The sequence below is a fragment of the Lottia gigantea genome (genome assembly GCF_000327385.1).
Source record: "Lottia gigantea unplaced genomic scaffold LOTGIsca_72, whole genome shotgun sequence".
Classification (NCBI taxonomy): Eukaryota; Metazoa; Mollusca; class Gastropoda; family Lottiidae; genus Lottia; species Lottia gigantea.
The window spans coordinates 711918-784006 of record NW_008710427.1 but is presented as its reverse complement, the minus strand read 5'-3'; the positions used below and the strand labels follow the sequence as shown (position 1 = coordinate 784006).

The following is a 72089-nucleotide window of genomic DNA, read 5'->3' as shown; positions in this document are numbered from 1 at the left end:
ATTTCAAATCTCCAGCTACGATGATTGATTTATATTTAATTATTTTAAAGGATTTCCAAGAAAAATATAGAACAATTTGGACTGAAGTGTGAAGAAGAAACTGAAATAATAATAATAAAAAAAAACCTCAAAGAAATTACTTAATAAATGTCAGATTTTGTCCATTCGCTGAAAGAGTTCTTATTGCCTTAACACAAAAAATGCCGAATACTACCCGAGGCGAGTGTAATCCCCTTTTTGAATATTTAACTTTATTAACTCATCTTTCAAATCATATTAGCATTTGGTAATTCATTCTGTATTCCAGTTCTTTCAGAAGATTTTAAATAGGTCAAGTAAGAAAAAAGGTCTTCTTAATTCAAATAAATTGCTGATATCGATAAAAGACTTTATAAGTTAATACAACAATTTGAGATAAATACTATATTTCTGTAACTGTCCCATATGATTTCGTCGTACTGCCAAATTCTGATATTTATTTATTATGGAAGAACAAACGGTGCTGAACATATCATTTCTGTTATCTTTTAACGTCAAACTATCTTGTAGTCAACGTACTTGCTCATTTTAACGTGTATGGGGCGTCTCTAGTGACCTCCTACAGAGCTACCGGGAGCGGAAACAAAGGTAATGCAGAGTCAGGGGAGAAATGTTACCTTTTCATAATACATGATTTTTATATAGTATCTTTTATGTTACGATCAATGCACTCTCGAAATGTAACATCTGTGAGGCATACATGTTCCACCCACAACATTACCAAGCGGTCTACCCTGTAGATGATCCACCCTATTTTTCCAGAATAGGAGTTGAAGACAGCGTGCCGCCATGCTGAAGCTTTCACGTTGCACGTACATTGAATTCTGCTGACTAAACTTGGTCACGATAACTGATTGAAAATCTCTGTGTAATGGTCGATAAAGAACGATAAACATACCAGATATTTCTCGATCACTTCCAATTAACCTTGACTACCGCGCACTTTTATGATCTTCTTTAGTGTATTATCTTGTATCATGATGTATGCTGCCCAAAAAGGGCGAACAATACAATAAATATCTATATCTATCTATCTATCTATCTATATTATATATTATAAAGTATATACATTATTGACCCTCGACCCTTGTAGTACGGGCTACAACCTTTGTGACACCATTAATACAAATAAAGGTATGTCTTTTCGAGAATTTTCTGTTAATATTTTGTTTCGATGAATCTACATGTAATTGTTTGAGAAATAAATTCTCGACCAATTAAAAGTTACAAGAATTTCGGTCTGTCATCTGAAGAGTTATAGTGCGTTCAGACGGCTAAAGTTAAAGCAGCTGAACTATCAACTCCAGGTGACAGGTTAAACTTAAGCTGCCTTAAATTGTACCTACGTCGGAGGTGGCTTAAAACCTGACTTGAGTAGTTAAGACAGCTTCGTTTTTTCGTCTGAACATTATTGGGTATATGACATGTCTGCGCATGCGCGTTCGTCTTTATCATCTCCATAAATACCTTTTTTTAATTGACTTGGAATTCCTCGGAAAGTTCAGAGGTCATAATGCCGTTACGCATGCGTATTATGTATAAATGATAATGGCGGGAAATTGTTGAGAGTAATGCGCACGCGCGGGGGCATCTATATCCGGCTTGTTGTTAGCCAGTTGCATTCAGACAGGCAAGCTAAGCTGCCTTGACATTCCAAAACAGGTTTCGAGCCATCTCCAAAGTAGGTGCAAGTTAAGGCAGCTTAATTTCAACCGATCGCGTTCAGACGTCTAAAAAATGGGCTCTAAGAACGGTTTGAAGTTAAGCTGTCGACTGGACGTACTATTAAAACCTGGCTTGAATAGTTAAGCCAGCTTAGTTTTGTCGTCTCAGCGGTATTAGCCAACATTAAGCCGGATATGTCATTCCGTGCATGCGCATGCGTCTAAATAAATTACCGACATCTATGTCATAATGCGCATGCGTAATGGTATTATGACCTCTGAACTTTCCGATAACGTTCGAGGAAGCGTTGAAGCTGGCTTAACTTTTATATCCGTCTGAACGCTCAGCAAAAAAAAAGTCATCAAAAACATATACGGACATATCAGAATTTAGATTTTACATTCAAAATCTGAGATATAAGCCACTTTTCACACTGAAAAAATTATCTTATGTAAAATCATATTTCCAAATATTTGGAATTTCAATCAACTCAGAGACAGTCTAACATTCTCAGTAGGAATTGCGTTGATATTTAGATTTCTAACAAAAATGATTGGCAAAATGTGATTCTGTAAACATTGTGGTCGAACAGTATCTAGGCTACATTGTAATGAAATTGGTTGACTTGTTTTGTAGCACTGGAGAAGTGGTTGCTGAAATATTTGAATGAATTAATTAGATGCAGGGGATGCAACTCAAAACAATTACCAGATTAACTTCTTACTACACTTTAAATATATCTATAGGTGATAGTGTGGAACGTTAAACTGTGACTATATGTTTACTTATTTGTTAATGATTCTTTATTGGTATTAATTAATATTAGGTCTAATGAGAAAATTCCTTTTCTATGACACATGCTACGAACTTGGTCCAGCTATATACACTTATATACATAGGCACTTGGTACTGGTGGTTTTCAGAGTTATGCATATTTTGATACATACTGAGCATTGAAAATAGAAAACATATTTATTTCGACCAATGTATCTCATTTCCATTTGGCTTAGGTTTGTCGTTACAGGAGGACTAATCTCGTGGTATCCGCAACGTGAGCAAAGCGTTCATATTGACAACTTGACTGACTAATAAGAACCGCGATCAACTGGAAGTTACCGAATATTAACAACTGCGATCACAGAACGTATGCAGAGCGTGATCAGATACTCCCAGATGCCGCCAGTTGTTAAAATGTTCAATTTCTTCAATACTCTGTAGCAATGTCCACTGTAACCCCCATTATTAACTAGCTGAACTGTGATTGGTATATTTTAAAACTGCATAATACTACTACAAATAACAACTAAGAGGCAAGAGCATTGTATGAAATTTTCAAAAAACCTTTTCCAGCACATCATATCGTCATAACAATATTGCATTATTGCTAGAACGAATGTTCAAAACACATCAAAACTATACTCTATTTCCATTAGTAGATATTAATTAAAAAATATAATGCAAATTTAAAATGATATGATATTGTTTTTACTTACAAAAATCGTCAAATTCATGGGCTGCCGCCAAAGTAAAAATAAATAGAAGAGTCAAATATTCCATATTTCACTGAAGTCATGCAAACTTGTTATCTGCAAACATTAGATTGAAGACTAAACATATATCCATCTAACTGTATTTCTATTACTTGTAGATTCCCAATAGTACTTGCAGCAATTCGATAGCTTGTCGAGAAAGTGACTGACAGTGTCCAGATTACTGGGCACGAATCAACTCGAGTAAACCAATCGGGGACATTGTTATATTAGTCTCAATCGTAATATGTCTCACATACATCTGTAAATCAATTGATACAATATGATTCCCATTATACTCCAGTATCTATCATTTAAAACTGCTTCAAGTTAAGTTTTGTGAACATATAAAGAACGGTTTATAATTAAGAGTTGCACACTACCGTCTCCTATTATAGTAGATTGTTGTAGAAATACCTGTATGAAGATATTTCAACCAGAATTTCAGTCGAAATCAGGTTCAAGTTCATAATCCTTTCAAAGAGTTATTCTAAAAATAAAATTCACACTAAACCGTAGCTATGATTTTTGCTGATTTTGCGATCAGCTTTTATAAGTATGCAATTAGGAATAATGCCTAAAAACTGCAAAGAGTTATACGTTATATGTTAAACGAACATGTCCTGTTATTTCACTTGAAACAATTATTGGTTTGTAATTTTAACTTTTTCAGGTTTAGCCCTAGTTCATGGTACATACGTGTTAGATAAAATAGCCTACTGTTTTTGAGGAGCTGAAGTTGAGATTGATTTGAAAATGAAGAACAGTACTTGATTCGTTCCACATCATCACTTTAATAATGGATAATACTGACATTTAAACACGCAAGAATCGGACTAAAGTACACTTGACTAACCACTTGAACGTCTTTAGATTAGGAATGAAAAATCCTATCTGCTCATTGCTAGAGACTTCTTATAATCAATCAATTTACTGCGACTAGAGAATAACACGTAAGTAGACATGAAAACATCAGATATGTGCTTTATTTAATACATCAGAGGAATGATGTTTTTCTATTGAAACTCACTATCACATTAAAATCAATGCCTTGTAAGAGAAAACATTGCACAAAACGTGAATATCTCCAATGACGATCAACTTAGAGACAAGGTCAAGTGTATTGATATCCATTCACCATTAGACAAATTCTGTATTGTTACCATAGAGTCTACAGTGAACTGATTAGTATGGTACGCCAACGTACATGTATATGAAAATTGTTCCAAGTTTCAGCCCATTTCCTCAAGGGTTATTGTATTTGTCAGTGACCAAAAGATACATTAAATCTGCTATTCAAATTTCTGCTCTGTAGATGCCAAGGCTAAGTGTGTAGTGGGTAGGTCGTTTCTTATCAGAACCATATCAATTCATGGTCACGCAGCTGTGGGAGTTTAGGAGCCGTGACGGTGTCCCCTTTACCATTGGTATATACCATCGGGTATAAATAGTTGGACCTATACCCTAGAAATTATTTTGGGCAATCATTATTCTACAAGTTGATATTGATTGAAACTTTATTCTGATATTTTACACACGGTTTCAATATGTCTTTGAGTTATAACATATTTGAGAACATTCTCCTTAAGCACCTAACTTCTCCTTTATTTAATTCAATATGTCTGCAATGTTGCGATTTAAGTTTTGTTTATTTCCTACAAAAATCAATCTTAATTTAAAAGAACATAAACATGTCCCCAGTAAATGTAAACCTACGTGTTGGTGTATTACTTTAAGGAATCGTGAAAGGTAATTTGTTGCGCAACAGAAGTTTGCAACAGTTGCCAAAATTTAGAAATTTGGCTTCTGTTTAGCATATCCTCATTTGTCGGGAAAGGGAACCATTCTCTGAAATGTACATTCATGGGGCGGTCCTAATGTCATTGTCGTTGAAAACGGCATACATAAATGTTTCCAGCACAAGCGACGGTCCAAGATGAGATATGGTGCTTGTGTTGACTGGATTTTGGCAAGCCTTTCCCGTAGAAAGGTTTTTCAGTGACAGTTTTAAACATACACCTTAGAAAGCCATTTTGGTGTAGAAAACTGATATAATCGTCTCTTACCATTGATGTACTTTGCGATGTTGATGGTCATCGTAGAGTATCTGGTAACTTCTTGGTGGACCATAGGGTTCAGCTTTGCGCTGAATCTAAAAGTTTTGAAAAAATAGTTTTTGTCATGATGAAAATTCTAAGAAACTAGCGAACCAAAAATGGGTTGTAACTTAGGGTATAGGATAATATACTCTTTGTCGGGACGAACTGAAAATTTGATGCATTTTCCGATTATTGCTAATAACGCCTGCCTTTCTTAGTCGAAATTAACACTGTGATTGTTGAAAAAGTTCTCATTTGACATTTCCAGTAACTACAGTATTCAATATTCTTCCTATTTCACAATCACTTTTCAACGTCTTAAACCTTCTATAGCAGTGATGTATTCAAGCTCGTTAAATGAGAAAACTAATTTGCCTAATTTCATCGAATGGCTGCAAACAGTAAATAAACTTTGGAATAGATATAAATCGAAAGTAAAAATTCCGAATGTGTGAGATTGATTGTGATTTGTATGAGAAGAAATTTAAATAGAGGCGATAGTGAACAAATAATTGTATTTAATTGAGGATTGCTTTAAAATGTATTATAAGGAGCTGAATTAGGACTTTGAAGTCATCATAAAATCAATACCGTGTAGGAAGCGAAAGTAGATGCTCAATTTTCTTCAGGGGTAAATCTATAATATGATTTAAAAGTATATTTATGGTGCTATTCATTCTGCACTTTGCATTGCCTTGTTATATAGATCTTGAATTCACATGAAGAGGTGCAGTCTTCTTACATGGTTGATAAATAGAATTCCAACATGGAAAAGAATGACAAAGGATTATATAAGGTGCATATAAACTGTGGTCTCTATCGTGACTAGGTCAAGGGCAATTACTCTAAAACCGTTTATCCGAGTATTACCAATTTCGTACTTGACCGAGATATCTTCAATATATGCATACCAAGTTTCATCAAGATCGGAAACAAATTATAGCTTCTATTGCGCCTACAAGAAATGTGAACGGACGGGCGGACGGACAGGGGCGGCGGCAATATACGTCCACATTTCCATGATGGTGTATACAAACTGACAATAGTCAAATTCAGACTTGACCACAACCGCCATAACTCATCGAAGAATCGTCAAATTCGAACTTGACCGAGATCTTATCAATCCCAATGCTCACACCAAGTTTCAACAAAATCCATTGAAAATGGTAGCTTTTATTGTGCCCACAAATAAATTTTGACAAATCGTCAAATTCGAACTTGACTGTCATCTTATCAATTCCAATGCTCACACCAAGTTTCATCAAAATCCATTAAGATTATTGTAACTTCTATGTGCCCACAAAAAATTTTGACGCGATTTTACTAAATCAAGGGCAATAACTTAAAACCTGTTCATAGGAAAATCGTCAAATTCGAACTTGACCGCGATCTTAGATCTTGAGAGTTGTAGCTTCTATTGTGCCCACACAAAAATTTGGATGGGCTTTTACTGAGTCAAGGGCATTTGTTCAAAAACCTCTTATCGAAAAATCGTCAAATTCAAATTTGACAACCATCTTACCGATCCCAAAGCTCACACCAAGTTTTTACTAATAAAAATTGTCAAATTCGAACTTGACTGAGATATCCCCAATCAAAATACTCACACCAAATTGTATTACAATCAAATGCAAACTGTAGTCTTTATTGTTCCCACAAGAAATGTTGACCGACCGACGGACATGGGTATGAATAATTATGTGGTCGTATGAAAATGCATACACAATAAGTGAATTCACATAAGGACTTTCACGGCTTTTGAATAATTTCAATACGGACGTAAGAATGGGTACATATTTTTTTAGTTTAAAATCATACCGAATCTAGATTTTTTATGAGAGATTATAGAAATATTAAAGCATATTATTTGGTTATTTTTTCTAGTAAATGTTATTTAAAGGGACAGTTGCGCCATTCTTTTTGACCAATCATACTTTAGTTTTTTTAGTTACGTCAATCAGTAATAGCCTTCACAGCTCACCATCGAAATTTGAGACTTCAAAGTGTCCAGAATTATCCGCGTTTGAATGTTAAATGACGACTCGTACTTTTAAGATACTCTGTGACATATAGACGAGACAAAAACAGAACAAGTGAGTAAAATTCCTAGTTTGAGATATATTTGAAGGAATTATGAGATTTTTGTACATGTCGAGTACTTCTGAAGACCATTTACATATTTTCAAGACGCAAATAAACCACCCAAAATGGCGCATCTGTCCCTTTAATAAAATATAATAATTTACTGCACGATCCTGAGTTATTTAAACTGAATTTCTGGTGGTTAGATACATAAACACCATTCAATACTAGTTTTATTATGTCTGATAATAATTGTAAGTATAGTCGTGAGGATGCATTTAGAAATGGCTGTAACTAGATTACGTGTTTATTTGCTCAGACATTATCAAAGGAGTAATTTCCCGTTTTCATATTACTCAATAATTTAAGCAATGGTTTTAAAGAGGTTGTAAAGAGGTTTTCTCAATTTTATATGTCTATCGGGGACACTGATGGCATCGATTTGTGACGTCATTAAACGTTTAGTTTTAGAAGAATTGTATGAACCACAGACGTCTGACTGAAAATTGCAATGATGCAAATCAATGATCTATTTAGTATACTTTTTAGGGCAAGAATTCTTAAAAAAATTTCTCACGATCTTATAATTCGAACATCAACATTTGCATTCCAAATATTTTCAACAGTAGTAAAATAAAACGTTATTTATTTATTACTATTATTTTATCTTATCACAAACATTTTTTTTACATTTACATGGACATTTTTCAAGATCATATTTACTGTTGCATCGATGCTGCCTAATCAATGTATTGAATCTGTAAAGAAAATGGTATTATTATGTTGAAATTTCATTCATTTTGCATTTTACCTAATCCTTGACTTCTGCAGCTGATAAATAAGCAAAAATACACCATACATAATAATAATCTGAAATCGAGTATTATTATTATGTAAAAGAGCAAACCCCATGGTACATCCTTGATCTATTATAAATATTTTGGGACTTTATGATAAATTTTCGAAATATTTGAGCTTTACTCATTTACACTTCTATATCTTAGTTGTAGCCTTTCAACCTTTACACTTTTAATCTCATCTTTTTTTGAGTTGAATTAAAGTTCATTTTAGAAATTTCAACATTTCTATATAATTGTGCAAGTCTTTAAAATGTTCACAATTATATTCACAGATTCAGTTGGTATAGTCACATGCTTCTCAGGGAACATCTATTGACCAGATACCAATGTTACCATACCAGTTTCAGGAACAGTGGCATCGGTGTCTAACAAATTCCTATTATATAAATAACATTTATTCTTGTTGTTATTAAAGGCAAATGAACGGCATTTATTACTCGAAACACAACTTAATGCACATTCTGTCCGGCTAGTGTCTTGAGTTTCCTGTGTAAATTGAGCAATGAAATTATCCTCGTGGAGAAATTCATACGTTGTTATCACACTGGGTTTAATTTGTCCAGATATCGAAGAGATGCACATAATTATCACTGTAAATATTATTCCATTCATCTTGTGGATCAACATTAACACATAAATCAAACTAAAATCAGAAATAAACAACATGAGTGAGTCATGGAATGGGTGCAGTACAAGCCGTTGATCAAATCTTATTTTATGCCCATTTTGTGTTATCACAAGTATACTTTAAACTGAGATATAGAAATGATAAAAAATAACTTTCTCAGCAACGGAGTATGTGTCTGACAAGAAATTAAAAACGATGATTAAGATTAATTAATTACAATTATATTTTTCACCTGAAGGCAATGTTTTTAAGGCATTCGATCTTATTTAATACGCCCGTGTTAATCTATCAGAAATCAATAGTTATTAGTTGTCCAATTCTTATCAAATGATTTAGAGTTTTCTCCCATAGTCAAACTAAGAAGGGATTTATGGAAAATCGCCACGTTGCTTATGTACCAGGTATATCTACTGATAAATTATGCTATTATAGGTCAAGTTTAAAATTCTTAAATTTTATGTTCATTCTGAGACGTAGTATTCCTTTAAATATGACGAAATGACTGTGTCTGTGAAAATAAAAGTACACTGGTAAATCTTTGGGTAACAATGTGAGTACCACAACATACTAGGAACTTACTGTTGCGTTTAGGTATCTCAGACTGCTGCCACGCTTCGTTGAGAGAGAACAATTTGACATTAAACTGGCAAAGATGGATCTAGATTGCAGAACTGTTATCTTGGCCGACTTCGTGGGAAGACCTCTAATACCCCCTTTGCGCCAATCAATTCTACCTCACCCGTCACTCCGTCCGTGAGTTCGTCACTCAGTCAATGAGTTCGCCACTCACGTCAGTGAACTGACGTATGAGGTAGCCCTGCCTCCCTTGCGCACTCCACAAGTATTTCGGTTCTATCCAGTTTTATCCGAATAACTTTCAGTTGCTTTCGCATATAAACTCCTTAGCTTATAACCAGAATTATCCAGACAGAAAAATCAATCCTCAGAGGTGGATTTCGTCTTGATACGATCCAGATAATTGGCAGTGCGAAACCAAACAAGAAGCTATTCGGATAAAACTATCATGCGAGGTATCACGTGAATAAACAATTTATAATTTCTTCTCTTGTTGGCCGGGAAATAATAACAGAAATACTTGAAAATCACAATGAAAGGTATTAATAAATACATGAATATGCATCAGAAAGGAAAACAGTATTGTTATTATGTTCATATTTTATAACGATGAGAATTGTAGTTTGATTCTGTCAACTGTGAAATGGCGTGTTACTTAAAATTATGGGATTGCAGTGTGAAAGCAAACCGAATTGAATCGAACTGAATCGGATCTTTCTGTTATTCGGTTATACATGAAACGAAATATTTTAATCTGTTGCCCCGCATTGATTTTCTTTTTTGCAAGAATTAAAGTACCTTATTACCCTAAGGAATATGGTAGAACGTGCTTCAGATTGCACTCTCTGTGAATTCGTGGACAGTTAGAAACCCCTTTTTGTTCATTGAATGAGTTTTTTGTAACCCATGTGAACGATCTGTCGTGGAAAACCAATTGATACCATGTACCTGATAATATTCTATGTGAAAAAAAAATTGTGTACTAATGTAGATTCAACGTTGCCGATGAGATTCAGTTATATGCGTGATCGAAAGACAACGTATATGAACAATATAATAGTTCATACTGATGGATGCTGGATGCAGGTGCCGCGCGTAAATTTTGAGTATGGATTTCTGTCAATATTAAGATGAGGTTACGTTTCCGGATTAGTTGTTAATTTCTATATCGTTTTATGGTGAAAGCCTTTTTTATTTAGAAATAATTCATATCAATTTACGATGGACTGAATATGGACTTCACAAATTTCATAATCGCTAACTTTGTAATATTTGTTTGTTGTAGGGTTCTAATAAAGATAGTATGGAAGCGTATTAGGGCATACTAAATTGAAAATTCAAGTTACTAACTTGAAAATTCAACATACTAACTTGAAAATTCAACATACTAACATGAAAATTAAAAAAAAAAAAAAAAAAAAAAAATGAATGGCCCTAATACGCTTCCGTAAGATAGCATACAAACTCGAAACAGAAAAATAATTTTGAAATTTCCGTGGGTCACTTGGCGCTATGTTTATGACAGGATGTAATATAATACCAGACGACGTAATCAGTGGGATGATTGGACTTTTGCATAACACAACTCTTAATTAATAAATCCCTTTTGTATGGAAGCCGGCTGCGGCCATATTACCCTCGCTTTCTCGCTTTCTGGCCTCTTCCTCGCCCTTTTCCTCGCCTTTTTTCATTCATCTTTATCAGTGGATATTTTTTTTCATATTGTTAATTTAATTTAATTATTCACAAATTCAAATAAAAAAAACATACGAAATAAGTAATGAGTTTTGCATGCGGTATTTTGTATTTAAAATCGGTACCCATGTCGGTCGGTCCTTAATGGTAATCGAATGTGAATCTAGCATTAAGTCGATTTTTTTAATTAAAGAATAAAAATTGTATATATATGTTTACGAAATGGGATGGGGAACAAACAAATGCGTCTCCTTTTCTATTTTGAATCTATCCGAAAATTAACTCATGTTTACCCCTTGTTCTTCATTTCATCAGATAACGACACGTGTAAATTGTGTTGAAACGTTATGTACATTGTTATCATATAAAGAAGGTGTTATACCAGAATATATTCCATTGTGTTTTTGTTATAAGCCTATTATGTAATATAACTATGGTCCTTGGATTCGATTTATCGATGAAATAAGTATTCATTCATAATGAATTGATCAGAAACCAATGAAAATTCCTATCAACGTCTTAAGACAAGTTAAACCTGATCTGGAATTTAGTTTTCAACCAATTTTAAAACTTAGGGAGTATAGGTTGTAATTTGGTATGACAAAGTTACGAAAGCACAGGCACAGGACTTATAACTTAGTGTGTAATTTGACTTTCTATTCAGTTTATTGATTGTTTGATTGTAAATTAATAGATCGTCGGATGTAGAAAAAACTGAAAAAGAAAGCGTATTTATAGTGTTATCGAATATTTTCACTGGCTGTCAATTAAAAATAGCTTTTAAAAAAACCGCACATTGTTAAAAAAAAACTGTTTTGGGAGTCTGTAGGGCTTATAATATATGGACCAATTAAACTCGGTTTTCTTTTTTATGTTCTTTGTAACAAGATAAATTTGTATAAATATGTTTTCAGAAATTCGATTTTTAGTTTTCTATAGATATGGCATTCCGTTTTTTGTAGGTAAAAGATTTTTTTTTTTTGCTCAAATTTGTGACAAAAGATATACCATAACCTAGAAAAATGTGTCCCTGAATAATGATATATGAAAGTTTTAACTTAAGAAATCCAGCTTATAAACGCCAAAACTATTCTATAAGCTTATAACGTAGGCCTATATAGGCTACACATTACGTAAACTTTGTAAGTTTGTATTGTTTTTTGTTAATTGCAAGAAAACTATACTGTACGGATTTAAGCAAATTGAACGCTTTAATTTACAGAAATATATGTCGCCTAATTTTCTGAAGGTTCCAACTAAAATTATTGAGCCATGAAAAAGACTAACATCGAAACTAGGTCAAACTAATAAATTAACGATCCATTTGTTAATTAACCTATTGAAAACAATTTCAGTTTGATTCAGTAGATACATAGATATTACTAGCAAGAAAAAGGGCGAGAAAGCGACGAAAAGGGCGAGGAAAAAGGAGAGAAGGCGAGGAAAAAGGCGAGAAAGTGAGGAAAAATGCGATGAAAAATGTGAGAAAGATGAAGAAAAAGGCGAGAAAGCGAGGAAAAAGCTAACGAGGAAAAAGGCGAGAAAGCGAGAGTAAAAAAGGCGAGGAGAAAGTGAGGAAAAAGGCGAGGAGAAAGCGAGAGTAAAAAAGGCGAGGAGAAAGCGAGGAAAAAGGCGAGAAAGTGAGAGTGAATAAGGCGAGAAGTCGGGAAAGTGAGGAAAAAGTCGAGAAAGCGAGGATAAAGGCGAGAAAGCAAAAGCAGCTGGCTTCCATAATATAATTGTTATTATAATATAAAAACAAGAAATATATTGCTAGATTTAATGTATCTGGTTTAAATTTAGGGGATTGAAAATGTAACCAATTTGACACAAAATTGTTTAACCAATTTTCTTGCGATGCGGGCGATCTTGGTCTTGTTAGAAAGCTAATATAGAATGACCTCATATTAACAAAGATTCAAGACATCGTTTCACTACAGCCTATTACAGCCTTACATGTTGAACGAATTTGAAATAGCTGCCGCTTGGAAAGCCCGTGTTAAGAATTTCAAAGCTGAGAGTACTCTTTGACATTTCACTAACCATTGAAGACAAATAGTCCAATGACACCACAATTGCCCACGCTTACCCAAATACAAAATTGCTTCCGGATTTATAAATAAATCGGAGTATTTCATATAATATAATGACGAATGACAACCATCACTCCTCATTGTAATTCTATGGACTACAGCGTGTCGGACTTTCTAGCCGGGAAAGGCTACAGTTGCAGATCAGCTTTCTTCAAACAAAGCCGAATTAGGGGGAAATGGAATGGAGTACCCCTTGGGGAAATCCAGAAGATTATTAAAGCGCCCAAGGGTTGTGATGAAATAATTTTTTGTGTTAAAAGATGTCTTATATCACTATTAAATATTATTGTCTTATCTTTATACATAATCCTGAAATGTAAAGTGTTATCGTTTTTTCTTGGCCACCCGAATTAATAATAATAAACGTTCAAAGAGAAAATGCTTTTGTCCAGAGCACCGAAATTAATGGCATGTTTCTCATTCATGCGGCGATAATATTTTCAATTTTCATTATTTAAAAGAGATGAGAAATAAAGAAATAGTTAATGACACGAACCTAAATTTTATGTCCGACTGTGTTTCATCTCATTGTGCTAATTATTGCCAGAAACGTGATTCAGAGTGGTAAATAAAAATATGTATCTCAAAACGGCGGCACATCGCCTACTCTGATTAAATTATTATATTATATATGAAAGATGCGAAACCTCGAAACAGCGTCAGAAATTTGTGGCGAGACGATAGCCGCGTTTAGTCAGCCACAAATTATCTGGGCCAGTTACGGTTCACTTCAAGCGGGCCATTTATTTTTGCGTTAGTAGATTATAGCTGCGGTTACGTGTGTACTCAAATTCAAACGCACCCCAATAAAAATCGTACCAGAGCAAATTCTATTCAAATCCTTAGCAAATCCAATTTTCTGCTTACATGTGTTGTCAAACTCAAACTCAACGCCTACTTAAGTGCAACGGATGGCTCATAGAGCGACAGACATCATTACTGTGAGGGACGGTGTTTTGCGGAATAAACGTAAACGGACACAGTCATGTAATCACACTTTGAGTTTGAGTTTAAGGTTGAGTTTGGGTTTGAGTTACACTTACGTACACACATGTAATCGCAGCTTATAATGTTACTGATGATACCCACAGCTTTATTGTCATCACAATTACAAGAAATGAGACCAAAATAGTTATTTATTGCAATCATTATTTCTTATTCTAGGCCGGTTAAGGCCTGATAAGGCCGGTTTACCCAGACAGAAATGCACGTCGCAGGGTTAACATGACTCAATGACTCTACTCAAATTAACCGACGCCCGGGACAGGTCGGAATAGTTTAAATTTCCCTACTGCTGAACATTGAGTAGGTCAATTACCACACTCATACATTATCAATACTGTTTCTTTCACACACGAGGGACTCATTGCGGAAGCAGTTCACAAGGTCTTCTCGATTTATGTTCGAGCCTTTAATGAACTATGTACAGCTGCGGAGTTGAGTACTGAATTATGTCTATATTGAATGAATGTCTTCCATTCCATTCATAATTTAAAAACTCCCTTTGCTGCATACTTTGGATGAATCCTTTTATAATTATGTTGAACAGTGCACTAGCACTCGCTGTACTCATAACAGATTTTACAGATGCATTACGTTAACGACCAACATAACAGGAAGGAACCTACTCTGCCTATTTCAAAAAGTAATTGACATTTATTCAAACAATTCGGTGACAACCAATGCCTTTTCTGCTTTAGACCAATCTAAAACAGTTTTCCATAATAATTTGATCTTCCCCCCTCATAGACCGAAAATAGTTCTTTTAACAAAAATTATCTCGCATCAACCATTTAAAACTGCGTGTCAGCCATAAGTTCAAAGTTCACAATTCCCTATCAAACATGGCCTATTTTACCTCTGAATCTACTTCAGCAGACATCAATCTATCAAAATATCAATCAGTGGCTGGAATAAGGGCACATGTTTCGGAGTACCCTCTTCAACATTTTGATTTAACAAAACTTGTTCAGTCATTACTCCAAGGTCAAACATATCAAAAAGATTCAAACGCAAGGTAACACTCAAAAAAATTGTTAACACTCACATCACATCAAATAGCTTACATGCATGCCAATGTCAAAGATCAAAATGTAATATTCATCATAACAATAGCAATATGGATGGCAAAGTAGCTAAGACTGCCTGGAATATGCAGAGTAAAAATTGCACAACATAAAAACATTGCTTATTATAATTATGACTGTAGAGTTAGACAGAGAATAAAAAAAAGATAACGCACACCCTCATGTTGTTCAATCAGTGACTCTAGTCGTATGATATTTCACCCTGACTATCCAGAGACACATATACAGTCAAGTAACCTAATTTCATGCTAACCTATATTTCGTGCATTTCCGGAAAGGATTGATAATTTACATGTGCGACCTCGCGTGACCTCCGCATTTGCTTGTTTTGATAAACATGGGTTATCTGTATAATGCCAGCTAGTAGAATGAATCAAGTAGTTTCATCGGCCGAATTTCCTTATAAATCCCTAGCTGTAATCGGAATTCCAAGTGTCGACTGCTAGGATGTAATCCAACAAATAAAGTCACGTGATCAGCTAGCGGATTCCGTGTCAGCAGAAAAATTCTATGGAACACAAAGTGGGCCATATTCTTATGTTGTTTCAATGAATTTTAGCAATAAATCACGCTACGTATCTTATTTTGTCAGCCACTATTTTTTTTTAAAATCGTGATTCTTTGAAAGAATTGTCACTAGTTATAATGAATTGATATTAAAGATAAATACTAAGAGTATTTAATTATACCACTCGGTATCCATACAACGTGTTTTTCTAGACTTATTTATAGATCAAACATTGTACACAAAAATAGGTGACGCATTTTGCCGCCGTTGTCGAGTTGATTGCTCATGAAATATTGGTCAAAGTGTAGAATATCTGTGGAAACATCTAAGACACAAAAAAATATCCAACTTTTTTAACTTCGACGAAACGTTGTTGAATCCTTATATGCACGAAAATAGGTTACACCACTGTACATATTTGGCAGGATTAACAAGGCTGTCACTTAGTTACATTGCATGGCAACTGTGATTTTTATTCGGTCTAATTCCACAATTGGCTAAAAAATATAGAAAGTTGAATAAAAAAAACTCAATGAAAACCAATATCAAATTAGTTCTAGATTGTGGTATAACATAACATATATTTTATCTGGCAAAATCTATCAATTCGTTTCTTGTTAGTATATATTTTGTTATGTTGTATTCTCTAGCCATTACATCTGATGACGACACTAATATATTGTGTTGAAACGTTTTTTGTCTAACCTTATTAAAGAATAAAGAAGTGTGTTATATTCCATAATATTGTCTTGTGTTTTGTTACATGTGCTCCTCGCTTCTATATGTTGTTACATCGTTTTATTTTAATATCAATTCAGTTAGTCTGGATATACATTGTCAATTTCATCAGCCTCTCTCAATCAAGCATAGTTTCCACGTGGATCTGGGTAATTCTGTCTAGCCGACACGGCGGCTGCCACAAATATTTGTCGTCTTTTATTTACAAATGCTATAAAATCCATGTTTATATTAATATGGGATATGAGATTGAAAGTGACATAGGGTTTGAGATGTTGATTAAAGTTCACAAATATTTATAAAACTAATCTATAAATATGTTATATTCTATACAAGCAGCAGCATGCAATACTTATTTAAATTACTGGTGCTAAATTATGTCCAAACTTTAATGAAGTGGGTGAGGCGTGGGTTTTTGGATACTTGTCTTATCGTGTTTTTGTCCAGCGCGTTCTATTTTCACTATAGTAGACTGAATTTCTGCTTTTAGAGTGCATTATTTGAAGTAACATAACTGACCAGAGCATATCGCATTATACAGTTTTGAGACTATTTGTACGAGGGCTGGCTGGAAAGGTCTATGCCATGCTAAACTGTCCCCTTCCATGTTCCAGGTTTACACACTTTTGGCATTGGTGCTGCAGGTTGGGGACCTCATAAAAGGTTGCAGCCACTCCAATAATGTCAAAATGGCGACATCATTACTATTAAAAACAGGTGTAAGTCTGATAGGTCAAATCGGGTAACAAAATCATGACATAAATACTGACACGTTTCTGATCCTCTGTCAAAACAGTAATAACAATACAATTGCACTTCTTATGTATGTGATTCATTAAATGATTGTACCTGGTGGGAAAAGTGTGTGTCAGTCTGAAATGGATATCCCACTCAGACTTAGAATTTTCAGCCAACCCTCGTTTTTATACGTTCACGTTTTGGTAGTCACGATAGAGACTTCCGTTTTCATATGATCTTGATGAAACTTGGTATGCATGCATGTATATTTTGATGAGATCTCAATCAAGTTCGAAATTGGCATTATTTTGATGAACGGTTTCGAGTTATTGCCCTTTACTTGGTAAAACACGTCAAATTTGGTTTGTAGGCACATAAAGGCTAAAGTTTTTATCCGATCTTGATGAAACTTAGTATGCACGTAGGCCTATTGATGTGATCGTGGTCAAATTCGAAATTGGTTTTATTCGCATGAACGGTTTCGGAGTTATTGACGTTGACTTAGTAAAAACTCGTAAAATTTGTCTTGTGGAGGCTAACGTTTTTACAGGTAATTATCGGATGAACAGTTTCAGAGTTACTGCACTTGTGTGAGACCATGTTCATGATTGAATTTAATAATAATTTGATGACTGTTTTTGAGGTTTTGCCTTGACTTATAAATATTAGATTATTCGAAAATTCATATGACATTATCATTTCTGACAGCTGGTAGTGGGCGTATGTTTCCTTGCCTGGCAAGCTATCTGAATTGAATGTTACATGTGTTGTATGACATTAGTAATACTTGGTTCTGGCCACCGTAACTGCAGAGCTGCAATTGTGTGATTAATCACAGATTCCTTCTAGTCTTGTACATGATTGTATTGGTGATACGGACTTCTCTACACGATAAAAAAAATTCTTTTATCAGAATGTTAGTAATGAAAAATGATTTGCTCTGTATCAATCGAATATTGTGTGACACTGTGTGAGAGATCAACTCCCCCACATAAATTTGATTGGCTAGGAATAGAATGATTCGTGCCATTGTGTAACACAACATAAGAAGCCGTATACATTTTCTTTTAGCTTTATAGAACTTATTAAAAGAATACTACCTCTACATTGGAACATAAAATTTAAATTTTCAAACGTGGCTAATAAGAGTAGGCCGATATATTCATCAGTGGACTTACCTGGCGTAATACAATAAATTCATAAAACTGAGTAATTATTGAAATTTTTCAATAAATACTTCTACTAAATATTTGATTTATAGATTTATCGGATTATATAGAAATTATGTTATCATGTGTTAAATGTTAAATTTTCTTATAGGTCAAGTTTGAGACTTGTAAGTTTATTCTCATCTTCACAATGGTTAAGGTAAGTGTATAAGACGAGGTTTGCTTTACCTTGGTCATTGTGAAGATGGTTCATTCTAAGAGGAAGTGTCCCTTAAAGTTGTCTCCATTATGTGTTAATATAGACATATAATATAGGCATCCTCCTATGTAAAAGCAGTTGTTTCGATCATTCTTCGAACGCCCTGCTTTGTTTTCGTACTTTCAAAAAAATTATAAGTTTGTGTCCAGTACTCTGCAGAAACGGTAATAGTTACTGCAAGATTAGCAATACATTGGATCTGCATATTCGGTGTTTTAACTAATGAATATAAATTGGAATAATTTTGCAAAACGGATAGTGGCACATTGCAAAATATGCAAAAAGTAGATAATTGACTCTTGAAGGCGCAATTTTGGAGCGATTTTGCTCGGGTTTTCAGTTTTAGAATTTCGCCCGAATATCCTATGTGATAGCAATTAAAAAAATTCGAATTTTGAAAATTCATAGCACACATTTTTTAGCCGAATTTCGCAAAATTTGACCAAATTTTCTATTTTCTCCGCTATGCGTCCGATTGACACAATCAAAAATTTTGCATCGCTTCCGATTGGTGCGAAATCAAGGTGCTAGCTTCCGGTTGACCCACTTCCTTTTTTATGTATGAAGGTCACTGAAACTTATACTAATAAATAGATTACGTTATGACTTTAAAAAACAGAGGCATTTACTAGACACGAAAATTGATAGTTTGGTCGCCATTTTGATTTTTCTTAAATTATCCAAAATTTTTGTCAGAGATGACGGCTTAGCCGATTTTGATAATTTTGGTGTCAAATGAAAGAACACAAAAATTTAAGAAAACTCTAGGAAGCCGATTTTTGAATTTCGTCTTTGCTTTTTTGCGATTTCCGGTTCAATTTTTTCGAAATTTGAAGGCTCATATCTTGTGACGTTGACCTTTGATGATCTTCATATTTACCATGATGATAATAGCTGACCTTGACCTTTTGGGGTCCAACCACACCTTTTGGTTTTATAGGGATCTAAATATGGCCAATTTTGCACTTTTGCAGTGCTGTATCTCAATCCCTAATTGTATTAGCATGCTACCACCTTCAGATTATTTATGTACTTATTTAATGGTTTCAAATAATATCGCACTTGATGATGTCGAAGCCATATTTAAAAAAATGTTGCAATTTTCATAAAACTTTGAACGCTTCTATCTCAAGAGCTGTACCTTGGATGATGTTGATATTTACAGTGATAATTAATACCGACTACAGGTTTTAGATGATGTTAATATTTTTCATGTCTGATACGTGGTTCTGGTTTTATGGGTGTCACTAAAAGTTGAGTTTGCATCTTTAAAGCAAACAGGTGACTTAATACAGATACAGCAATATTATTTTCGGATTCATAATGCTGAGATCCTGAGCTTTCCAGTGATATATAATATGCCTTACATGCAAATTCAAAATCCCATTCACTTAACATAGTGTAATTACTGTAGTCTAAATACGCTGTCATCGGTCTGTCAACTCTAATTAAAATCAAAATGCCACACCCCCTTTTATATTTGTTTAATATATTTTATGCCCCGCTATAATATATAAATAAGCTCTGTGATGTATTGAACCATGTTAAACTGTAATTTGAGCTTACGGAAGGTCCTTAAAGGTATACCCCCAGTTAATTTCCAAACTTTCTTATTTCTTATCCAAATTTCACCAAACTTTGTATACATGTATGTGTATAATCAAATTCTAAATTTGATGAATATATCTAATTTGCGTGGTGCGCATGCGCATTACCAACTTTCTTATTTCTTATCCAAATTTCATCAAACTTAATATGTATGTGTATAATCCAATTCTAAATTTGATGGAAATATTGAATTCTTCTTGTGCGCATGCACATTACCAACTTTCTTATTTCTTGTCCGAATTTCATCAACCTTGGTATGTATGTGTATAATCAAATTCTAAATTTGATGAATATATCTAATTTGCGTGGTGCGCATGCGCATTACCAACTTTCTTATTTCTTATCCAAATTTCATCAAACTTAATATGTATGTGTATAATCCAATTCTAAATTTGATGGAAATATTGAATTCTTCTTGTGCGCATGCACATTACCAACTTTCTTATTTCTTGTCCGAATTTCATCAACCTTGGTCTTTATTAATTGACAAACATTCTCTTATTCTTAGTCAATATACTTTAAATTCCACGCACTTACGCATATTTTCATTTAGAGATGCAGAAAAGTATTTACATCAATGTAATTGCAATAGACCATCTTCGTAATGTAACACGCCCTGCATCAGTACTGTTATTAGAACTGTTTTTAAAATTAAAGCAGAGCAGCCAGTTTTTAACGTTGCCTGGCATGCTTGTAATTATTGTAAATAACTCTGTACATTTTTTAAATGCCTTATTCAGGAGATATTCAGAATAAAATAAATAATGTATCTTAGTATTAATTGTGGTTTTTGAAATAATGGACAGGAAATATTTGCCTGTATCATATAATTTTCATTTCAATTAACCTGTTTGTGACGTGGTGGTAATTTTGTCATTCAAATCCAGACAAAAATAGCTTCCTATTTATTTTCTTCCCATGAATGCCGACTGTTGTCGGTGGGTTCATTGAGGTTTGATTCAATTTTTGTCCTTGTGTGTCTTTGTTTGTTGCATATTACAGATAATTAGGTTTGCCGATATTTCACACAATTAATTAATAATTATTTTTTTCAAAAGCTTTAGTAGATCACTAAGGACATAGATGTTTTGTCCCATGAGTACAGAATTTCTGATTATTACAATTATTATCAATAAATAGAAATTTTGAGTTGTTCGATATTAGATACCAACTTTTTTTTCTTAAGTACTTAATATCGGCACACACATTATTGGTAATCAATTGAAAATCTAGCTTTAAGTCTATTTTGCTTAATAGAATAAAGAAAATTATGTATGTTTACAAAATTGGATGTGGAACAAACCTCTCCTTTTCTATTTTTTAGTTTTTTTTATTAAAACATTTGATATAAACCCCTGTTGCATAAGGATATCCTATAGCTCATTCAGCCTTTTTTATCCTCGCTTTCTCGCCTTTTCTCCCCTTTTTCGGCTCTCTACTTTTCGTGACCGTACACTGTTAAAATATGTGCAATATAATATCTTGATTTGGTGTTAAGTTTCGCCTTAAAAGTGTATGATCAGCATTACACTGAAAAGGTGTAATTGTTTACACCCTGTAGGACCCATTAGTGTAATAATGTGAGATATATACACTACCTGCTACAAGTGTGGTCGGGTAGTTTTTATTTTTTTTAGACGAAAACATCAAATTTCATGTAATATTGTGAGGTTGGGGTTATGTTAATATGAATCCAAACTCCCTCTGATCTGTCTGTGGTGATCTGTCGTTGATTTTGTAAGATGTTTCCATAAAAATTGGTCTTTCTAGTTCGTGATAATGAGTTTGATTACTTAACTGTTTATCTTATTCGAAAATATAGTCAGGGCGATCCTGTATTACACAACAACTGCCTTTGTCACAGTCTTTTACGAATAATGATGCTATCATCATTCTTCAAGTCATACGTTCAAAATTGGTTAAATTGTTCTTCTCGTGTACCAAAGGTAACCGAGAGACTTCCTCGTACCATTGTCTATTGCGTTGTCTGGTGGATTCCAACCAGATTTTTCAATAATTTTGGTACGCTTTCCGCGGCCAAGGCGTTCCCGAAAGAAAAAATTGAGTTTAAATATTCGCTGAATTTCTTTAACCAACGCGAGGTTTTGCATTTTTCTTGGAAAGCGTTATTGCCTTATAGTTTCATGATACATTTAGGTATACACAACGTACGATCTTTATAATATAGTACGCCGTCTAGTGCTTCCCACAAATACTCTTTGCAATATTAAATTAAATCGATACATACACAATCCCATTCCAATCCCTTTCATTATGATTTAATCTCAAATTCAATCTTACTCTATATTTCACGACCGGGAGACTCACGCTAGCCAATTGAAGCGATTAAATATTAAAAACTGACTAGGGATCTGTCGCGCAGGTGATTACTGATATGTTTACGATGCTTGACTTATCAATTATCAGGACCTTTTCATCCCGATTAATTGTCATCGAATTTGAAAGCTCAATTTTAATATACTGCTTGATAATAATTACTATATATAATTATATATATTAGACTTTCCATTTATTCTTGTTTTCATTGTGTTCGGGTCAACAGTTGGTTTGCAAGATTCACAGTTTTTCTTAATTACAATAATGTACAAACCTAATCATCCACCGAAATCAATTATGTGCTATAATCCGATATTTACTGCTGTAAAATACGCCAGACGTACCAGCCAAGATTCTGCGATATTGTACGGTTTATCACGGTTTCTTAAAAGTCACGTGATTGACAGGTACCTGTATAAATACATCAATAAAGTAACGAGGAATTATTCCATTTCATTCCACACCATAAACTTCACGCCACGCTTTTAAAGCCATCATGTTTCACCTCAGTACTAATTTATATGTTTTATGTATGTTTTGTCAAGTTTATTCCTATGAATTTTCTTTTCCTGTTCAACATATGAAGGTATGTAACGATTACTTTATTATGTATAATGTTCATTTTTGTAAGCATCCAAAATCTTGTATGCTTTCGTTTCCATCATTTTGAAAACATGACTAAAGATTCGCGAATAAACTGTCAAAGTTCCTACAGGGCTGGATCTAAAAGGTTACAATCTTGTGTTGTGTGTGATAAAACATTATAGGGTATCGAAATTCATGAACTACAGTAAAAATTACAACTCTTTTCAACCAATTCAGTCATAGGAGTATATGGCCGAAGGCCTGGGGGAATGGTGCAGACAAGTTTGCCCAAATTTTCCCACGAATTTTACATGTATTTTTTCTTCGGACGCTGCCAGAAAGATAATATGCTGCCCTTTATTCCAACATGGAACTGTGGACGTATATCGCTCTTGCCGTTGGTCTATCCGTCCGGCCTTGTTCCTTATAGACTAAGAGACTGCAGTTTCATCAGATCTTAGATGTGTATATTGTTGAGATGTTATGATGAACGATATTTTGTCATATCTTGATTAGGCCGACAAGAAATTAAAACCAATTAATCAGGTTGTTAGGTCAAAAGAATCTATATTTGCATGTGATTTGTTTGTATAGGAATGTAGATTGATGAGATCGGAGAAAAGGTCCAAATCAAAGGTCAATGTTTCGATGAATGTTTTTGTGTTATTTCCTTTGACATGTGTCAATTTTTCTTGTAACATTTCATGCGTTACAGACCACAAGAGCTTCCGATCTTAAACTTATGCTCGCTGACCTATAAAAGGGTATCTAAGGAGTATATTCCGCTATACATTGATCCCTCACACTCCTGAACGACGTATTAGCTCGATTTGCAAAAGTAAGGTGGAGCGGTTGAATTTCATTTAATTTCAATAATCGTTTATGTATTTATTTTTCATTCCGATGCTACCTCCAAGAATTAGCCAAGTACACGCCAAAGGCCCGTAGAGAGCTGTTTCTTATCGAAAGTCAGTGATCTTCCTATGTTGTTCAGCCGAGAGTGGCCAAATGTAGGCGTGAGTTGACGAAGGGAGCCACAGGAAACCGAAAGTAAAAGATCTTCGGACAGTCTTCGATCGTTCAAATTTGCTTATGAAGCCATTTTCCAATGAATGTTTTGGCCCCGCCAGTATTGAACATTTTTGGCCAAAAAAAGGTTGGGAACCTGCGAGCATTCTCGAGCACTACCTTATACCTTTGGGGGAACCGTCTGGAACTATCGCTTCAGTCCTCCAAGGGTCGGGTGTCGAAAAGGTTATCGGCTACTGTTTTTAAACATGTCAAAACCGTCGGTCCGTGGTCGTCTTAAGCCGCGTTTACAATGCAATAATAATTGTCCCGCTTGAAGTGAACCGTACGCGGTCTGGACTCGGTCCAGATAATTTGCTGCTTTTCGAAGTTCATCTTGTCTCGCCTACATTCTTGAACTTTCGGTTTAACGTTTCGCACTCTCGAGCGAGGGTCGTGCGTATTTTGGCAGAGTTTAAACAGCCGACCCTCGCCAGATCCTCAGACGACCGTCTCGCCTGTGCCCCACAAGTGCCAGATCACTGCTAAAATATTTCCTGTATTAACATACGCCTACGTTCGACCACTCTCAAGCAAAGAACGGTGGAAGAGCGGCAAACATCGGCAGCTTATCGTGCTCTCTCGATCCGGGATCGTCAATTTTCGGCCACTCTCAACCGAACAACGCGTGAATATTGGTCACTCGCTCACGAGTCAATCCTGTGAGGAACGTCCGTGATTACCGCTATCCCGACCTGGTCCATTGGTCGGTATTCAGTCGGATAAAAAGGAGGTGATGTAGGACGATTAGGGGCGATTCGATTCGAGACGATAAAATACGTTTCAGGACAGCAATCGGACCGATCAAAACATTTAACTCATCGGGGACAATCTGGTCAACAATCGAGCCGACTGAACAACCAGTAGCCGATCACTTTTCTACACCCTTCCCTTGGAGTCCATCCCTCCAGATCTTCCCCTGAATGTATAGGGCAGTGCTCGATAATGCTCGCAGGTTCACGACTTTTTTGACCGGCCTCGTTTTGCCGTGAACCTGCAAGCATTATCGAGTACTGCCCTTGTAAATACTGCTTCATATTTTATACTACATGTTGTATTACTATTTTGACCTCAAGATTGTGTGCTATGATTGTCAGCAGAATGTATTCTAAAATACATAGATTTCTGGTCATCTTTTTTTTACAATCAAGAACGTAAACCCCATATTATGTTCATAACAAGATTTTTATTTTAACGCACAAATCTATTTCAATATCTATTGCAAGATGTGTACTTCATATTAACACATATTGGATTCTTGATGTCTTCCAATCATTGTTCAAATTATTTTAAGTAAATTTTATCGTCATAATACAATTGTTTATCATCTTTTAATAATTTATAATATGAGCTTATAAAATGTAGCTACATAATATATGTGTTGGAAAAGGGCATTGAAATGTCAACGTTAATTGTCATGGTATCATAGGAAAGCTCACCTATTTACCGTTCCGTGTTTTCAGGGATCGCGTTTCTTCGTTTTTATTTAATTCTGTAGGCCACATATTGCAAGGTAGTTTTTTACTGTCTTAATAAAGCCCTTTATTAACTCGGACCGAATTATGATGTTCAGAAATATCCATAAAGACTTTTGTAACTAAAAACAATCAGCCACCTGAGGCCTCTAACACCCACACAAGAGTTATTTTTTAATGATTGTTATTTATACAAAATCAGAAAATCAAAAAATTGTAGGATACTCTCGTTTCATTGATGGATTGCTGTAGGATAACTAACTCCCTTTTAATTTCAAACATGAATCAGGCCTTCCTGTTGTGTTTCTTGATGACCTAATAAGTACTCCTCATTATAACAAATAACTTTATACTAAGAAAACTAATTGAAATTGTCCTGAAAGATGTCTGTTTCTTTGAAATGCATTATATTGTCTTTATTCTGTCTACTTCAAAGCCTTGCAGTGTTGGAAGCTTGTGGATTTGTCACGACGATAGTGGTTCTCTGACGCCCAAGGCAACCTCAATTACCAGCCATAAAGTCCAATTCCTGTGATATTAATATATTAGCCTTAAACCGTGAATATATCATGACACATGAGGGTTTTTTACTATCGGACAGATGTTGGTTCTTTGATCGAGTAAAAGCTTGACGCCAGTGTAGCGAGGTTTCGTTTATCTATTTCTACTAGTTCTACAAACGATGTACATATAAGATTTTGTATTTGTAAGGTATCTCGGATTATACAATATGTTATATAAAACAAGTTCTAATATTTATTGACTCGCTTATTAATGGTGGTTATTATTTCGTCCCACATGGGAAAAGTACGTTACGTGTTTAAATCCAGCATCTTTCTTTATTCATTAGAAATTATGTCCATTTAGTTAAAAGAAATGACGCCAATGACGTAGATGCCGACTTAGTACAGGAAGTTAATGTGTATCAGGATCATAATTATCATATTCTGGTCTATCCATTCCTGATAATGGATTTATATTGTCTAAAAATGAGCAACGCATATTTAAATAAAATAAGCTGCGTCAAGTAATTCTATAGGAACAAGATAATAACCGTTATTTGTGAGATAAGAAAGTACTTACGGCAATTAGCTGTCTTGTTATACGTTACCACCTTTATTAAGGTTCTGGTCAAAGGTTCAAACAACGAACATAATTATATATATTTACAGCTTTGAAATAACTTTATTCCAAGAATATTGAACTCAAATTAATGGAAAATAATTGTAACAACTTTAGAAACAACTTTTGAAACCCAGACAGACTATATGCCATAGTAGTTGATCTTTGACACTTCCCTTGCCAAATCTGTCACAAATATCGAATAAACTCAAAGATATTTACACAAGTCTTTCTGATGAGTGTATTTTTAAAGCAACGGGTAATTTATTTCCAAAAAGATTTCATAGCCCATGTTTATCGTGGAAATTATATCTTATATTTTAATTTCCAGTTCGACATCTGTGGTTCCTGTGATCCCTTGCACATAAAATTGAAAAAATAACAATCTTTGATATGTTATATGTTGAATAATCGTATCCACTGTTACAATGATGATAGTCTTTAGTGGACCTAAAATACAAACGTTGCATTTGAGTAGATAGTATATCACAATTATAACATTAGAATTTAGCTTCACTTTCAAATTTTACCTGGTAAATAATAATCATTATAGATGTATTTTGTATTATCTTTCCAGAGAAGTCAGCTACTTGACGATGATGTAATAGACAGAACTCCGATCAGTGTTGGTAAGTTACCAGTAGTTGACAATATTATTACAGTGACATTGGACATTGGATCATTAGAGGTTAAAATAGAGATGAAATGGGGTTAAAGGTCTTGAGCTAATGAAGGACACTCCATGCAATGAGCATGTACAGGGGTTACACTGCGATTATAACATGTCTTTGGGTATTTAGCATAGCATGTCATCAAACATTAGATGGTGAATTGACTTGTATGATTTGCAATAATTAGGTTAAAAAGCAGATATCTCATGAATTCGTTATTTTTTTCAGATTGTGTTGATATGCGGAGTTTGGGAGGCGATTATTATTATACATCTCAAGGTCAAAGAGAAGTTTGTGGGTTATATTTAATTGGCGATCCAGATACACTTGTTGAAGTAGAAATATCTTTAGATATACAGTGTGACCTATCTAATATTGTGGCGGTAAGTAAATGCAGTTAGAAAACGTGCATCAAGTTTTATTCCATTAAGTGAGATATTGTTCAACTATAGTATCAAAATCGTGTCACCATTTCTATCCAAACTTATGGCAGTGTATTGACTGCTGTATTGATCGAATAAAAATCTTTTTTTCGGCATTATACCATAGGATAAATGGACACACAGCTAGGCTTTGGCCGAAATAATGACCGAAAAATGATATGGGGTTCATGATTCCTCTTTTATGCATCATGACCAAATGAAGACTAACACCGTTAAGCATCATGCATGATGGAGAACATTTACCAATATAAACGTCCGATATTTTCAATTGATGATTCTTTACGAGTGAAGACTTATTTGTGGAACTTAACAAGAAAGTGATAGTCCTATGCATGAGGACATAATAATATGAAGTGGGTTGTCACTTGTGACTTAAGATGAAGTAAATTTTGTTTATTTCTTACAGTTAGTAGATGGTTGGGAACTTCATGGCGAATATTTCCCAAGTCCATTAGACCATAGTAAATCCTTAGATGATAGATATATAGATTTATGCCATGACAATAAACCACATAAAAAATACCTCAGTTCTCAAAATGTCGCCTTAATTCAGTTCCTGATACCTTCAGAAGGTCAGGGTTTTCGTGTTCGAATAAACTTCGTTCGAAACCCCGCACGTAAGTTGATATTTATTTATTCTTAAGATTTCAAATCAAAGGATAATATCACAGTGGTAAGCGAGTTGTCGTGGTATAAGCTTTTATAAGAGAAACTATTTTATAGAAGCACTGGCCTAGGTCACAAGTAGGGACTGTGAATTATAGCATTGGAATACATCAATTTGATAGAAAATTAACTACTTCTGGTGAGATTTACAAGATAAACAAATAATTCAGAAATGCAAAGCGATTGTTTCAGGGAGTTGTGGAAATTAGACTCTGATGTATTTTTCTGTTTTGACCAAGTCTTTATCTACATGTACGATGTGCCATGTTAAAAAGGTTTGCCATAGAGCAATTGATCATGGAATCAATAAGGTGGGCAAAAATGAAATGTTGACTTGATTTAACTGACCTATATTGAATAGTAGTCAAAATCTTTGTTAGACAATAATTGAGGCTTTATGAGCTAATTAAGCCGTGAACAACTGAACGATCAGTAAACAGAGTGTCCTATACGAGTTCTTATGTTATATATAAGTATATTCTTTTAATATACCCGATCCTTGCATATGACATAAGCACTCGTTTAGGATCTTCTATTTATCACAAAACTATCATTCCTAAAATTCCTTGCTCTTTTTCTATACAGGGCCTTCATTTTTTACACCTGTCTACACAACGTCATTGCGAGTATCAAAAATGATCTTGGTAAATACTTTCATGTGAATTGAAACTTGAAGTCAAAGTTACGTTATTTGGAGCAATTGCATGACCCTTACCTACTATATTAGTTTTTAACTTCAAAGGATGACATGTTGTTTGTTAACTCGGCTCATCAATACATGACCTAATTTGCATAGTTATTAACCTGTCCGACGAGCATATTGTCTTTATGAACCCGTGTTATGAACTTTTGAACAGAACTGTTGTGTGATATTACGAGATACGAAGTTATTATTATGATTATAAAGATAATTTTCCTGACTTTGCAAATCTTCGTCTGACCTGCATGGTGCAGCAAATCTGGTAGGAAAAACATTTATCAAGTCCCAGTGATACGAATGTTATGCTTATCTCCGAAAGAAATAGGCTAGAACTATAAGATCTTTCCGAGACATGAACCCCAAAGGCTGATTGTTCAGTTTAATTTACTCCTTAATCCCATCATTGACGTCATTCTAGGGGGTTTAAATATTTACTTTTTCAGCATGTAATGCTATAGCGATGGGCAAATCGGGAGAAATAACTCTGAAGAACTATGGAAAGAAAAGTAATTGTTCTGTATCTATTATTTATCCTGAAAAGATATACCTAGTAAATGTAGATATTGGTGTATCATCGGAGGGGGGTAACATTAAAACTAAATCTGGCCTCTCTGTGAAGGTAGGCTATGGTGATAATGAGGTATTGTGAATAATTTTTCCTATTGTACTTTATTATTATTCCTTCTATTTTCCAATTCACATAGAAACGGATTATATGGTTGCAATAATCTCCAATATTTTCTCTCATGTTCCAAACTTTTTTTCCTAATCCATTTCGTCCCAAATAAATGTTTCGGTCACCCTTCCCTTTGTGTACTGTGTGTAATTTGTCTGTTTTTACTTTGTCTGGTGCTTTAATTTCTGATTTATTAAATACAATGTTATTGTTGGGCGGTAGTCTACAATTCGAATTTAGACATTACGTGGAAATTGTCTTTTCTTGGTTCGTTGAAGATTTATCTGATGAAAATAGATGATTATTTGTGCAAAATCTTTCATACAATTTTGCCATCGGATTCAAACTAGTTCGAAACCCCAGATCCATTAGTTTAACCCAGACCAAGAAATTTGACTTGTAAGATTGTTGAAAGTTTTACTTGTAAGATTGTTGAAAGTTTTACTATAAGAAATCGTCAATTTATTAAAGCGGAACTTGATTTCTGTTTTAGTGTACCAGTTCAGAAGGTAGATCAGATTACGTAGAATTTCTATTTGGAGATGGTTTGGATACTGATCTCATGAGTAGGAAGCTGGCATTTTGTGGTTTGCGATCTAAAGTTTGTAAGTATTTTTAATTAATATTATATATATACAGTCGAGTAACCTAATTTCGTGTATTTCCGGAAATGATTAATAATTTACATGTGCGACCTCGCATGACCTCCGCAACTGCTTGTTTTGATAAACATGGGTTATCTGTACAATATCAGCTAGTAGAATGAATCCAGTAGTTTCAAGCAAGGTAAAATGTATTAATGTATCCTTTGACAAATACAAAATGGCGGATTTCACTTATTACCAAACGTCACCATTTTTTATCGGCCGAATTTCCTTAAAATCCCAAGCGGTAATCGGAATTCCAAGTGTCGTCTGCTAGAATGTAGTCTAACGAATGAAGTTACGTGATCAACTAGCGGATTCCGTGTCAGCAGAAAATTTCTATGGAACACAAAGTGGGCCATATTCTTATGTTGTTTCAGTGATTTTTAGCAATAAATCACGCTACGTATCTTATTTTGTCAGTCACTATATTTTTTTAAATCGTGGTTCTTTCAAGGAATTGTCACTAGTTATAATGAATTGATATTAAAGATAAATACTAAGAGAAGTTAATTATACCACTCGGTATCCATACAACGTGTTTTTCTCGACTTATTTATAGATCAAACATTGTACACGAAAATAGGTGACGCATTCTGCCACCGTTGCCGAGTTGGTTGCTCATGAAATATGGGTCAAAGTGAAGGATTCATTAAGAAAATCGAAACAAACCAATTTTAATTATTTTTGTAGAATATTCGAGGAAACATTCAAGACATAAAAAAAATTCGTTTGTTTTTTAACTTTGACGAAATTCGGTGTTGAATCCTTATATCCACGAAAATATTATATATATCTGTATATAGACGTCCTTCGTTTAAATAACATGCGTGCACAGATTGAGTCACAATTTAATCAAATATTCTTAATAACGGTCCATAACAAAGGCAACTGGATTGAAAATTTGATGAGATAAATGCGCACTCATTCATCAAAGGATGCTAATTTAGTTTTCTGTAAAAAGAGGGCGATGCTTCTTCATGGACAAGCATGTGAAGCATGTTTTCGATGTAGCAAAGTTAAGCTCATTGGGTGTAGCGCAAGAGCGTTGTTGAGCTCCACTTATTTACAAAAATAACTGTTTCACTTTTCAGCAAAACATGGAATGGTCATGGGATGTCAGCATTCAGTAGTGAGATTGGTTTCTAGTGGTGATTATTATAACTCCATCACATTCGCATTCCAACCACCTAGTAACGAGGATCTACAGAAGAATCTCGACATCTGCTCATAATTTCATAGTGTGGACACTCTTTAAAGATATTCAATTTTGCGAATACCCGAAAAGAACATAGCAGTGGAGCTACACAGCTTTCTTCTATCAACATACATCATCAAAGTGATAGCTGTTGAAGTTCAATAATTTAATCATTCCATGAACTGCACTAAAATACAATCTTAATGCAGAAATGAAATGTATTAACAGAAACAATAAAATCATTCAATATTTTTGGAAAACTAGTTTTAGTTTATAGAATGAAATGAAATTTGAGTCTTACTTTTCTGTGCCTGATGGCACCATTCAACGATAAGATAGAAAGTGGAACATGAGCAACTGATGGTGGACAGTTTGTTCCTGCGTTAAGGTCGACTACATCCCAAAATTGTTCTGATTCCCCCATATTTTTTCTAGTCACATAGTCGATTAGACTAAACATAGATACTCTGAAGTGTATAGTTTTATGTTCCAAATCAGCAGTTGGAACAGTTGTTTAATCCTGAAGTATGTCTTTGTCTGTTTGCAATGAAACTAAGGTTATTTTTTTATCAGGGACACTGATTTCTTAGGCCCCAACTCCTTTCACAAAGTAAGTCTAAAGTTATATTCACACGGACACAAGATTGTCAGGATTGTAAAGAGGTATGGATATATAGGGTTAATTTGTGCCTAAAATCGTGCTCGTTGATTCTAAATTTCCATATCGTAAAATTTCTCAATAAATCATTTCATCGCCGTCTTGTACGGTTTGGTAAAAAATATCATGAATAATGCTAATATTTCAAAATAAACATATTAATCGGCTTTTTATTTTCACATTACATCATAATCACAAATAATTCGTTTATTATAAAACCAAAATCAATTATTATCCCAATTTATAACAGGCAACATAAAACGGTTTAAATGCGATGAAGTAGTCACACCTTTTCAGCGGCGGCGCCAACTTCTCGAGACTTTGGAGTACAAAATAAGGGGCAGAATGACTCAATGGGGACAACTGTCGGGGCTGAATTCAAAATGCGACAACTCTGTGGAGGAGCCATAGTTGCAAATGAAATGAAATGAATGGAGTTTTACGTCCTAATCTTCTGCACCTTGTGGGCTAATGAAGACGGGCCATAGTCGCAAGCGTCTCGTCTGAAAGTGTTCTCTTAAGAAAATTTTCCAAAACTGAATTGATGTGGTGCATTCTGACATATAAAAGGTGGCATGATGGATTTCATCACTTGAGATCACTGTTCCAAATGGCCTAAAATATATCAACATTTCTAGTTTTGTGAAAGTTAATTTAGGTTTGTCATACATGTCAATATTATTTTATTAACTTCATTTGGACAAATTTTAATAGGCAACCTTTAAAATTTTAACTCTTTATAACTCTGCTTTTTGACCATGATCTCAAAAAGGAAACCTGAGGGTACTCCCACACAAGAAGTTGTAGAGTGATCGGAAGCCGGCTTTTAAAATCCTTGTGTGCGGATTTCAAGGTAAATTGAAAAAGATAGCTGAATTTGAGTTCTGTTAGCTCGGAAATCAAGTATGTGTGCATGAATCCATAATCATACCAAGCTTTTATGACATGAAAGGAATCTACAATTACATCTTCCAGTCCTTTGATTGCTTGAATTGTTTTCTTCAAGATCAGCTACATTATAGATTCTATTACGTCTACAAACCAAATTAGAAGCGTTTTTATTGATCAAGGGATATGACATAATCAAAAAACACGTCAGATCAGTTACCAGATTTATCATTCATAGAAACATTGCTAATTGTGAACTTGACCAAGCTCATTAATACATACATATAAATTTCATCAAGATTAGATAAAAAAAAAAACTGCACACTGCCAAGAAATGTTGAAACATAACTATATGGAGTATTTACAGGTTGCAAGCTGTAGCTTTTGATATGTCAAATCTATGACGGATGAAATGTGTACAACAGCTTACCACCTTGTAAGTGTCATTACTCTGAGTAGGTGTGTTTAATTGACCTTTTTAAGATGTCAAAGGATGATATCCTCAAGGATATCGACAGTTGCCGAGATGAATTAGATGCGAACGTGATTTTATGTCTTTATTTAAGGCTAATAAATTCTATTTGAAGATAGCCTTCCAGCTGTCAATTTGGATTTTAACAACCCGTAGAGAAAGGACATAACACAATGGGATTTGAAGCGAATAAATAGTTTTATCAGATAAGAAGCAACTTAACTAGATACATTTTTTTTCAGTTTCGGGTTGAAGGAACCAAACCCTGCAAGTCATAGGTTACCAATATTGCAGTACAATTAAGCTTATTTAATTAGATGTTTGTATACCTGTGCATACTTACCAGTATAATAATGAGAATGGGGCGTTTGTCTTCTTTCCTAGTGTTTGTCAGCCTCCAAAGGATAATGTATAAATTTATCTTAACTCTTGTACTATATATTATAAAATCCGATTGCTCTTATTGCGCTAATAAGCTGGTTTTGACTAAGTCATATGCAGTTGTAACGTTTAATTCTTCTAAAAACCTCCTCAATCCACATAAGTTCCAACTAAATCGGATGTAAACTCTAGTTTCTATACGAAACGGTACCAATTGAATGTTGACATGTTTCTTCAAATCGTGGGGGATAACTTTTATAACGTTCATCGAAAAATCGCCAAATTTAAACTCGTTCAAGATCACATCATTCTACATAACATGCACACCACACGCATAGGCTAAAACGTCTATTGAAATATATACTCAACCAAACATTCAGAAAAATTAACGGTCACATTTTCTGTCATCACCTAAAATAGTGCTCAGATCTTATTTATAATCTAAGGGGGATAACTAATTATTTTCATTCAGAAATCCATTGCATTTGTGTAAGTATTTTTCTTCTAAAAGGCTTTAGAAATTACTTCATACGGAAAAAAAATTGAAACTGTGATTTCATTGCTAATTCGTGATGATACATTAAAAGTATGTCTCTGCCAAATAAGTAGCTCATAACGTGAATTTAGCTAATACTGTTTGAGTCTTCAAATTCATGTTTGTCCAGAATGACTTGTGTTTGAATGATAAAATGACCTGAAACTCTGTCATAATGTAGCAAGGACATATATAAAAATACAAGAAAAATTCCTAGTTTGAGGTATTTTTGAAGGAATTATGCCATTTGTGCATTTCTAGTACTCCTGAAATTATTTACATATATTCAAGACCCAAGTCAACGGACCCAAGTCAAGGGGGGGGGTTATACGCGGGGGGTTATACGCGATAGAAACTAAGTTCGACGCGAAGTCAATAAAAGTGTAAAATGGAATTGGAATATTCATACAAAGAGTGCTCACTGTACCCAGCAGATACAATGTCAATTCATAACTGTTTATAAATAGGCTATGTAGAATCATTTCAATATTTATCAAAATTAAAACCAATCTTGTAGTTTACTTTAAAAGTGAATGGCCAGCAAACCAAGGTTAATGACATATTTCAAAAATACAAAAAAATAGAAAATAAGGATTTATTTGGAAAATAAAAGTGGTTTATCAATAAGCTATCATTAAATATAAAAAATGGCACATAAAGTTTGAAACAAACAGGAGACAAAGGGAATTGAAAATATCTATATACAAATTAATATTAACCAAAAAGTGACATAAGGCATAAAGTTCAAACCAATCAACCATTGCATATCTAAAATTTGAAATTTCAATGAATTTGTTGATTTCAAAATGTTAAGGGACAGCAACTCATTTTAGCAACCAAGTTGGAGTGCGATATCGGTTTGCATCATTTTTGGGGGTACAATACTTTCAAATTCATTCTCTTGTTACAGAACTGATGAGTGTTGAAGTTGTCTAGTGGACACACATCTTACGCACAATTTACTTTCAGAAAGCAAATGTGAAAACTAGACTGCTTGATGTGATTAACCTTAGAATTATTTCTATACTTAACATTTGGTCAATTGGTACAGTCGGCTTTTCATATCAACTCATCAAATGTGATCAGATTTCCTAACAAGAGCTTTAAATTGTCTCTTATAGTATCAAATAATTCTTATAGCTTAGCAAAATTAAATGCAATAAAATATCTATATATACATAACTAATACACAAAACATCAGAAAAATATTTGACGATTACAGATCTAAAAATTAAGAATTTTACAATATAAAATATCAAACACTCCAAATCGGCATTGTACGGATGGAACATCATAAATAGAGACTAAATCAAAGTGAAAAATGTGGTGTTCAGAAGTATACAATTATTAAGCTAAATTTACTAAAAGCAAATGAAAACCCTGGGTTTATCAGCACAACTTATATCACTAACTACTATGAAACTGCACATCATTTACCCTATATTTTAGACATATCAACCAAAACCAGTTTTCACAATATATTATTATTAAACTATTATTATTTAATCTAGTATGTATTTATTATTCATTATCAGTGGAGGTGCCAGCTTTCAGAGAATGGGGAAATGATAGCCCTAGGGAAATACCATTTGCATATGCTTCCTTTGGAGCCCTTAAGAGAGTGCTTGCAAGAAATATTTTGAAATTGAATCAATTAGGTGCATTCTGACAGATAATTATGTATCAAAACTATGACCAAAAATGTATAAAATTAATACTTTAATTTAGTTTAATTAGGGTCAACAAAACATTTTTCTTTTTCCCCATAACACCTTAAGAGCTGCCCCTGCAATTTAACTGATATTTTCACTTTAAGTTTGTTTTTTATCTCCATCTCAAAACAAGACAGAATTAAATAACCTATTATGTACATATATAAAATAGACGAATAAAGCACTTCTGGTATATTATGTTAAAATATATTTCATTTTGCATACCTGTATACATTTCCTCGGTTTGTTAGAAGCATTTAAGTTCATAAACTGCATTAGAGGTCCACAAGGTGTCAAAGTAAAATTAGGAGATTCTCATAGAGCTGGCTCTAAAATTTGAGTCAAAACTCAAATCATTAGCTAAACATGTTCAAATCTGCATTTCATACATAAAAGCTTGTGTTTGTAAAGAGGTTATTCTTTGTATTAGTAACACTGATAGCATCGATTTTGCACCATGCAATTTATCAGTCAGAAGTCTGCAATTTCACTGAAACTAAGCCTTTTATGGCCTCACTATCACAAAAGCCATTGCAATATCATTAGCAGCTTTTACAATAGCGACATCATACAACACTTAGTTTGACTAACTCATTACAATCCCTTTACTATAGCCTTCTTTCAAATAGTTTATGCCAAATTAGTTCAAATCAGAACACAAAGAGCAGACAAATTCTCAAACAGAATTACCAAAATAAATTTAGATTGAGATTTAGATCTGTCTTTTTAGCTAAGCGCATAGAATACATAGTTCACTGTCTTTCATTTTCATCTTACTATACATACCCAAAACAACCATACAAAGCATTCCAAAACATTTTGATGGCAAAAACACACACAATATCATCCACATGTTGCAATTATGCTTCATGAGTAAAATCCAAAAAGTGAAAACAAAAGATTTGATGCATGTGTCCATGAGGTTATGCAAAATCATAGCTATCTTATATAATTTACAAACATGATCCATTTTCAGATCACAGCAAACAAACAGGACCTTTCTTTAATGATCAACATCAAAATGATTTTCCACCACACAGACACAGTAAATAGGTTTAAATCATTATAAAATCATTGAATCACAAATTTTTCTCTATGGCAGGTGAGCACATTGATGATTAGTACTTTATACATGTTGGTAGAATTTATATTAATATAAAACAAGATTAACAAAGACAGTATTCCTTTCTTTATATCATACATAACATTACATTCCATTTACATCTGAAAATAACAAACAGACTATTATTAATATCAAAATCTTTTCATTATTAAGAGTTAAGGGATTCCAATTATCTAATTAATTGTGGGGTAGTGTAACCTAAAGAAGTTGTCATATTACTCTATTTTGGGTCTAACTATCCAACATTTTATTTTGTTATTAAGAAATAAATGCCACAGGACACGTCTTGATTGTTAAAAAATACCATAACTTGATGTGACTGTGGTAGGAAACTTCTTCAAAAATTTTGTTTTACAGGGGACAATTTGGGATCTTCAGAATTCCTTTGGTTGATATTTCTAAAAGAGAAATTGTTCCTTTCCAATGTAAACTTACAAAAAATTATATTCTGATCACCGCAAAGACATTTTAAGACTGTAATATTCCAACTATCTTAAAAAATAAAGAAAAATACAAAATACTATTAGCTTTGTTCAGACAATAGGCTATTTTTCATTGTATAATTTAACTGCCTTTGATGACAACTACTTCTTCTTAGATTCAGGAAATAAAACTTCCATATAAGTTTTTGTTATTATTGTGAATGAAAGTTCTGTGGCTGTATAAGATGGTATTTAAGCTTGTATACAATGGTATTTTAGCTTCTATAAGACAGTATTTGAGCTTGTAAAAGAAATTTAATACTCTTGTTTATCCACAACTGTACTGTTCCCAGGTTCATAACATGAGTTCGAAAAAAAATACAAGCTTGTAGCATGTAAATGTATTCATACGCCAAGTAAACAAAACAACATGACATCTTTTTGCAGTTAGCAACTCAGTTAAAATTGACAGTGAAGGGCATGTAATTGTCGACAAAAATAATAACAAAAAAGTTTCAATTTAGTTATCACATGAACATGTTTAATTACATCTTTGTTTTGCAGAAGGTGCAAAAAGGCTGACCTCTGAATGAAGGCAATCAATTTTAAAAAGAAACCATGCATGGAATTTTAAGAAAACATGCACTTATTGAAAGTAATTAGGTTAAACAGAATCTTTCACTTGTGCTAATGTCATGTGAAATTTATTATATTCGTTGCTGGAATCAATAGAGAAAATAATAGAAAATATCAAATCCTGCAACTCATTTCATTAACTTTTTATGAAATAAACACTTGTGTTGACCACCATCTCAAGGATGTCATGAGGAGTGGAAGACTTGTGGAACATGTTAAAACTTACAGCTATTCTATCTATTATTGCGAGCTGGTAAATCAACAACTGTTAACTGTAAATGGCCTGGTGAAACATGATTACTATAACCACCTTTAGATGACATCTGCCCTTGTACTGAATTAAGCTGTGAAAATGACAAAATAACATATTATACTATGCGTAGATACATCTATATAGCAAGAAATAGTTTGTAATAGGTGATTATTTGATTAATTGATTATGAAACTGTCATCATAATGAGACTGTCATCATATTGGGTAAAAAATTAAAAATACTTACAGTACTGGAATTATTGCTGACATCACCAGAACCTACATGAGCTGTATGTCTAAAATCTGTTGGTGCACCTATCATACTTCTATCTATTCTTCTTCTTTGTCTTTTCTACAACATTTGACATTTAATTTCAATGGACTACAACCACAGGTTATGTTGAAAGCATGCATACAACTGAGTCCCATAAGAACGTATCAGAATATTTCAACTTTCCTTCCAGCTACATTTCATGATGCAGTAGACACTAAACTACCAAATTGCAGAGCTTGTTACTCTAATTATCAAGCAAAATATAGCATACCAAGGTGGTAAACCATCCATTTAGACAATTAGCAGAAATGACATAATTGAATTCCCATATCCTAACCAGCAGTCCTCGATGTGAAGAATTAAAATCTGATGTGTAAATAACAATAATGGTCAAGAATAGGTATATTGTATCAGAAGAAGTTGTATAGTCAAGAGTCGGTTCCTGAATTTACAAACAAACAAGTTAAAACAACGCAAATAAATACTTACAGGTTGAGGTTGTTCTGTTATACAGCAGTTTAAACATAACAGAGTATCACCCATCATTAGATTTAACAAATATAAACAAGGTCAATAAATCAATTTGAGGTATCACAATAAAATCAATTCACAGCATCAATTAAACACACTTCTCTTAATCAAACAAGTTGAATTTCTGAAAGTAACCAATACATAATCTTAATATGTTATCTCAGTCACTTATTATTATGATCATACACACCATTCCCAGCTTACTATTCTTCATTTAATAAAAATAAGTTACAATTTCATATCTTGTTTCTTTTTCTGATTTTTTAGTCTCTATTGTCAGTAAATTTCAGAAAACAAAAAAGATACGAAATTGTAAATTAACTACTCTACAACCACAGTGTCCTCAGAATTATGTTTTTTGTCCTTTAAAAATTACATGCCATTTTCCCAAGAATGTGTATGAGTCCATAGAATAAGTTTGGATGGTTTTACATTAAGAGTAAATCGAAACTACTTTCCTACCATAAATTTCATGTGAAAATGACCAACCGAAACATTTTTAAAAAGAAAATTCCCTTATGTTAATCTATAATTTTATGTTCATATTTCCTTGGTTGGAATTGTTACCAACCCAAGCAACCAAATTTAAGACTTCCAGTACTAGGCCTTACAGCTGAATTTTCAAGATTACCAACTGATTGGCAAAAATAATGTGATTCTGAAGTGAGTTACTACCTAGCTATATCGCATTTGAAAACAGAACATATCCCAATAGGCCAATTAGAACCAGGCCAAATTAATAAAAATAAATAATAACTAGGATTGTGGGCATGTTTGGATAAAAGCACTACGCCTGCTAGCCTGGAGTGGAAATAATTTTTGGCTGCTAGGACAGTAATTAAATTCAACCAGTAAGGTGGTGTAACCCATATTCGTGCATATAATATTCGTCCAAATGTTTTGACAGAAATGTTCCTCAGATATTCTATAAAATAATTAAAATTGTTTTTTTTTTATTTTCTTTATGAATCCTTCACTTTGACCCATATATAAAGAGTAACCTACTCAACAACAGCTGTAAATTGCATCACCTTTTTTCGTGTATGATGTCTGATCTATATATAAGTCGAGAAAAACACCTTGTATGGATACCCAGTGGTATTTATCATTAATAAATTTATGTCAATTCCCTCAAAGAACAATGATTTAAAAAGAAAAATTAATGACTGACAAAATAAGTAAAACATTTATTGCTTAGAGCTTTTATTGAAACAACATAAGAATATGGCCCGTATTGTGTTCCATAGAATGTTTCTGCTGACACGGAATCTGCTAGTTTGTCACGTTACTTTGTTCACTGGAATATATATTCTAGCAGACAGCTTGGGATTATAAAGGAAATTCGGTCGATGAAAAATTGTTATAATTGGTAATAACTGAAAACCGTTATTATGTTATAAATATATAATAAATTTGAAAAGGCTTTGAAATGACCAGAAAATTTCTGATAGCTGACATTGTACAGGCAATCTGTGTTTATCAGAACAAGCAAAAGCAGAGGTCATGCATGTGAATTATGCATTATTTCCAGAGATGCACAAAAAATAGGTTAGTAGGAAATTAGGTTACTTGACTGTATATCAACAATCTCAGAGTTGTCAAATACTGGAATAATATACAGACAAAATTACAACTGCCCCAACATTAATAGCGTTTAAGATAGATTTAACAGATACTGACTGGGAACACCAAACCATTACTTACGAAGATTTCAGATCAGACTTTACATTAGTCAGAAGAACTTTTAACAAGGTCGCTAGGCTGGTAATTGAAAATCTAAAAGATGGTACATTGTCATTACAATGATATCATGATGACATTGTATTATATATTCTGATGTCGATAAACTAGATTCATCATTTTGCAATAACTGATGATTTATGTTATTTGATTGATTGAATGGCCAGCCATATAAGTGAATCGGTCAACGCCCATGGCAAGCAAAATAAGACCTTCTAGACTTAATGGGATGGGACGGAAAGTTGAAAATAACTCAATACTTACATTTAAGGCCATGGCTGATTCATTGGAATGTACAGCAATGATTAAATTAGTAATATATAATACATAAAACTTTCTAAAACTTCTTCAACGTCCCGGAAGAGACAGCCGGAAGTAAGAACCTGTAGTCACACTCGTCCAGATAAGAAGAAACGAATTAAACCAAGTACATCGAATGATTTTGTTTTCGAACATCAAGTTATATAAATATCATCAACACAACATCTTGACAAATCATTCGGGCTTTAGAGATCACTGGACGAAAAAGTCAACAAAATGAAACGTGTGCTTATAATATTACTCGCAATATTATTTAAATGTATAATTAAATGTCAGTCAGAGGGTTCGACAACTGGACGGGACTTGGATGACGTCTCCAACGATAACTGGAAATCTGTCGCTGACCAAAATGACCATATACTCATTATATTTTGTAAGTATGCACAGAGAAGAGGCATTTAATTTTAAACTACGGTACTTCATGATGAGTTCATGGCATGGGATTTGGTTGGTGTATTATGTCCAAATGCCGTTTGCCTATTTAGAAATTCATATATTTTTCATGGCTCGTGGCTAATGATAGTGGTGTCAGATGCAAATATGATGATTGACCGAATTGTCAAGATAGATCTAGGGCCGAGGATATTCGCCACCCAGGTGGCAAACAATTATTCGCCACCCTCATTTTTTTTTGCAACCCGTTTTTAAAACTTTAATTTCTCTGAAGACTGACATTATTAGCTGTTAAGGCTATAGCGTTACATGCATTATAATATTTTTTTATGTTCATTAGAAACGCTTATTTGCAATTCCTTTCAAGAAAATGTACGAAAATAACACCTACTTATAATTGATAATCGCTGTCCCATTGGATGGCTATTTATAGTCAATCGGTGTTAAGTCAATTTGGCCACCACTTTTTTGAATCACTTCTATGAAATTTAGTCTCGATATTTATGTCATCTACAAACCTCGCGTGGCTCTGCATTTTTTTTTTGAGGCCTTTTTCTTGACATTTTCCGGCGGATTTAAGGATTTTTTATATAGTGTGTAGGAGATCCCACCCTTTGAAGATTTTTAGAATCGGATTCCCAAGAACGCGAATTCCCGACATTCCCTATTAGTTTAAGAAAGATGGAGCAAAAGCTGAGGGTGGTAAAAAAGACTTTAGGGTGGTTAACAAGAATTGTCGGTGGTACACAAGAATCGTCAGGGGTAAACAAGTATTGGGGGTGGTAAACAATATGTGAGGGTGGTGAACAAGAGCTGGAAGTGGTAAACAAGAACTGCTGTGGTGAACAGGAACGGAGGGTGGTAAACTATACCTACGAGTGGTAAAGAAAGACCGAGGGTGGTAAACAAGAGCTGAGGACTGTAAACAAGATTTTTGGGTAGTAAACGGGAGCTGGGTTAATGAATAACATCTAGGGTGGTAAAAAAGAGCCAAGAGTGGTTAACAACAACAAGAGCTTCGGCTGGTGAAGAAGAGCTTAAGGTGGTTAACAAAAGTTGAAGTTGGAAAACAAGAATTGTGAGTGGTAAACAAGTATTGGGGGTGGTAAACAATAGCTGAGGGTGGTGAACAAGAGCTGGAAGTGGTAAACAAGATCTGCGGGTGCTAAACCGGAACGGAGGGTGGCAAACTAGACCTGCTGGTGGTAAAAAAAAACGGAGGTTGGAGAACAAAAGCTGAGGGTGGTAAACAAGAGTAGGTTGGTAAACAAGAATTGTGGCTGTTAAACTAGACATACGGGTGGTAAACAACAGCTAGGGTGGTAAAAATAACCCAGGGTGGTCAACAGTAGCTGAGGGTGGCAAACGAGCTGGGGATGGTGAACAACAACTAAGTAGGTGAACAAGAGCTTAGGGTGGCAAACAAGAATTGTCAGTGTTACACAAGTACTGTGGGTGGCAAACAAGACCTGGGGGTGGTGAACAACAGCTATGTTAATGAAACAAGAGCTGAGTGTGGTAAACAAGAATTATGAGTGGTAAACAAGTATTGAGGGTGGTAAACAAGTATCGAGGGTGGTAAACAACAGCTAGGTTAATGAAACAAGAGCTGAGAGTGGTAAACAAGTATTGAGGGTGGTAAACAACAGCTAGGTTAATGAAAAACAACTAGGGTGGACAAGAGTTTAGGGTGGTAAATAAGAATTGTGGGTGGTTAACAGGAACAAGAACCGTGAGTGGTTAACAAGAACTGTGGGTGGTTAACACGTATTGTGGGTGGTAAACAAGTATTTTGGATGGTAAACAAAAGCTGGGGGTGGTAAACAGGAATTGTTGGTGGTTAACAAGAACTTACTTCCTTCATCTCTTGTTTACCATCTCCAATTCTTGTTTACCACCCTTACACATTACTTACCACCCGTTAGTATTGTGTATTACCGTACGCCTTATACATTACTTACCACCCGTCAGTATGGTTTATTATCGTACGCCTTATTCCCACCCTTACACATTACTTACCACCTGTCAGTATGGTTTATTATCGTACGCCTTATTACCACCCTTACACATTACTTACCACCCGTCAGTATTGTGTATTACCGTATGCCTTATTACCACCTTTACAAATTACTTACCACCTGTCAGTATTGTGTATTACCGTATGCCTTATTACCACCCGTACACATTACTTACCGCCCGTCAGTATTGTGTATTATCGTGCGCCTTATTACCACCCTTACACATTACTTACCACCCGTCAGTATGGTTTATTATCGTACGCCTTATTACCATCCGTACACAGTACTTACCACCCGTCAGTATTGTGTATTATCGTACGCCTTATTACCACCCGTACACATTACTTACCACTCGTCAGTATTGTGGATTATCGTACGCCTTTTTATACCTTAAACCTTATTACATCAAATACATATTTCCACCCACCCCAATGCAGTGTATTTACCACCCACCCACATACATTACTTACACATTCGCGATAGCTCCAACCATGAATTGATATTCTTTGGATTTTTCAACTCGATTTCCCCTTGTCGATGTTTGGGATCGGAGGGGCTTACTTGGAAAATACGTCTAGGATAAATGTGACACAATTTGGACACGAGCCTGCTTTGTCTTTTTTTTTTTACCATTTACACATCTTCATCAACCTTTTTTTTTACTTTACGATCCCTCGACAGTTGGAAATCGAAAAATAAGAGTAGGCTAATGTCGCTGTCCTGACAAAATTTCACTCATTGCACACTGCATGGCGTTTGCCCATCCTCAGTAGCCTATACAGGTGCAGAAATAGGACGTAAAACTTTATTTTATTTCATTTTTTTTCTACGGATTTCTTATACAAACGTATGATGCTAAATTTCATAGCAACACTAACAGGACCATTTGGGATGTATGCTAATTTGGTGTAAACAAAATGGTGGAATTTCTACTTTCGTTTCATTGCAAGAAATTCAATTTATATTAACACGGTCTTGTCTGAACCTGACAAAATCCATTACAAATTACTCAGAGTCGACTAATATGTCACTGAAAGAAACAATTATATCAAAAAGGCTGACATTTCATGAATTGTTAGAGATTTTTTCTGCCACCTGGATGGCGAATAGTCAAATGAATGGACATGGACTATTCGCCACCCGGGTGGCGAATATCCACGGCCTAGATCTAGCATTCTAAGCCTAACTTGAAATCCATATGGTTTATGGGTTTTAGGGGCTTTGAGAGCTAACAGTGGGCCGACTGGGGTAAGGCTAATAACTTTATTTTATTAATAAAAAATATTGTAATTATCTCTTTACTTTTTATAATCTTAATAGGTTCCTAATGGCATAGTTTTGTAAGAAGATACAGTTTAAAGGGACATTCCGTTTTTTTGTAGGTCAAAAGAATTTTGTTGCCCAAATTTGTGAAAACTATACACCAAAATCTACAGCAATATGTCCCCTAACGTTTTTGAAAGTTTGAACCAAATAAAAAACTAGCTGTTAACTTATTAATGCCAAAACTATTCAACAAGTTTATATAAGTTTACGTAACCTTTTAAAGTTAGGATTTGTTATGATTTTTAAAGCTGTTAGAAAACTACTAGAAAACAGATTAATTAAAGTAAAATGAATGCCAAATTGTTGAGAAATATTTCTCCTATGTTCTAAAGGCTTCAAATAATAAAATTGAACACCAAAACTAGGTTAAACTGCTAAATTAACAATTAGTACTCTCCATTTTTAATTAGCCCTTTTAAAACAAATTCAGTTTTATCATGTAGATAAATAGATATAAATTACTTTAGAAATATTTTTAGGTGTAATTTACAACATTTTTAATAATGAAAATGTTTTACAAAAAAAGCGGAATGTCCCTTTAAAAAGTCCCTAAACTTTTGGGTTGCTTGAGATTTCTATTTAAGACAGGACTTTGTAAGTGAGTAACAAACACCAATCAAAATGGATTTATTAAGATAAATCGCGATCAAATTAAAATTTTGAAATAGTCTTCAATATCTAATAAATGGGATAAAAGGCTATCAGAGGCAAGGATTGAATCTAAAAACTTAAGACTTCATTCAATCATACACTAAATCATTTAACTGATAAAAGAGCCATTCTCCTTGAACATAGCTAAAGGACAAGCTGTGCCTGTATTGTTATAGAGCATTATTGATTGTCTTTACAAACCAAATAGTGTCAGCTTGCTATTTTTCCAATACAAGGTTGTGTTACAATTGCAAATTCAAATAATATAAGAAGTCTTATTTGTTGCTTTACAGTCTGTTTAGAATTAATTCAAGCAAACCATATATCACCTGTCAGAATGTATATTGTATATTTAACATTGGGTTCATAAAAGAAAGAACACCTTATGAAGATTTGAAGATATTGACATTTGCACTGGAAACTGTAGTGAAGGTTGTTTCTGAAATTATTTATTGCATATGATACCAGCTCATGTTTAATAGCTACATTCTTTTACTGATAGACAATTCCATTTGACCAGAAAATTCAAAATGGAAAGTTTTTATTTTAAAACTATTTTTAAAGCTAATTTCAAAGTAGGCCAACAACACAAGGACAGATCTTTTGTCCTTAAATGGAGAGAGTCTTCTAATCATGTAGATTAAACTCTATATTGAATCTGTATCTGTAGTACTATCTGTTATCTTGCTTGTCTGCAATTGAATCTGTTACTTTGATCATAATCTGTAAAATATAACCAATATGAACTCTGCATTTATTATGACATCTTTATAGAGGTAATGTCTACCTGCAAGCAGCAATCTCATATCCTTCCTTGATTACAACCAGAACTAGCTGTTTGTTTGGTTGGTAAATGACAAGTAACATAGACTTGAAGCAAATACTTCCATTCAAACTTATATAATAATATCTATTCATGATATACACACATTCTATATATCTCTTGAAAATATTTCAGGTAAAGATGTAGATGACAAGTGTAAAAATACTGTAATATTTTTTAATAACTACCCATCACCACCTGGTTTCAATGCAGGTAATATCTAGTTAAAACAACATTATATTATGCATCACATAGGCATTGTAGTCTTTTGAAGTGGCCAACAGAATTTTGGGTTTATTGCCAAATTACATTTTTTTAGGAATATTCAGTAGATACAACATTGTTATTTGTCAAATGTGCTTAACCTTATCCTGGTGTTTGTCAATAATTTTGTTTCAGATTTGAAGATATTGCAATCAACAGACTTAGTGCTAGCTAATGAACTAGGAGCATCAGATTTTCCTAAAGTGGTATATTATAGACAACAATCACCAGCACATTATGATGGTTTGTACTTTTCAACTATCAAAACAATAAATGGTCCTGCTAGGGATTGATGAATGTTTATTGCCCTGGAATAAGTTTGTTTAATTTCATCAGTTTATAGAACGATCGAAAATTGAACGATTAGAATGTTCAGAGAATGTTGACCAGAACGTTTAAAACAGCAATTCCATTAAATAGGTATTTTGCTGTTAGTTCAGGAGGCTGCCTGTTTAGTGGGGTTTCACTGTATTGATAATGATTGTAATAAACCCACTGAAATGATTTTCTGAATTTGACCTAAAATCTGTCCTAAAGAATGTAATTATTGGAACATACTTAATGATTTATATATTTGCATAATGTTTAGGTGATCTAAATGATGAAGATTTTTCTCATTGGTTATTACAAGCTCAAGAAATCAGTGTTAAAATATTAACAGATGATACATTTGAACATTTAACACAAGCTGTAACAGGCTCTACTACTGGTGATTGGTTGGTTTTATTGTAAGTACTATCTGATGTTGGTCTTTGTCACAGATAATTACTGTTTGATTTAGATTTTCCACTGTGTATTTACTTCATTTGAGAAAGTTGACTTTTTATATGCCCACACGTAAGATGGGCGTATATTGTAATCACCCCGTCGGTCCGTCCGTTCACATTTGGCTCGTGTTCACTCTACAGGCTACAGTTCTTTATGGATTCTTTTGATTTTTATTTTGTATGTCAATGTTGTTATGAAGATGATCCCTATTGATTTTCGTGATGATCGGATAATTTTTCACCGAAATATCGTGTCTGACTTGACGTTTTTCTCTATTAGCTATATTGTGCAACTCGTGCTAACTCTACAGGCTACAATTTTTTACAGATTCTTTTGATTTTTATTTTGTGTGTCAATGTCATTATGAAGATGATCCCTATTGATTTTTGTGATGATCGGATAATTTTTCACTGAAATATCGTGTCTGACTTGACGTTTTACTCTATTAGCTATATTGTGCAACTTGTGCTCACTCTACAGGCTACAATTTTTTACAGATTCTTTTGATTTTTATTTTGTATGTCTATGTCGTTATGAAGATGATCCCTATTGATTTTCATGATGATCTATCGATTTTCATGAGGATCGGATAATTTTTCACCGAAATATCGTGTCTGACCTGACGTTTTACTCTATTAGCTATATTGTGCAACTCGTGCTCACTCTACAGGCTACAATTGTTTACAGATTCTTTTGATTTTTATTTTGTATGTCAATGTCATTATGAAGATGATCCCTATTGATTTTCGCGATGATCAGATAATATTTCACCTATATATCGTGCCTGACTTGACGTTTCACTCTATTAGCTATATTGTGCAACCCTGTAGTCACTAAAGACTGTTTAATCATTTCTGACAGCTGCCAGTGGGCGTATGTTACCTTGCCTGGCAAGCTATCTTTTCTATATTCTAACTATCCATTTTCTTAATATTTCTTAATAAATGTGGAGTCGGAATTTGCAAGTTGACATTTTTTGGTTATTTCCCTTAATTCAGCTAAATATGTTAAAATTGCGACTTGTGGATGCAATAAAAACTATAGTAAGTGGATATGGTTATATCATTATTGATGAATTCTTTGAAGGAATTGATTTTCAGGAGTGTAATGAGAACAGAGGGGATATTTATTTCCATTTTTGACCAGATCTTGACAAAAATTGGTATGTTTAAGCTTATGTAATATGTATATATACTCGAATAAGAACAATATTGCAAAATTACCTACTTTTCATAATGATCTCAGTCAGATAAATTGTTATTATTTATTTTCAGTTATAAAGATGATTGTCCAGTTTGTAAACAAAGTTTGATAGATTTTGAAACAGTAGCAGTCAAGTAAGTAAAGACTTAAAAGCTTTTTATAGGGAAAGTCCCTTACAGAAAATAAAAGTGACTACATGTAATTTACTCAAGTATTATCTGGTATTGACGAGTATTCTAATGTAGTCATAGTTATCATCTCTTCCTAAATAATGTGTCAATGCATTGACAGCTGAAGATGGGAATTTTAGCAATGATATTATTTAGGTTTTTTGAGACAGTATATACCTGTTTATGTTTATTTTTCTTTTGTAGATTAAAGGGAAAAACAAATGTAGCTCAAGTTGATATGAATGTTAATCCTAAATTAGTAGATAGATTTAAATTAACAAAATGTCCTTCAATTATTTTGTAAGTATTTCAATAGTATAATATTGAGGACCAAGATGATTACTTTACAGGAAATTGTAAAACCAGAAATAAGGAGTGCAGTCTAACATATCAAACATATCTCTACTCTCTGACTATACTATTTTCTGAATAAAATTTTGGCAATTTTCATATGAATTGAAATATCAATTGCAAAATACTACTGGAGTCTTACATTGTCTTTGGGTTGATGAAAATGTTGAGAACTGAAAAAAACATTAATTGTAAAAATGATTTTAAAGAAGGTAATTTTCGCTCTGAAAAGGTAATTTTCACTTGAATTTTTTAGAAAGAAAGTGTGTTTATTTCTTATGTAAAATCACAGAACCTTATATTTCTATGGACCTTTAGACATTCTAAGACAAATGGTATACAGTTGAAAGTCTTATTTTGAATATTTATGAAATGAGAGAAAAAATTCAATTCAAAGCTATGTAGTCAGACATTCATTTATTCTTAGCATTTCGCTTTTCTTGGTTTTCGTACGAAATAACAAGATCATGATATTCATAACATTAGAAATGTATAATGTTAGAAACAAGTCTGGTCCACTATAATAATGTTATTTGTAACTATTGTTTAAATTTAATGCTAAATTTTTATTAATTAGTCTTTTTTTTTTATCTATAGTTTTAAACAGGGTACAATGTACAGATATGAAATGGAAAAAGTATCAGTCAAGATTTTGATGTCATTTGTTCAAGCCTGGTATAGAAATATGAAAGCTGAAAAAATACCCTTTGAACCCACTGCCTTGTAAGTTGGGATCACAAACTAACTGAAGAAACTGACTGTGCAATTCTTTACTCAGACCAGTTTATCCTTGTTGCTCCTTGACCGCTATGTTGTTTTTGGAGGTTCACTTGGAGAGAGCAAGGGTTAGCATACACACTGAGCATCTCAAGATCATTTGACAATTAGAGGAACGGCGGTGTCTCAGTGAGTTAGACGCTTGCAAGCTAACCTGAAGTGATGCAGTGATGTAGGTCTGAGGGGCTGACATAGAAAAAGCTTCTTGTTGTCAGATGGGACATAAACCGAGGCCCGCTTGTTACAGGCTGTTCATGTTAGTGATCCCTCGACAGTTGGAAATCGGAAAAGAGTAGGCAAAATTTCCTTCATTCACATGCTTGGCGTTGCCCATTTCATTTTGACGATTAGAAATGAAAAATATAGGATAATTTTATATTTTCAATTCAATAAATTTCTACTTTGGCAAGTCTGATTTTCTTCTCCAGAACAAATCATATACACATAAAGGGAAGAGGTTTTTCTTCAGATAGTCTGTGACCCTGACTATATCTTATTCTATTTATGTATAATGTATACAGGGGTAATCAAGTAGTTCACATTTTTATTAGAATTTTATTTGAAAGGTATTGTAACTTCCTTGGAGAATACTTCACCCTCAAAAATTATTTTGTTTTATTTTTCATTTTGGTAAATGGTTGATTTCTTTTTAGTGGTAATCTATAGGAGTTTTCTTAATCCCATTTTGAAAGTATCACAAGTGGGTACCTCTACCTTTGGCCTCATCAACATGATCTTAATTGGAAAAATATGTCATTCATGAATCGGATTCTGGAATAAAATTCAAGTACTACATCTGAGCCTATTGCTTTCCAAGATACCTTTAAAATATTTTTTATCTTAAAATGAGGTTTTAATGCAGTATTTTGATAATAATACTGAAACTGAATAATATATTTTTATTTATTTTACAGTGATAAAGTAACAGACAGTATAGTTTTATATTTAAAGGTATTGATTAAAAAATCTTCTGAAAGTATTCAAGATATAATGATATAGCAGGGTTTTTCAACCTTTTCCTTTCTATATCCATTTTTATACACCCACAATTTTCTATGTGGACGTATATTGTCGGCACCCCTGTCGGTCCGTCCGTCGGTCCATCTGTAAACGCTCTAAGAACTAGATTTTTTGATGGAATCAAATGAAATTCGGTATGTGTATACATATTCATAAAACGAAGATCAAGTTCGAATTGGAGCTATTTTTGACCGTTGAAAGCAGAGTTATTGCCCATGCCCAAAAATCTTGAATATGCTATCTTTGTTTTCTACAGATTTTGATGAAATTTAAAATGGATGTTTCGTTTTTACCATCCGCATGCCGTGGTGGCCGTATATGGCTGTGGTCCACTATCTTCAGGGTTCTTGATGGATTGCATTACCCCTTTACCCCTTTTAATCCTTTCTATTTCTCGTAGGTTTTTCCTGTAATCTTTTCCTTGTCCAAGAATAGAAATTTTTGGACAGTTATAATAGACGTTGTTTTATTTAAATAAAAAAAATAGAACGACCTTAATTATAATTGTCCACAAATTTCAAAATGAGTTCCTTTGGAGTAAGCAACCCCCAGGTTGAAAACCCCTGATAAAGACCAATCCTATTGAATTTTTCTGCTATATATTTATTGATTTTTTTTTAATCAATTCAAGAAAACAACCATATGTTCTTCAAGTTTATTTCTACACTTTAAAAACAATTTGACACACTTCATAAGCAAATACTGAAATATTTCTTTATTTCAGAAACAATTAAATGGTCCTTATGGAAAGATTCTTCTTGGAGTTTATGGTGGAAGTATAGTCTTGTTGGTTTTATTGATATGTTCATGTTGTCTAAGAAAATCACCAAATAAAGAAAAAGCTCAATAATTTATTCCATATTTAACATTTCCCTTTGCCCCACCCCACTCATCCCATTTTGTTTTGTTGACATATTTATTGGTGATGGTTGAATGTTCTGAATGATTTGAAAGATTTTATGTTGTTAGTTTGATTTTTTGTAGCAAATATTTATAATATAAACTAGACATAAACAGTATTGTTGACTAGTAATCCTAGTTGATTGTTGTTTTGTTAAATGTCAACATGATCCCGTCAGTTAAAGTAGAATCTACATGAAAATTATTATTATATAAAAGTAGTCTCTTCAATATAGTTTGTTGTATTGTCCAATGTTATAGTATAAAAGTTTTTTTTTGTCAGTTGTTTGTTTTGTCAATTGTTTAGAATTCCAAATCATGTATTTGTTATTTTGTCAAATCTATGTATTAAAGTGTATTGTATTTTATTGCCAATGGTAGTTGTTGTCAAAAATCTACATGATTCTAAAGTGTTTGCCAAAGTAATTGCCTGGCAATATTATTTTGTCTTGTCAAATGCCTAATTAATTTTCAATTATCCATTTGGGCTGATCTTTAAAAATCTTCAAGTAATTCTCAGATTCGTATGTCATGTTAGAAATTAAAACCCCTTTATTGTACCAACAACCTTTAATATCAATAATTATAAATCTTTGGTTCTTTATTCTGAGATAGAAGTCTTACCCAAACTCTTTATTCTAGGTAGAAGTCTTACCCAAACTCTTTATTCTGAGATAGAAGTCTTACCCAAACTCTTTATTCTAGGTAGAAGTCTTACCCAAACTCTTTATTCTGAGATAGAATTCTTACCCAAACTCTTTATTCTGAGATAGAAGTCTTACCCAAACTCTTTATTCTAGGTAGAAGTCTTACCCAAACTCTTTATTCTGAGATAGAAGTCTTACCCAAACTCTTTATTGTAGGTAGAAGTCTTACCCAAACTCTTTATTCTAGGTAGAAGTCTTACCCAAACTCTTTATTCTGAGGTAGATGTCTTACCTAAACTCTTTATTCTGAGGTAGAAGTCTTACCCAAGCTCTTTATTCTGAGATAGAATTCTTACCTAAACTCTTTATTCTGAGATAGAATTCTTACCCAAACTCTTTATTCTGAGATAGAATTCTTACCCAAACTCTTTATTCTGAGATAGAAGTCTTACCCAAACTCTTTATTCTAGGTAGAAGTCTTACCCAAACTCTTTATTCTGAGGTAGATGTCTTACCTAAACTCTTTATTCTGAGGTAGAAGTCTTACCCAAGCTCTTTATTCTGAGATAGAATTCTTACCTAAACTCTTTATTCTGAGATAGAATTCTTACCCAAACTCTTTATTCTGAGATAGAATTCTTACCCAAACTCTTTATTCTGAGATAGAATTCTTACCCAAACTCTTTATTCTGAGATAGAATTCTTACCCAAACTCTTTATTCTGAGATAGAATTCTTACCCAAACTCTTTATTCTATGTAGAAGTCATACCTAAACTCTTTATATGCGTTATCTTTCTTTTGTCGCACGGACTTCAAATCAGATGGATGCTTTGGTGCATAAAAAGACAGGGAATCCCCACAAAATACGTCACATTTGGGAGATCTCCGCGCGGAAAGGCGTCCGGATGACTGTTGCTGTTATGTGGCGAAAATGTTTACCTTTCAGTCTGATGTTCTTTCGGCTAGTTAGGCTGATCGGAAAAGTTCATAATCGCTAGAGCTGTGGAAAAAAAATATTTTTTCATTTTCTGGAAGGACCATGTCTATAGTGTCCCAGAAAAAAACTCTAGCAAAATCTCCCCTGGGGAAACTTTGTGGTGAGCAATTCAAAATTGGTGCTCGAAATATATTTTAAAAATACGGTACTGCTTGGAAAACTTATCTGAATTCGCGACAGTCATGTTTGGTATCAATTATTAGGTAGTTGATGTCATCGAATCCGAAAATGAAATCAAATCGAACGTAGCTGTACCTCGTCACGGATGTGACGTCATAAATATATTTTACGTGGAGATGATAATATTACAGACATTTCTGCAATCCAGACTAAACGAACCTGGGGTAGTAGAGATTCGTGTGCATTGGGTCCGCCGTAATGAATATACGCTCGACAGAAATGTAGAGCGTGCTAAGAAACATAAATCGGACGATCAAGGCCAAGCGCTTCCTGCGCCTAAGAAACCTCGCTCTAGCCTTGAATCACTCCATGTGGACTGAAGAGTGTTTCATATGTGTCCAGATTGCTCAAAATGATATGAGACACCCAGACAGAAATTCGGTGTTTGAAGTTAAAACGATAGAAATGCGAGAAACGATTTTACAAGAGTGTGATAGAAGTGACAACTGGTCACGTGCCATATTTATCAGATTCCAGGGCTGTGCATGTCTAGTTGCTGCTGAGGCGCGTTACCATCAGGTGGTTTTTAAGGCTCTGTGAATGGTTGGAAAATAGTTCGGAAGTAGAATTTATACGGTGAATGATTTGATGGCGAAAATGGAAGAAATTGCCTGTGGAGAAGAAACCTACACCTCGAGAACCTTGAGAGAGAAATTGATTCAGTGCTATGACGAACACGTATTTTTTGCAAAAATTGGTGGAGGCCAAAAAGATGTGTTATGTTTCAGGAATATGGCCGATTATATTGTTCACAGAAAATGGCATGATAAGAAGATTGAGAACAGAGAAGCCGAAATACGCAGGATAATCATTACCTGTGCTCGTCTGGTTAAGGAGGAAATAAGGGAAAAGAATACAGTGGCGATTATTACCCCAGCCTTAATGATATTCCGGGATGTTGAGAAAGGGAGAGAATTTCTTACTCCTTGTCTGCAACTGCTTATGGAGCATTTGATACCATGTTCTTTAAGACGTGATTGCATTGGTCAAATGATCACTCAAGTCGCAAAACCTAAAACAGTGATATCACCCTTGATGTTTGGACTGGGTCTAAAAATGGACCATGTTTTTGGTCCCGTTTTCTGATCAACGAACTTCATGCGCTGGGTATGTCTATATCATTTGATATAAGCCCGGCTCTTCAAACATGATGAACATTTGGGCACCGTGTTACCACCTGAAAGTCCAGCATTTACACAATGGTCAACCGATAACGCCGATTCAACTGTCGAAACCTTAGTAGGTCAATTTCATGCCATTGGTATGATTGCTATGTCTACTGGACACAGGTCACCTGGATTTGATAATCGGGTCAAGCGTCAGACAAGAGTCCGTGTTTCCAAACTTCTTGAGGATAAATTTATTTCCACTCTAAAGTATTTTACTCAATCCCCGCCAGCATTATCTACTATCCCATTCAAACCACTCGCAGAAATTACCCGCCCATCGTGATCCCACCGTCATCATATTAAAGCAACATTCTATGGCAATGCGCACAAAGGCTCAGAGATACACCATCTCCAAGCTGGAGTGACTACATGCAACATTTGTTTGCCAGTACCAACAACACAGTGTCCGAATGGGATGTGATGCTACTGCCTATACTGAATTTAAGTCCAAATGATGATTCAGGTATTTATTCGGCATTGGTACATACAGACTCAAGGCGAGTAACTGGGGTTACAAAATTTCTGTATAACGTTTGACCAACCCCTATATCTCAGGGCATCCGAAATAGTCGAGGCTAAAAAAATTAATAAGATTATGCTGCGTCTTGGAGGCTTTCATCTCTTAATGAGCGGGTTGGGCAGTTTGTATTATCTAATGGCTGGATGTGGAATGGAAGAAATGTTGGAGCAAGTCTACGGCAAAAATGTTGTGAAGCATATTATCAGTGGTAAAGCATACGATCGTGCTATGAGAGCAACGTTACTGGTGGAATCCGCGTTAATGACCCGGTTGTTCACTCATCTTCTCGAAAACATAACTCAGATAGACCACGTGAGCCTAAGCCTGGACGAAATTCAGGGACTTTGGCAACCGTTCAAACAAACATTGGAAAACCGTACGCCCGACGTTCTCGACCACATATCTGATTGGCATATAATATTAGCTAAAGTAGATAGGTTTCTCTGTATCGTTTAAAAGACACTAAGCGATAAATCGCGCACTGCCCGATTGTGGTTGCAACATTTGGACTATTTTGCATGGATAAAATATTTTGTACGGGCAGAAAAAGACTATCCAATTGGAAAGGCCATCTTAACGCTGTTGGGAACTTACTGAATCTATTCGCCGCTACCAATCACATTCACTATGCCAAGAGTGCAAGACTCTATCATTTACAAAAAATGCGTTCATTGTCTTCAACACATCCAAGGCTGTACAATAAATTTGCAATTGTCTCAAAACTAGATCAGGACTAACGCATGGAAGAGGTTTGACTGATAGCCTACGGTCATTGCGCAATGGATACATTCAATGCACATGCTCGATGTACACGATGCGATGACAACACTGACCTCTCGAAAGTATGTAACTAGTTGTCAACATGTGGAATTGGGCGAGTCACGGTGTAAAAGGGATTCCGAAGATTATAAGAAATTTGAATGGTTGGATATTCATGATCCATTTTATATTGGAACTGGGGCGTTGCGGTCAATAGCGTCCGGAATCACTGCCAAAGATGACGATAAAATTAACTGTGATCAAGCTGAAAAAATAGGTCACGAAATCAGACACTGTTCGGACTTTGAAGAACCTGCAACCTGGATTAAAACTAGGTAACGAAACCATCCACCATCCATTCGTATGAGATGACCACAGTACCCGTATCTTTGATCAAGGACCATCTCATGCGCAAAAATACCAAATCTCACCTCATCTCTGATAAGAGTATTACCAATGTTTATACTGAATCAAAAACAGCTTCTGGTTTACTTACTGTTCTAGATTGCGGATGGCTCTTGTATCAAGTGAAGTGGACTGCTGGTATCAAGTATGGCGATTTAGCAGACGTGTATAATGGTTTCATAGAAAAGAAGTACGGGCGTGTAATAGTTGTTTTCGATGGTTACGAATCATCCCCGAAGGATCAAGAGCATTATCGCCGGGGTGGGAAAATGGCTCCATCGATCCGGGTCGAAAGTGAGAAAGGTGTATTTAAGGACAGAGGCAAGTTTTTCAGAAATACTAGCAATAAATCAAGTCTTATCGCATTTCTTGCTTTGGAACTTGAATCGCGCGGACACAAAATATTTAAATCGGACAATGATGCTGATAATTTAGTTACAAAAACTGTTGCGGACTATGAGTTTTAGTAGAGTTATAGCTGAGGACACAGACATATTCATCAGCTTGATTCACCACTGGTCACCAGATATGGCAGAGGTGTATTTTCAGAAAGAAGATCGAAGCTCAAAAACATCTGGCCAATCTTATAAACTCTCAGAACTACATGCGAATTTGGACCCCATGGTACAAAAATATATCCTGTTCATTCATGCTGGGTCGGGGTATGATACAACGTCTGCGATATTCGGACAGGGTAAATTACAAGTTTTTAGACATCTGGTGAAGTCACCAGAAATGCATAAAAATGCCGACGTGACCAGTTCTGAAATATCGTTGGAAAATAGATTGCCCCCTACTGACAGAGCTGCACACTTCCATACCCTCAGAGTACATCTTCAAGTTATTCGTTGGAGAACAATGATACTCTTGATGCAAATGAATGGGGATGGAAGATTGTTAGAGGGCGTTACATTCTAATAATGATGGACAAGGAGGCTGCTCACCCAAAGATTTTGAAGTTCATCCGTTGCTCATGCAAACCTAACAGTACTCAATGCGCAACGAATGCCTGTACTTGCCGTAAAACTAGGTTGAAGTGTGTCGCGTCCTGCAGTGGCTGTGTGGGTTAGCAGTGGTGTAATACCGATGTTTTAAATGACGTTAGTGATGATGAAAACTAATCATTAATGTTAAGACTGGTCATTTTTCAAAGCATCTTTGTTACTTTATATAATGATGATGACTATTTATTTGTAATGTAATGATGCTAAACTAAAATATTTTTAAACCATCTTTGTATTACTATCGTTATGATACCTAATTACAAGATAGGTACGTTAAATGGTATCAATTACCTACAAAATGATACCAAACTGGACTTGTTCAGAATTCATCTTAGTTTTGAATCGTGCATTATGTGTAAGCATCTTCATGCAAGTAAGCAGTTTTGAAAATGTGAATTCATAAATTGCTGAGTTATGGATACTACTATGGTAACAACATACGCTTATTTTGGTTCTTGCAACTTGTATGGACCATATACTTGCCTTTCTTAAAACAATATTTTCCTAAACCCTGTTTTGCATGAAAAATCCTTGTATTATGTCATCTAAAAATTACAAGTCAATAGCATGATTAGTTCTCGATAAATTTGCTTCACGAGAATATGAACAAATTTCCCGGCATTTTCCCATTGCCATGGCAACCATGATATTTATGGACTACAAAAACTTTTTTTTTTCAATTATCTTTAGTATAGGTATGAAATCATCAAAAGCAACTTTGGTAGACCATAAATAAAAAAAAAGTTTGGGATGCTAACTACCCCCTTGGGATTTCGGGTTTATTTCGGGTACCAAATTTAAATCGCTCACCACGAAATTTCCCAAGGGAGATTTTACGAGAGTTTTTCCCTGAAACACTATTGACATGGTCCTTCCAAAAAAAGAAGAAATAATTTCTGCGCAAATTTTTTCCACGGCCCATGTGCTCTCCTATCAGCCTAAGCCTAAATCGAATCTTGCCATTGTGTGGGCGAGAAAGGAGGTGGGAAGTTTCATCTTTCACTATCCTTCATAATGGTGGAGAAACTAAACTTTTTGTGCTTTGTTCATGTTTAAAGTATTACTTTATGTTGACGTGTGAATTTCTTGCTGACAAATACTGTTGTCTTCAGCACATTTGACAAAAAATTGAATCCATTTACAAGGATTATTGTTTTTAAATAATTTGAGAAGGATCTTGAGGCCAGGCAGGTTTTAAACTAGTGTCCAAAAGAAACGATACCAACTTATTTTCAAAATTGTTTTTTACTAAGTGAATTGTCTAATATGAAAACATGCCAATTCGTATTGCACATCCCAAACACAGCATAGTCGATAAAAATACCGGGAACACGTGATCACTTCCGGGAAAAAACGTAAATTTCATGAAAGTGACATTTCCCTCTCTAGCATGTTCTGCACATGCATAAAACTGTATAAAACGGCTGATCAGACACGTTGATATCACAGCAACAAAAAGAACACTAGATATGCCACGTTTGACAGCCATCGAGAGAGAGAGAGCCGTTGGAATGGTCCAACAAGGAGCGACACACGTCGACGTCGCCAGAAGGTTGGGCTGCGCACGCATCACTATCACCAGGTTGATGCAGCGGTTACGTCAGACAGGTCAGACGTCAGACAGGCCCAGGAGTGGAAGACCACGAGTAACCACGCCCCGTGAAATCGTTACATTCGGGTATTACACCTGAGGAATCGCACCGTAACAGCGACGTCCACGGCGGCTACAGCACTGGGACACAGGATCAGTCGACAGACAATCTACAGGAGACTACGGCAGTATGGTATCCGGCCACGTCATCCCTACCGCGGACCGCTCCTGACGCCTCGACACCGGAACAACAGACTGATCTGGGCCAGGCGAGTTCGACGTTGGCAACGGCGGGACTGGGCACGTGTTATGTTCTCTGATGAGAGCATATTCCTCATCTTCAAAAACGATGGACGGCAGCTTGTATACCGACGATTTGGTGAACGTTTGGCGCCTAACTGTATCCAACAGGTCCGGCCGTTTGGAGGTGGAGGGTTAATGGTTTAGGGTGGCATATGTGGTGACGTCAAAACGAGGCTTGTCGTTCCAACATGACAATGCAAGGCCACACACAGCAAGATTGACACAGAACTTCCTTGCCAACGCCAACGTACAGGTTTTGCCATGGCCCGCATGTTCACCGGACATGAATCCCATCGAGCACTTATGGGACCACCTCGATCGGCAAATCCGACGTCGCCGTGTGCCTCCAGTCAACGTCCAGGACTTGGAACGATATCTCCTCGAGGAATGGCAACGCATCACTCCCAACGTCATCATACGTTTGACGGCATCAGTCCGTAGGCGTGTATTGATGCTCACGGTGGACTTACCCGCTACTGACTGGACTTTGTGACGTGTGGTGTGACATTTCCCGTTGTTTCTGTGATCAGTGCTCTAACGAAATGTTCTTTTTTCGACCCCACCCATCTTTAAAGGCTTGTCATATTGGTTGTACAGATTTTATTGAAATGAAATTTTTGTACAGATGTTGTGAAAGGATTTCTCAAAAGCATAACACCAATCCTAAACTTCTGCATTGTTTAGTTTTTCTTTTATGTCGTTGCAAACAGGTGGTATCGTTTCTTAAAAAAATAAAATAAATAAACCTGAAATATGCTAGTAAGGTATTGTTTAAAACGTATATTGAAGGAACATATCCTATGCATTTACACATAAAGTGCAATGGAGATGTCATTGGATTTCTTGATCAAGGCTCTTAACATCTGGAACTAGTTTGGCGTAGAATGCCACGCCCAGACTGCCCCCATTTTCTTTGTCAAGATACCTGCTAAATGTACACCCACGAGATTCGATGTTAACGAGTGTTGTGCTTGTGCAATCAAATTGTCCATTGTCAAGCCACATTAGCTCAGGAGTCATTCTGAGTGATTTTATTTTGAAACTGTTGCTCAAATTCACAAATTTCCCCTTGTATATAATTCACCCTAGTTTTAAATTTCACCCCGAGAATTTCAAATTTTACCCCGAGGGTGCATATGGACTTTAAATTGAATCTATTTTGCTGTAATCCGATTTACCAAAATTTTACAATTTCTGCTATATAATCTATAGTTCAAAAGAAACTTTACTAAGGTTTGAAACACTCTAAAAAAAAAGTCAAAGAAACCAGCACAACAAATGGCAAACGTAGCCTACAGCTTCCGGTTTTAGCGTCAGGGTCGCATAAAGTGAGGTGTGGTGCAAAGACCAGGCTGTGCAAAACTATATGCAAATCGAAAACCTCTGCAAATCCATTATCATTCGACTGCGAAGCAGCCTGATCACGACCTGTTGACCAACCCTGAGTCCGAACGCAGGACGTCGCTGTCTGAAAGATTACGAAGATATATTAATAGTTCTATGTGGATTGCGGAGATGTAATTGTAAGGTACGTAAATACAGGTCATCACTTTGTGTGGTCACGCTGGTTCTGCCCGGTCTAGGCCTAACACCTTTAACGTGGGATCAAGTTTGTTGCAGTACGCTAAAACGGGAATAACCAAAGTGAGCTTGCTGACGTTGCTGTTAAGTCAGTTGTAGCATTCTTCTCGTGGTGTAAACTCGACATGCAGTTCAACCTCCAATTCCCTAAATAAAATATTTTCAATAGTTGCCTCCCTTGAACTTTTAAAAATTATTGGGAGATTCTTTGACTTTTTAATCATTCCAAAATAAAGAGTTGAAATTAAAGATGAGAATAATATTAATGTATGTATGTAGGCTAAAGCATTGAAGCCTACAGATACAGAAGGTATAAGAATAAATAAACCAAGGACTAGGCCTAACTATCCGAACCGCAAAACAAATCCCGAAATCCAAAACAACGTGTTGGTGGAAACATTTTAGCAGCCGATTAACTTTAAACAAGAGGAAGTATATCCTCAAGTGAGTAGGTATTTCATAATGAAAAGTGGTATCAGGAGTCTAGGAGAGTACCGTACGTAATATCCTGTCTGGTTTGTTGCTAAACATACACAATTGGCCAACACAAGAAATAGCGACTTAAATTGACGTCGAAAACCGGAAAAGTTGTCTTAATCCAGAGTTCTTATGATGAACAGGGATGTCGTTTCAACCTATTTTCAACTTTTGAAACGTGAAATGGATGAATTAAATTTGCATGACACGCCTAAATACATTTGGAACATGGATGAAACCGGGGTCCGTGACGCGTAGCAACATTACTGAAGGATTCTTATAACTTATCGTGTGGAATATCTCCGTTTACACAAGAGGCTATTGCTTTTAGTGCATCAGGCATATACAAACCTATTGAATAAGACCAAGTTCGTCGATTTCAGATAGGCTAGGGGCTATAGACTACAGGTAAAAAAAAAACCAGTGACTTGACAATATTTAGCATCCAATAATTTTGAAAGTTCAAGGGAGACAACTGATGACAATATTAATTATCCAGTTTTAACAGTTCAAGGGAGGGAATTGAAAGTTGAATTACATGTCTGGCTTACACAAGGATAAACAAAAAAACACTAGCAGAGTGCCACGATTGACTTATCAACATCGCGAGCAAGCTCTGGAAATGGTACTGATGGAAGACATCCATGTCCACATTGTAAGAACCATTTGTTGTTCCCTAATGCAGCGTTACAGACAGAAAATCCTAGAACGGGCAGAACCAGGGTGACCACCACCATGTCATGACATGGCGTAGCTACCAGTTTAGGCTTGACCCTTAATAATGTGGTTTGGCTTATAACCAGCATTATATCTGATGACCTATTTAGTAATTTACGTTCAGACACCAATACTAGTAGTGTAGCCCTTGCTAAGTTAAAAGTGAAGCAGCATTGAAACAAAGCCTAGAAGTAGCCAACAGATTAAATGAATTGAACCAAGAACAAGAATTGATGGAAGTGATGAAAGAGATAAAGCAAGCTGAAGTCAATTTTCAAGTTTTTCAAGAAGAAGAAACCAATAAGAGACTTTCCGAGTTGGATGAATTGATACATTTGTTACTGAATCTGTTGAAAACGTTAATTTATGAAATATTTATTCTGTTCCTATTGGTAGGCCAAATTCTCTTCATGTGACGAATACAGTGTTCCTATTGGGAATTATGTTCCAACTTATGGTAGTAATCCTGTTGTAATCTATGAATAATAGACCCAATCATGTTACTTTGGGTTATGAGAATAAATAATTATGTTGCTCTGAGTCCTGTTGATTATGTAACTGTTGATAATTCTGTTCCAATTCATGAGCATTTGCCGGTAGTAAATGATATACCTTGTTATGATAGTTAATTAATGTTAATGTTGACGGAAATGTAACTATGCATGATAATTATGTTGTACAAAGTGCTTAAATTGTGTGAGACAGTAGGCCCATTGACACCTAAATTAAAGTATTTACGCTTTGACGGTGATCAATTAAACTATGCTTCGTTTATACACAACTTTGAAACGTGTCTTGAGAAACAAGCTTCTGTCGAATCTAAAAGATTACAATTGCTTATCCAACATAGTAGTGGTAAAACCTGAAACGCCATACAATGTTGTGTTAATTTATCGCCCACTGAAGGTTATTAAAGTGATAAAGATCGAAGACTTTGGATGACCACACATTGTGGCTAGGGAGAATATTAAAAGGCTTACAGACATTCAAATTGCTGATGGTACACATTTACTTGAATTTTCGAAACATCTTGAAATAACATATCGAACTTTAATGGGTATGGGACAAGATTATATTACTGACGTAAATCACACTAACTAGAGCCACACGTGGCACAGAGTGGGACTTTGCTAATGTAGAAAATTGCAAGAGACTCTGAAAAAAATCAACCTTCTGTTTTAATTAGGTCACGTGCCAGAACAGTCTAAAGTTACGGCATTTTCTGTCTTTAGAAGTTTGTGAAATCGGAAGTAAACTTCAGATTCAGACATCAGTCAATGACCTTTGATCTTGTAAAGGGAAAGGTCAACAGAGGTCAAGGTCACAAGATATAATTCATCAAATTTTTAAAATGCACACGGCTACAAAACCGGAAGCTTATGTCGGACATGGAAGTATAAATAGATAACCAACGTCAATAACCTTTGATCCTACAAAAGTTAAGGTCAACATAGGTCAATGTCAAAACTTGAAAATATGGATATTCTAAAACCTGTTACTTTTTTTAAACTACAACAAATGAGCTTTTAACACAAACTGGCCAAATGGGTGAGGTAATTGTGTGCAAAGCCCCTTTTTGAACAAATGTATCCAAAAATCACGAATTTCAATTTTATATCACTGGAAAAGATGAATCCCAAAAATTTAACCCTCTATGGTCACGTGCTACAGCAGTCCAAAGTTGCGAATTTGGCTGTTTTCGGACAGGGGTATAAAAACCGGAAGTGGGTGTCTGACTTTAAATGTATCAAATATAAAGGTCAAGGTCACGAGATCAAGATTGCAAAACTTAATCACTTATAATATGGATCTGGATCATTGACTGCAGCAACTGGGATTGGAGTGACACCATGGTATCACGAATACGGGTTTTGACATGGTCACATTAACCCTATTTAACTAAGCCCGTTTGAAAAGATAAGAACACATTTTTCCAAGTAAATATTCCAAAGTAAGGTTTGATTTTCTCTCGGCTTTTTTTAACGAAAATGTTACTCAATTCTGTACCGTACATATTGAACAAAATATCTAATGGCACTCTGCTTTCGTTCTGTTTACGTTTGCAAACGAAACCTCATAACGAGTGATTTGTTTTGATTGGTTGAAATTTGCTACCAATACAGTTGGCCACTTCTGATTGAACAATATTTATCTATGAATACGCAATTTTTCTCACTTTTGTGTTATCACGGTCCCGAGGAAGTAATTAGTCAAAATGTGGATATAACTGTAATGTCATTGGATGGAAATGTTTCATATAATTTGAAGAATGTGACAACAGTAGAAGATTCACCTATATCCAATAGTTGAGTCTGATATTAAAAACTATTCCCATCTTAAAGACATCGACAAGATTAGAAGATCTGGATGAACTTGAAATATCTTATATCTTTATACCTTTAGAAACTAGATATGGTGAGCAACACGAACCCATTGCTGTGAGATATAACCTGGGATGGACTACTTTAGGACCCGTTGGTGGATGTAAAACGAGTGATTCAGTTACTTTTGTCAAATTTGATACTCATGTAGACAATTCGGACTTTGATCTAAATGGACAATTAGACCGTTTGGAAAACAGACTTCGATGATTTAGAAGTTTACAAAAAGGTTGGAATGTCCTTTGAGGATAAACGTGCTTTAGACATTATACAGAACAGTGTAAAGCTGGTTGATGAACACTATCAAATGGCACTTCCATGGTAAAGTGAACATGCGGTTCTTCCTGATAATAAATCCTCGACTTAAAGATGGGTTTCCTTATTTTTTAGAGTCAAATTAAGCAAACTATTTGACAAATTGGTGTTTTTAATGAATTATCATGTATTTTTAATCATATCTTTATGTTCTTATTGCATATAATTAAGAGTTTTAACCAATCATAAATGTCCATGTATGTACAGTCTGGATAAACAAAAAAAGATATTTTGACCTTTATTGATCGGTCACTCATTGGAATTCTGCTTGTAATTCTCATCTAATTTAGCTAATTACGAATTAATTATGGACATGTGACACAAACTGGTATTTTTCATTATCAATAGTTGCTTCCACCAATATATCACAAGATGAGTCCTCAAAATAGTAGAGTTCGAGAAAATCATTCTCAAAATTAACCAAATGAACAACTTTGCGCCAGGGTTCAATGATGGCTAATGAATCGGCTTGTTTAAATCGTTGGTATTACATATGTTTTAAAAAGGTACTGTCCTTATACCACATTAACAACGCTCGAAGAGTAGACTACGAAAATCTTGAGAATCTATGCAGCTCAACTACATACTGGCCTATTTCCAACGTTAACACCTTTTTGGTGACCAAATGGATAGATTTTCTTGAACAATAAATTAATAAACAAAGTACAAACGATCCGAACTGCGAAACGAAACCCGAAATCCAAAACAACACAGACAAAACATTGGTCGCAGCTAATCAACCGTTCAAATGAAGAAGTACATTATATCAATTATAAGTGAAAATTGGTGTCTACACCCGTTTGTGGTGTGTTTCAATGTCACAGTACCAAGGCCTGTGTCCACATACGCGTTTTCATGCCACGTAATACGCTGTTGGTCTATGAAATCGCAATAAACATGTCACGTGAGCAAATGTATGAAAAACTAATCCCAATTTGAGAATAGTTGCCTCACCAAGTGGTGATATTCCCAAAACGAAGAGCCAGTGCCTTTTTTTTCAGGTTTACCCAGTCTATTGTAGATAAAAAGTGCTTTGAATTTAATGTCACTGTCTGATTAATCCGCCATGTTGTCTTCCTTTATAGCAAGTTTGTCTCCGCCTACGCATCTCGTGGACATGAGGTAATTTCAGGTAAAAATATACTCCAGAAGGGTAATAATTGTAATTTTTATCTTTTATTGAACATAATCCTTAGAACCTAACCCACTTGTCATTCTATCATTGCTAAATATTTGCTTCATTCCCTCCACCGACCTCTCAACCTCCAATATTTTACTTAATATGAGCTGTTACTGCGGACAAATTCCTTGTAATTTTAAGCAGGATTTGACTAAATTAAGACCAATAAAATTACTAGAATTCATCGAAATATTGTCCAAACTTTTTTTAATTAAGAATTGGACTGTTTCATTTACCTCATTGTTTGTCCCCTTTTCATTTTTTTTATGTGGGAGTATAACTGAAACCAGTATGCTGCTTATGATTACAGTCTTCGCCATTATGATTCGTATGTTATATGTAATATAATATTCTTAATTATCCTTGAATTTGTGGACTTTCCTTGCCTAGCTCGTTTTATTCTAATGAAACGTGATCTATCTTATTAAATTTTGGATATTGTTATAAAAAGTTAAGATAACAAATAAATTGGCACTACCCGATATACAAGTATTGTCAGTAACAATCTACACAGGCCCGTAGCTCGTAGCCGCTCCTATTGACTCAGGAAAAAGAAAAGGTGTATTATTCTAAAGAGGGGGGGGGGGGGGGCTTGTAAGAGTAAGTGCACCAGTCAGCTGCTCTTGCATTGTCGATCATATGATGAGTATTTCGATATTTTGATTATACGTAACGAAAAATAAGTTTATGGCTTTCAGGGCTGCGTTATGCGGAATGGTTCAACAAACCACTAAGTATTCTGTAGACCTACTTAAGAACTGTTTTTAAATATCTTTCTGTTTATACTTAGCTGAGGATGAAACCAGACATCATAGCTTTTCATAACATTTTTAAATTTAATTACATTAGAATAGATAATTTGATACAATTGAATTCGTTGAAAATCATAAAAAGTCTGCAGTAAAGCTTCATTGGTAACAAAATTATTGGTCTGATACTGGATTGTAATCTGTCCCGACTCAAAATTCAAAAGATTTGATTGGTTGATTATAAATACTAATAGACATATATTATCCTAAATTGTATTCATATGAATCAAACAACCAAACGTAGGAAAAATGGATAAATATTTGATCAAAAAAGACAAATTGCTTGATGGTTCCGACACCACTTCGACTGACAATGGTATCAAAACCACTGCGGGCAACACAACGGATGTAGAACCAAGATGCTCTGAAAGGACAGGAGTACCAGGTGATATTGGAAAAGAAGACGTTCCAAAGCAACCGAGAATAAAATTTCCAGCGAAGTCTGGTCGCCATTTTGTAACAGCTGGTATGATCGATTCCCATGGCTGGAGTATTCAGTGTCAAGGGACGCCCCTTTTTGATTTCCATGTCGGGTGTTTCACAATACATCTGCGGGTGCATAGAAATTCATCACTGAAGGCTACAAAGATTGGAAGCATGCTGTAGGTGATACTGGAAAGGGCCTCGAGAAGCATAACAATTGAGGTGTCAAAACAATTTCTCCAAGATAACGTTGCCAAGACAGAAAATCAGGACTCCAATCGTGTTCTTCAAAAACTATACGAGCAGAAATTGGCTTTCCCTAAATTATATGCACTGGCTGCAAGCGTTGCCACATGCGGTTCTAGTACCGCTGTGTGTGAAAGCAGCTTTTCAACTCTTACTCGCGTTGACTCACCACAACGACGATCTATGACTCAGCTTCGCCAGCGCAATCTTTTTCTACTTGCCTTCAACAGGAAGCGTACCCAGAAAATTAACTTGGACGTATTTATTCAACGTTTTGCCATAAAACATACCCGACTACGTTTAAACTAAAACGGCAATAAAAATGTAACGTATTATAACTTGTGTGTTTTAACAAAAATAATCTCGAATCTAAAATACTCCATGAAAGTCCGTTTCCCGACGTTAAATCGTCTGTTAAGGTGCTTTGCTAGATTGCACGTTTGCCCCAGGAGTACTGGTCAGGTTACGGGCCTGAATCTACAGTTACTAGTCTGTACTGTTATTGCTCAATATTCACAAACATTCAAGATTAATTGATGGGTTTTTTCCCCACGAAGTCACCACCACTTGGATCAAAACAAATCATACAGACATTAATAATGGTGACTTCCCGGGAATTTGTTAGTAATATTTTATAATGTATCTGTCAAAGTGTCGAGTCTGTTTATTAACAGGATTGTACTGAACTGGGCGTTATTTACGTCACAATCGCGAGGGACTTTTTATAATATTATCACCTTTTTACGATAGTGACGTCATAAAACGCGTATTTTTAGTGGTATTGCTAGAGCCACTGAAAATTAGAATGGTGCAAAACGATGATATCAGTGTCCTCTAAACAAATGAAAAATAGAAAACCTCTATACAACTGTAACTTTGGCGCAGAATAGCGCGGCATACTATTCCAGTTAGGAAGAGTTTTCCAATTGACAAAATAAAGCGTATAACATAAAAATATATATATTTATTAGAAATCTAACCATTGAATTATAAATAACTGACCCAATATATATCTACATTCGAAATTTTAAACTTCAGTTTCTAGTACACTTTTTCTCACGATATTGTGTCCACTAGCGATCGAACAACCCCTCGAACAATATAAATGTTGACTATGATTAGGATTCGGTGTGTGACCAAATTGAAACACACCATATCCATTATTTTATTGCGAAACTTTTGTCCTGTTGCACAATAGAGAAAAAAGTTAATACTATGATTTAAATACATCAACAACTCAGCTATGGTCATGAACAGTCGAAACTTCGACATAGCATTAATATCAGCTAATTGTTGATTCCAGAAAAAAGAACAGATTATTCCAATATTCATTGGTAGAGTGGTAAAAATGAAGGTTAATGAAACAGATAACAGCATGATAGTTAATCTGTAGTTGGAACCAGATGTGCTACATCGTTTACCAGAAAATCTCCGCAATGTCGACGTTTGTTCCATTTCTTTTCCACTGTTCGATTGAAGCACACGAAATATGATCAAAATATTGAACACTAAAATGAGTATAAAAGGCAAGAAGCTGTACAATAAGGCATCAACCCATGGCCAAATAATGTATATTAAATAACGATGTTCGGGAGAACTGTCACACTTTAAAGGTTCTCCATCTGCTGGACTATGCAAACCAACTGTCCAGAAAAAATGCAAATTAACCACCACAAAGAACAAAAATAAGGCCAGAATTATCTTTTTGGCTCTTACAACACTACACCACCCTAAAGCTTTCAAAGGATGGACTATTACCAAATACCTTTCGATCGTCACAGCGATTAAGAGCCATGCAGAATAATTACTGGTAATGTAACCAACATAAATAATACTTTTACACAGCCAATCTGATTGATCACGAAGTTCAAATTTAGAAACTTCTCCAATCCACATTCTCAATAAACCAAACAATAATACAAAACAATCAGAAATTGACAATGCTGCAAGAAAAAGGTATGTTGTCAACCTTGCCATTGATTTATGTCGTAAAACCAGAAACGCAAATATATTTCCGAACGTTCCCAGTAGAAGCAATATTGGAGGTACGTAAATTGCAAGAATTTTATGTATACGATATTCGGTGCTGGATAATTTTTCGTCTTGATCCATTCCATTTCCGAAAAATGCCGCTAGTAATTCATCATCATCGCTGATACCTATGAGCTTAAGCAGGAGTGAGCGATCTTTTGCTGATAGTTGATGGAGGTAAGTAAATATGTTCGATATATTCCTCCCGTGAAAAGGAAAAGATGTAGTCAGTCTAAAATGAAAAGTTATGAAATTTTATTTATGCTGATGGAATATAAAGCATCAATATAATATAACAGGACATAGAACCAATAGTAAGACTTAATCCTTAAAACCCAAAATAAATGCATTGTCAAAGTTGTCACCGCTAACACATCAAGTCACAATCGCATTGTATCTTACCTTAAAGTATCCTTAAATGCACCAAGAGACATTGTTATCAGACCTAAAAAATACGAAGTAGGTAGATAAGCTGATATTGCAGACTATCGGAAGAAACTGATTCCAATGACACTTTAAACTATTACAGGCGTATATGACCTTTAAAGCAAGTCATCAATCATTGGGAGTCAAAAACCATCGAATCAGTGAAGAGCTTTCAATTTTCGTCATTTGCGTGAACATTACTGGGCGTCTTGTCTTGGCTGTTGCCATGAGTAACAATATCAGGTTAAATAACAGGTTATTAACAGTGAATGAACATTTGTGGAGAAACTGAACTTACTGACTGACTTTAGTAAATGTTGAAATGCTCGAGCTCAAGGTACTAAAATATGAATAAAAAAAAAGAAAAAAAAAACGCGTATGATTAATTATTTTTTTACTCCATTGGCATCCGTAAGCTTTCACTTTTAATTCGACAAACAAAAACACACCAAATGACATTTTTTAATAACTCCGCATCAAATTTTAAAAATTGGGATGAAGACTGGCTAATTATGGGTTGACGGATTGACGAACAGGGGCGACATCTATATTATACAATAGAATATTTGAAGATGTGCGAAATCGGCCCCTTTTAGCATACACAACTACGTGTTGTTTCTACAACGAAGTAACAGAAACGCACTAAGTTAACTGCCATGTTAGACAAAATCAGTAAGTTTTAGACCACTATTATTATTAATTGTTTTATTTATTGAATGGCCTGAAAATATTTCGTTAAATGATAGTCATAATGTTTATATTTATTAAGCAAAGAACTCCACACAAAAGTTTGCTCATGACGTTACAGAAACTAGTGTATTCAGAATCTTTAGTTTACAATGTATAAAGACTAACGAGAGTCAAATAATATTAAACTTTCTGAAAAGTTATTCCAAACGTTGGCAGCAGTCAATAAAAAAGCGCGGGAACCATCAATTTTCATGGTATAATTTGACACTTGTAAAAAATTTGTCCGCTAGATATTAGGTTCCGTGTTGGCATTTTCAGTCAGGTATTCTGAGGTGACTTTGTAATCGATCCTCTTTGATACTGATAATCAATGGAGCTTCTGCAGAATTGGTGTAATAAGAGTGTTCTTTGGTGATTTTTAAGCGCCCACGTGAAATGAAGGGATGGGGGGGGGGGGGCGTATATTGCCGTTACCCATTTCCGCCTGTCCACATTTTCTCCTAAACACTCTAGAAGGCACAATTCTTGACTGATTTTAACGAAACTTGGTATGATCGTTTGTAATCCGATACTAATGAACCCTATTGAAAATCAGAAAAATGTAAAAATATTTTTGGCCCGTATACACTCTACAAGACACAATTCTCGACGGATTTAGATGGAGTTTGGT

General features: G+C 34.8%; 4 protein-coding genes across 4 annotated transcripts; 2 read left to right on the top strand and 2 right to left on the bottom strand.

The window, feature by feature from the left end:
* Positions 1-27837: 27837 nt before the first annotated feature.
* Positions 27838-31994, top strand: LOTGIDRAFT_131128 (hypothetical protein; the record flags this gene model as incomplete). The annotated part of the gene is made up of 5 exons (XM_009065977.1): positions 27838-28018; positions 28485-28691; positions 29884-30053; positions 30610-30703; positions 31855-31994. 5 exons carry the CDS (start codon positions 27838-27840, stop codon positions 31992-31994), a joined length of 792 nt encoding a protein of 263 aa, XP_009064225.1.
* Positions 31995-39018: 7024 nt separating this feature from the next.
* LOTGIDRAFT_131039 (hypothetical protein) lies at positions 39019-39854 on the bottom strand (the record flags this gene model as incomplete). Its single annotated transcript, XM_009065976.1, has 3 exons — positions 39019-39129; positions 39285-39389; positions 39801-39854. 3 exons carry the CDS (start codon positions 39852-39854, stop codon positions 39019-39021), a joined length of 270 nt encoding a protein of 89 aa, XP_009064224.1.
* Positions 39855-42106: 2252 nt separating this feature from the next.
* Positions 42107-52942, top strand: LOTGIDRAFT_204649 (hypothetical protein). The gene is made up of 9 exons (XM_009065975.1): positions 42107-42276; positions 47250-47327; positions 47514-47621; positions 47968-48106; positions 49421-49483; positions 49724-49819; positions 50468-50593; positions 51562-51598; positions 52392-52942. The coding sequence occupies exons 1-9, from the start codon at positions 42120-42122 to the stop codon at positions 52515-52517; spliced, it is 930 nt and encodes a 309-aa protein (XP_009064223.1). The 5' UTR covers positions 42107-42119; the 3' UTR covers positions 52518-52942.
* A 17061-nt stretch (positions 52943-70003) lies between these two features.
* On the bottom strand, positions 70004-70384 carry LOTGIDRAFT_131098 (hypothetical protein; the record flags this gene model as incomplete). The annotated part of the gene is made up of 1 exon (XM_009065974.1): positions 70004-70384. A coding segment is annotated over one exon (381 nt), but the record flags the coding sequence as incomplete, so codon positions are not given.
* Positions 70385-72089: the final 1705 nt, after the last annotated feature.

Bases quoted from the DNA above. Each gene is read 5' to 3' on its own strand.
- LOTGIDRAFT_204649 (XM_009065975.1), top strand. From the start codon at position 42,120: ATGAAACGTGTGCTTATAATATTACTCGCAATATTATTTAAATGTATA. The intron at 47,622-47,967 runs GTTTGTACTTTT...CATAATGTTTAG, and splicing joins ATCACCAGCACATTATGATG to GTGATCTAAATGATGAAGAT. The intron at 48,107-49,420 runs GTAAGTACTATC...ATTTATTTTCAG, and splicing joins GGTGATTGGTTGGTTTTATT to TTATAAAGATGATTGTCCAG.